Consider the following 72,089-nt stretch of genomic DNA (forward strand, 5'->3'; position numbering starts at 1 on the left):
AGATACATTTCAACCATAGCGTATCCTCCACTTTTCTATGCTACAGAGATTTGGGCATCTGCATCTCTCTCTACCACCAAACCAGTATTCTCATCCGAGTATTGGCTTCTCAAGTGGGGAGCACAAATTTAGCCCCTCCACGTATCCGTTGTGATCACGACTGCCAACTACGGCTTCCTCTTTCCCAACCTTCTCCTCACCACCAAAAGGTCCTGGAGGTTGCCGCCACCACCAAATGCAAAAGAGATCCTCAAAACGTAGGGCCCCGACATTCATCGCGGGTCACCTGATTCGCTATCATTTGTCTTGTTTGCGTCCAACTACTCTAACAAGAGATCCAGAACCCCTAACATGTCTTTTGTTGAAGATTACTGGCGTCTCTCACAAACCATTCCAAATAAGTCTGCAAAAATAAACAAAAAAACGTCTTAAGAGAGAGAATGTAAGAAAACACTTGCGCAAAAAGATTACGAAAATTCAAGACAAACAAGCCGAGAAAAATCCAAATACAATTTCTTTAATGAGATGCCATTAAGAAATAAATAAGAGTGTGGAGGGAAAGATTTGTTTTCAATTACTTTTGCTCTGACATTTCCAGGGGCAGTGGGGAGGGCAGGTTTTCTGAATACTCAAACTAACGAGAACGATAATTGTCGCCCAACTGGTTTCGGATTTGTCCAATAAACCACCCTTGCAGGATTTCAAATTTCTGAGACGTCACAGCGTCTTCTGCTGTTTATTCACAACGAGACGCCTCAGTCCTGCACTACTTGAAATAGATTGATTGAAATTATAAGGTACAAAATTGTACATAAAGCTAAAATTCAGTTTTGATTTCATAAGATTTAATACTCTCTCTCTCTCTCACTCTCTCTCTCTCTCTCTCTCTCTCTCTCTCTCTCTCTCTCTCTCATCAAAGAGTCGCCAATAAATATTGGCTGATCAAAGTATTGCAAATGAATCAGTGAGGTAAATAATGAATAAAAGAGGTTCAAGAGGTCAGTGTTCTCTTCTTGTTGAGATTAAGTTTTGTGCAGTTTGTCTGTCTTTCTTATGGCTTGGAAGATTGGTGCTGTGTTTTCCTGGAAGTAATTCCGCAGGTTCTTAATCGCCTTCTTCTCTTGTTCAATGAGGTCAGTCAATCCCCTTTTTTTTTTTGTTCAATGAGGTAAGACAATTCCCTTCTTCCTTCTTTCCTGCCATGGTCAGTCTCTGGATGACCGACTTCGGATGGTGTTGGCGGCTCTTGGTCATCATTTTCCTGGTCGATCTCATAATCTCCTCCAGCTCGATGTTGGTCCAATCTATGATCCCGAAGGAGTAAGGGACTGCGTAAGTGTTTATGGCAGTGACCATGTTCCCCCTATCCAGCTTTGATTTTAGCAGGCTTCTCAGTCTCTGGTGGTATTCCTTGTGTTCTAATTGGTGAGCCTGGATCATCGCCAAATAGCTGTAGGTCTCTCTCTCTCTCTCATGGCTTCAGTCCTTTCACCGGTCTTCAGTTGGTAGTTTCGTCCGACTGGATGCCCTTGATGCAATCTATGGGCTGCATTTGTATAGGCCAAATTGCATTGCAGTTGACTCTCGCTTGCTGGATTGCTTTTGATTTCATCTATATACGTCAGGCGAAAGAGAATTTGTAGCTTCTTCCACCTTTCTTTTAGAATATATCCTTCCTTGCTTTTGTCTATCATGGTGGAATTTGAGTGCAAAACAGAACCATAGTGGACTCAAGGCATCTTACTGGAAGATTCCTCTTCTGATGGCGATTGGTCTGGCCGTGATGTTCTCCACCTTGATGATGATCCTCCATTTCATCATGGTTGCGTCTAGGAAATGTGTCAGTGTCTGGTTAACTTTTGTAGACCTTCAGTGTCTCTATCAGCCAGCTATGGGATACTGAGTCGAAGACCTTGCGCTAGTCGACGTAGGCCATTTACAAATTGCGGTTCTTCTTGTAGGCTTGCTCACTAACTGCCACGTCAATGAGCAATTGCTCCTTGCATCCTCTGCTCATATCCCTTCTGCTGCTCTGACATGATTTTCTGGCCCTCCAAGTGCTCCAATATCTTCTTATTTCTACAGTTGATCAGGATCTTGAACATCGTTGGGAGCTTCGAACTAATGTTACAGTTCCTCCCACCATCTCTATAGCTGATTGGGCTTGCCCAATCTTAGCTCCATCTTTGAGGTCAGTCTCAATGCCAATGTCCAATCAAGCCATCAACACACCAGTTACAATTCCACCAGAAACGTGTTCCACTTCACAGCCAACCAGAAATGCTAAAGATATAGATCCATAGTCTGTATCATGGGAGATATAAATGGACGCCACCTCCTGTGGAGGTCTCAACACCTATACAAAGGTGTAAAATTGGTTGGAAAATTATTTCAATTTTTAACACCGGAGTCGAGGAATAAATCCATTAACCACAGACCAGCCTCTGCCATTGACCTGTCCATATGTTCACCAATTTTATACTCCCTCATTGAGTGGATTATCTTGAATAATCCAGTTAACAGTGAACATCTCCCTGTGGTCTTCAAAATATTTTGCAGACCTGATCTTCATATTCGTTCACAACGTTGTAAAGAACTTCCCGATACTTTTGGTAAGGTAGTTATATTTAAACGGAGAAATGTTTCACTGAAGTTGAAAGGAATCCAAGTCACAAGATATTAGTTCTTAACAGGGCATTGAACAAAGCGTTATATTGAGTATCCACAGAAGTAGGCAACACATTTCTTTCTTAATGTCCACAACTCCTTGAGCAAGCATTAGACTCTGCTCCTCCCTGAAATCGGCATGAATTATTCAAGATTTAGAGACGAGTTCCACTCGAATTGCGCACGATAGCAGCTGTTAGTGTTCCGTTACTTTTGATAACACAGTGTATCTCTTCCAATACTTTTTATAACATAGTATATATATATGTTATAAGCTAATGCAACTGAGAAAAGTGAATTACCTGGTTTGAAGAGGACCAGGTAATCCTGGTTTAGATGGCTTGAGTTCCAGACCAATTAGAATCTAAACACTGAGCAATGACACTTGAATGGTTCTACTTGAGGGAGCAACTCCAGATTAACAGAACTTAATAATTTTTGATCATCATGCAGTCTATCTCATGTGACTGCTCAGTACGGTGCTGTCCTTATGTTCTCTCTATTTTGTAAACTCCTAAGACCTTGTGTGGCTTTTATATTACATGTGTGTGTGTGCGTTAAGCAACTAAGGCTATGAGGCAATGCGTCTGTAAAAAAAAATCATAAAAACTACTCACGCAACTGCAACAAAGAGCAAATGAAAGGAAATAGGTGTGTCTTTTGGACTAGGATATCAACGCGTTAGCTTAAATGGGGATTCATCCCCCAAATTTCGTAGGGTGACAAATCCCCTTAGGAGATTTAGGGAAAAAACAAAGAATAATTTTAGCTATCCGAAAGTTTCTACCACGCAAGAAAAAAAAAAAAAAAAAAGATGCACACGAGAAATACATCTTTGCTTGTTGGCGTAAATCCCTGGTGGGACATCATCCCTGCCACTTCGTATTTCTCTTAAAATACCTCAGAGATAAGGCAGAATTTTCCATTTCTTCTCCTGAGATTTCTAAGAAACATTTCTGTTTGTATATGATTGGCTAACACGTCAACGCTCAACAAAGCCTCCACTAGAAATGGAACTTCAATTGGTTCCAAGAAGTCTAACAAACAAACAGACGTATGATAAAGACAAAAATACAAGTAGAGCGTTTCTCTACTAAAACGCTGAATACAACTCCTCCCCACCCCACCCCACCCCACCCTGCATATTTTTATTAGAAAATGGCTGCGCAACTTGTAAGCTACCCCCCTGTCAATTCCAAACAACTTTCTTTCGAACAAAATGGAACGAGATCCGGTCTTATCTATACCAACTATATAACAGATGGAAAAAGGAATACACAAAACATCCCACCTCCTAAACGAAAAAAAAAAGAAAAAAAAAAAAAAAGAGCCCTGGAGATTAAAAAGATTAGGCTGGAGATTAGATCAAAACGCCCAGTTTTAATCTTTTTATATGAATTTCTGTACATACAAGACTCTCTCATTTTGGGATGCAAAGTTGTAAATACCTGGCGCAGCTCCGCATATTTCTTCCCGATGGCTGGGTAATTAGTTCCAAATTAATGATATGCCTTGAGAACGCTCACGTATCATCACATTAACGACAATTGCACCCATCGCGCAAATTTTAATTGTAATCAACTCAAAATGGCGGTATGCCAAGTACCAAGATTGGTCAATAAAAGGTGCACGGCCCTTATCCAAAATAACCACAATTAGAATGTCTTAGAGGATCAATGAGGTTCATGCTTGATATTGCAATTTTGTTTCTTCCAATCAGATGTCTTTTTGATGTGAAAACATCTTTGGTGTAACCTACTAAATTTTTCGGACTGAAGTAACACCGACTGGTAACGAAAATGCGAGATGGAAATGGCTCAAATTACGTCACTTCCTAAATTACGCTAACTCAACCGGCAACGTTCATATGGTAGAGAAGTAGCGAGCGTGAGCATAAAACGTTACATTGTTCATACTAAATATTTTGGACTGAAGTAACATGGAACGGTAACGAAAATGCGAAACGGAAATGAGACTAACTGAGTCACTAACGTTGATTTGGTAGAGTAAGTAGTGAGCATGAGCATAAAACGCTACATCGTTCACGCTAAATATTTTGGACTGAAGTAAAGCTGATTGGTAATGAAAATGCCAGACGGTAAGGGCCCAAATGACGTCACTTAATAAATGACGCTAACTCAGTTACGTTGATTCGGTAGAATAATTAGCAGGCGTGAGCATAAAACGTTACATCGTTCATAATAAATATCTCGGACCGAATGGTAACGAAAATGCTTGAAGGAAATGACGCTAACTCAGTCACTAACGTTGATTCTGTAGAGTAAGTAGCGGACGTGGGCATAAAACGTTACGTCTTTTATAACATAGTTGTTCACGTCCTACAAAAGCATCACGTGTCAGAATTATAAATATGTTCACAGGGCGCCACATAAACAATCAGTCTGTGCGTGAATTTAGATTGACAATTGGTGATATGATCTGCAAGTGGTGTAGATTTAGAAATGATGCTGAAACAGTCACGGAATCGACCCGGAAAACCTGTGAAGCTGATGGCAGGTTAAAGCACAGAATCATCCGACCGGTTCAAGTCGCCATTGTCGCAGCACGCAAGACTCTCCGTGAGACGATTAGGACACATTTCAGCAGCAGTATACAGTGCACTGGATGCTGCATGATATGCAGGTGTCCAGATACTGTTGGTAAGGCAGTGCATATTCCTGATCAGAATGATGTGATAGAGGAACTAATATGATTGTCAGCAGCTGTTTGAGCATCCCAGATTGAATGCATCAATTTACATGAAATTTAAATGATCTCCATAAATACTTAACGATCCCTTTATACTGTTTCGCACCTGTAGGCGAATATAGAGCGATAAGACTACGAAGATGGGGTCCTCTTGCTCGGAGTAAGGGGGAGGGAGGGAGGGAGGGAGGGAGGGGAGTGCATTTTCTCCTTTTTTACGAGCATTTGTTTAAAAGTTAGCATCTTCCGAGGTTGTGCTATGATAATACTTTGTCAAATTTCTGCTGTAGGCTGACAGGACGCGATGCATCATGTCGCGAGCTTGTCGCATCTCACGAGATGCGGGGAGCTCGGCGTGTGACGTATTGTTGCCGTGGTAATATGAGACCAACAAGTATAAACAACAGTTGGTTGGAAGTAGGCTTAAGAAGAATGAATAAATTATAGTAATGCTGTTATTAATAAAATATACCTACCGGATATTGTCGTTGTATTTTATAAATAAATAACGGCTCGCGCAGCGCACGGCCACATATAAAATCAGGAGAAGCAACGGAATGAGTCATATTTCTTTAAAGAATTCGCCAGTGAAATGCACATATTTCGGACATGCGCAAAGTAATAAAAATTTACTTCGAATACCGCTGAAAGAAGGAATGCAGAAGAACAGAGGAACGAAAACACCAAAAAAGTGCTCCAAAGACTTTTCTTTTTATTAATTAGTAAAAGTTACTGCGGATAATCGGGGTTCGGATTATCGAGATAATCCCAAAATCGTGATTCATTAAATCTAGACGTATTTAAATGCCTCTCGACTTAAGGGCATTGATAATTCAGCCAAGAGGGGGGGCGGGGTTTCCTTGAGTTTTTGGACTAGTGGGATGTATTGGAAGAAAAAGACTTAGGGATCTTCTATGTATCATTACTGGGAAATTTGCGAGGGTCATAATCTCTCTCTATAAGGGGATGGCGCTACCACTCTTCGAATAATGTGTCCAGGTCTGAGGGCTGCTGAGTTCGAGGTCTAAACGAGATCTAGACTGGTGAAGATGAGTTCTGTAGATCTTAGCAACTCAACTCCTTGAGGAGAATTTCATTGAAGTATGAAGGCCCTGAGTAAATTAGGGAAATGGATGAATTCCTCAGTTGTGGGCGAGACAAGAATCAGAGAAAGAGCACAAGTCTCGCTCACCACTGAGGAATTCATCCATTGCCTGGAACGGCCTAGGCGGAGAGTTTGGTAAAATCTATGAAAGAATTTCATACGCACGTTTTGACTATAAGAATAGGGGGTTTTATGGGGGGGAGAAATAGCATGATTATTTTTCGGAAAGAAAAATGGATGTCTTTTTTTTTTTTAATTTGTAACTTCGACCAGTGCGGATAATCGGGTTTCGGTTAAGTGAAGTTAATCGAGTTTTAAAGGGAAGAAACCGATTATTCGATGAGGTTCAATTAGGAATGTTATAACAAGCAATGGGGATGTGGAGATTAATGTCCCTAAATGAATGTTTCCTCCACCCCCCCCTGCCCTCCTACATTTAATCGACAAAGCCCAGACGTTATGGAAATGAAAGGAGCAGCAGTTTCTATCGCTTTATAAGATTACCTTCATCCACCAATTAAATTACTTGCACACAGCAGACTGGGAACCGTGTCCAACTACCCAATATGCACAAACACTCCAGTTTGACTCCAAAACTGCGATCAACCCCAGCTGCACCCCCACACACGACATCTGTTACCCGAAGTGACTTTTCTTTTCTTTTTTTTTTATTTATTGCATCTCCCACTAGGGAATGAAAAATCCAATCGATAAAGAACAAAAAAAAAGGGAGAAAAAATGGTAAAGATTTGACTGGCAAACATTGAAGGCAGCCTCGACCCCAGAAATGAAACTCCTACGTGATGTCATGTTGGATGTCAAAGTACCTCCCATCCAAGGAGATTTAGTAGCGCGTTTAAAAGTCACAGAACTTTCTCTGCATATATACGACTATCGAAGGAGATCTCATTAATTTTAGACAGTGGCGACCTCTATTTTATAAAACGGTCATTTTTTTTTTTTTTTTTTTTAAATCTGCGCATGTCATATTATTTCTCCTAATTTCTAATTCTGTGTATAATGATGTTTGCGAAGTAGGAGAAATCAATCACGAACGCAAGATTATAAATATCCGCGTGATTCTTTTAAAAATTCATTATATTATACATACGAACGTGGCTGTCTTCTTAATTCCATTTTCGTTCTTTCTTTTCTTGACAGCGAATAATTATCACTCATATCTAATCATTAAGTAAGAAATTATTTATTTATGTCTTGTTATGAGCAACGAGACTCGCAATATTTAATTTCATTAACCGGTGCTCCTTAGCAAATCATATTATTAATTAATATCAGCGAGTTTTAAGGAGAATGTTAAATATTCTCCTCGATTTTAGTTCGTTATTACGTGTCTTTTAATGTCTAGGAGAATTAATCTCGATTTTTTATTTTTTTGCGAATTTAGTTGCATATTTCGGCTTCCGTACATTTTTAATCAGCCATTTATTTGCTTGTCGATTGCTAGTTATATTAGCCACGTGCCTCTCACTTACATTGTTGCCAATTTCAAGGAACCAGCCGATTTTTTGTGTATTTCAACTAACAGTCGATTGCAGTGCCACCTGTCGACAAACTGTTAATCGGTTGCCATTAACAACAGGCTATTGCCTTCGACTAATTTGTATGATAACCTAAAATTTTTTTTTTCTTTATTTTAAGGACAGGGCCGGCCATAAAAATAACGGTACAGCCGTTAAAATCAAGCTAGATGTTAACCGCTCTAAAATGCTCCTCTTTTAAAGTGCGTGACGTCATTAGATCATTCAGAGTTCGTGCGTCTTGTTCTAATGGCGCGCGTGTGCGTGCACAGTAACACGTGACCGCCTGAAATGTCTTCTGGAGGAGTGCTATTACGCGAGATTTGGGAGCAGCTCACAAAATACGAATTTCAAGGGTGGGGAGGATGCTTCCAAAGTACATGATTACCAATGGGACGAACGTGGGGAGCGTTCAAATACACGCGGGGAGGTTGTAGATACTATTTTTGTTAAAATTTACTTTTAAAAACATTTTTTTTCTAGTCTTAAATTCGTTTTTTTTTTTTTTTTTTTTTTTAAATGGCAAAGGTATAGTACGACAGACTGTTAATGTACCTATCTATCTAATGTGGTCATCCACCAAAAGCTAAATTTCTTCAAAGATTTCCTTCGGTGTTCTATTTCTTCGAAGGTATTCGAATATTTTTTAAGGGCAGTGCACTTTTTCGAAAAAAACCAGAAGGAACCTATTAAATTCATAGGGTTGGACATTAACATGAGGGGAGACCATAAAGCGTTGACAAAACAAAGCCATTCTCGCTTTAATACCGGAGTTGGAGTTAAAGTGATTGTCTCTGCTCGCTTGGCACAGTTCCAGACTTTCTCACCACCCGGGTCGTAGGCCTAAATTGGCTCACTTATTTCTGCGTGTCACCAAAACAGTCATTTACAGAACGCTAACTGGAATAACCTGCTTGGCATATAAACCCGAAATATTTCCAGGGAGAGCAGTGGCATCATCACCACCAGGCCACATTACTGCAAAACCAACCGAGTAATTATGCAAACGAACCCTTCCTCCAATGAAGGAAGTTGAAAATACACACGATCTCCAAGTGCTACTTAAAGGTGTTAATGTCCAAGTTGCAGGACCCACTCGATTTTAGGAGTGCGGCTTGTAATAAGTCATTAGCGATAAGTCGTCTTCTCACATCTGTACTCCCACCAGGTGGCGCCACAGTCCCAAATAAGTTAGTAGACAGACAAACTGATGGAAACTCTAGAATACTGCATTAGGTGATATCCTATCTCCTAGGATTTCAAAATAAATCCTATGATCAAGGACAAAATTTATCTAAGGATTATTTCTAGGTTAGGATTTTTAAATAAATCCTAACAGGTAGAATTTTATCCCATCCCCTAGGAAAACATTCACCCTACTGTAAAGGATACATTTCGTAAGATTTATATCCTAGGATAAATTTCATAGGATTTTATCCTGAGATAAATTTCACCATTGGAGTATTATCCTAGGATAAAGAATACAATTGTACTAAGAGTTTTATCCGAAGACAAAATTGCCCTAGGAGAATTATCCGAGGATAAAGGATAAAATTTGTTCCAAAAGTTTTATCATAGGATAAAATTTGTATTAAACGTTTTATCCTGAGATAAAGGATAAAATTGTCCTAGGAGTATTATATTAGGATAAAGCATATAATTTGAACAAAGAGTTTTATCCTAAGATAAAATTTGTCACAACAGTTTTATCCTAGGATAAAGGATAAAATTTGTACAACAGTATTAGCCTAGGATAAAATTTGTCCCAAGAGTTTTATCCTAGGATAAAATTGTCCTAGGAGTATTATCCTAGGATTAAGCATACAATTTGTACTAAGAGTGTTATACTAGGATAAAATTTGTCCCAAGAATTTTATCATAGGATAAACGATAAAATTGTCCTATGATAAAGCATAAAATTTATACTAAGAGTTTTATCCTAGGATTAAATTTGTCCCAACAGTTTTATCCTACGATAAAGGATAAAACTGTCCTAGGATAAAGCATAAAATTTGTCCTAACGGTTTTATCCTAGGATAAATTTTATCCTAAGATAAAATTTGTCACAACAGTTTTATCCTAGGATAAAGTATAAAATTGTCCTAGTAGTATTATCTTAGGATTAAGCATAAAATTTGTACTAAGAGTTTTATCCTAGGATAAAGGATAAAATTGTCCTAGTAGTATTATCTTAGGATTAAGCATAAAATTTGTACTAAAAATTTTATCCTAGGATAAAATTTCTCCCAAAAGTTTTATCATAGGATAAAGGATAAAATTGTCCTAGGAGTATTATCCTAGGATTAAGCATAGAATTTGTACTAAGAGTTTAATACTAGGATAAAATTTGTCCCAAGAGTTTTATCATAGGATAAACGATAAAATTGTCCTGGGATAAAGCATAAAATTTTTATTAACAGTTTTCCTAATTTAAAGGATAAAATTGTCCTAGGAGTATTATACTAGGATAAAGCATAAAATTTCAACTAAGAGTTTTATCCTACGATAAAGATAAAATTTTTCATAAAAAGAGTTTTATCCTAAGATAAAGGATAAAACTGCCCTAGGCTTATTATGCCAGGATAAAGCATAAGATTTGTACTGAGTTTTACAAAATAAAACTTATTTTGGATAAAATAAAATTGGATAAAATTCCGCTAAGAATATTTTGCTAGGATAAAGGATAAAATTTAACCTAAGTTTAATCCTAGGATAAAGGATAAAATTGCCCTAGGATTGTTATCCTAAAATTTGTCCTAAGAGTTTTATTATAGGATAAAGAATAAATTTTGCGATAGGTGCTTTATCCTAGGATTAAGGATAAATTTTTCCATAGGATGTGTTATATAAATTTTAGAGATAATTTAGATTATTTTTAAAATTGAACAACAGGTGGCGCTGAAACGTAGATTAACAACTGTACGTTATTAATTAATTTCTTTTAAAAATATTCCTCGTTCTAATATCAGAATAACCAATTGAATTGAATCAATATTGAAATCGGTGAATTTAATCCAAGGGTTATTCGCCAAATAATCCTAAAAGGAGTTATTGATTGGAACTAATTATTAGGAAAAAATATTGATTTTGAGGAAACTTTTAAAATACATTTAACTTACATTGTACAAGGTGCAGGTAGTGGCGCCATCTATCGATACGATATTCAATTAAAGAACCTTCATTTTCACCCGAGTTGTGATAAGTGTAAGAATAATATTGGAAATAAAAAATAATAAATCTTTATTTTAACTAAATTATTAAATAGACGATTATCAGAAGTATTATCCTCCCATGGTTTTTAAACACATATGGGCATGGGCAATATTTCCTTCTAAAAAATACTGAATTATTTCTTAAATATTTGTATTTTAAATATGTTCTCCCCACACTGGTTGGACAACACCAGAGTTCGAAACCCATCAATGACACGAGGAATTTTTATTGGCCCTTTTTACACGTGGCTGAGTTAGTCTCAGGAGAGGGTATCATGGTTTTTCATACAGCAAACAACCACACGCATTAGGACACAATATGGCCTAAGTTGCTGATGATATTTTATTTATACATTGGCGATGGAACCTTCTTGGAAGTCTCTTCCAGTTGTAGGAGATCTATTGAAGACCAAGAAAATGCGAAAAAAGCTGAATGATTACTGCAGGACATTGATTTCTTTAGAGGGCATTGATTTCATTGATTTCTCTTCGGACTTGATGGATGAAACAAGGTCAGAGAATGTGAGTATCGATTTCAATGCAATTTCCCCAATGAAGAAATTGAAGATGGAGATATAGAGAAATAACTGATATAAGGGTTTTAATTCGGGTTTCAGTTTTATTGGAAATAAGCAGTTGGGATTTTGGGGACCTCTGGCCATTGGTCACCGTATCAGGATGCATAAAGGCTAAAACGTATCGTGCGATGTGTAACACGTATGGCGTAATTTATATACTCTTAAAGAACACTTCTTTATTGTCGATTTTCCTCTATTTTGGATGAAAAGCCCCAATTTCTGGATAAAAAGCCATCACCTTGTCCGAGACCGACTAACTCGGCCACAAGTTGAAAAAGGCGGTAATTACTCCTCTCATAGACGGAATTCTAACCGAGGTTTTTTCCACCCGCTGTGGAGAGGACTGAGCTACCGCGAGGACTTTTGGGTTGGAATGATGGAGAAATAAAAGTGTAAAATTTGCTTCCTGGGAGGGAACATTTATTCCACTGGTTCACACCTCTGCAAACGCTCCTGAATTTTTAATAAATTAAGGATAAAAGATCTTAATCATAAAGATACTTTATGTACTAGTCGTGTTGGAGTAAGAACCTGAGAGATCAAGTAATTTGTTACAGTAATAAATACTTGGTATTTTCGGATGCTGTAAGTTTGGGAGAATATAAAAATCTGATGTAAATTTTCTTGCGACTCTAGAACAACCTCCATATGTCATCTTGCGGTTGCTGCAGTAAAAATATTCGAAGTTCGCACACAAAATAATATCTTCTCTAACTGTGATAAACTGCACTCGATAGGGGGATTAATAGGTTCCCTAAACGCTATAATCTTCTGCGGTGTTAGAAGAGTATTTCGTTCCAAAAACATAAATCTTCACAGCGAGACTCCAAACTGTACGCACACATCAATCGATCTTCATATTCGAAGCGTGTAGCAGCCCCGAAACTTTTGCGAGAAGTGACCTATATCCCCCACCCTAATGCGTGATTGAAAATACTTCTCCACGCCTACAAAGTTTAGAATTAAAAAAGGAAAAATTGTAGTTTTACACACACACACGAAGTGAGAAAAACACGTTTCAAAATTGACAGCGTTATTACTTTTCCGTGTTATATTGCTGGAACAAACAAAAAAAAACAAGATCCAGTCATAAATATACACTCCTAGAAAGCAAGCTGCAATACCACCGACAGATGGCGCAAGCAGTTCAAAATAATAGACTATAAATTCATTTAATTATTAGTCACCATAAAAGAAACAATTCTGCTTTCAGTATAGATCTATTTGGACGTTTGATCTTGATCAGATGAGACGTCCAAGGACTCCATCCTAGGGAGATACGAAAGATGCTCCAGGAGATGATTAAAGGCTTTTCCATCATGAATTTGGAATTAGCAAAGGGTTGGGCAAAGGAAAGCCGTTCAACTCTAACCATCCAAATATCTTCTTTCTGGGATGGAACGAGCATTTAGGAGGACTAGAACGGTTGAGTTCGAAATCGATGGCTTTGAAACGTGCAGTTTGTTTTGAGATTTGTAAGGAGTCAGTCGTTGAGTGTATGAAGGGATCAATGGAGAACGCAAAGAGAATGGAAGAAAGAACACAACCCCCTGAGGCAACCCTCTATCCAGTATTCGGCTGTAGGAGTCTCCATTATGAGTCACATGGACTTTGCAGTTATTCGGGAAATAGAGAGGGATAACGATGTGGAAATGATTGTCCAGAATATTCAGGAGCGAATTAATGAGTCTGTCAAAGGACACTGTAATGTCGAGGAACACAACATCGATTTGGCCTCGCTGTTCAAGGTTTTTTAATAACCTTGAGATTTAATGTTTCAAAGTCATTAAAAGAGATAGTGTGGTTAAAGGTTTTTTTCTTCAATATGATGTCACTTCCAATATCGATGTACAACTTCAGGATGTTAACAATCTTTTGGGTGCTTGACTCCATAAAACTAGAATAACCAAAAGAAATCTAAAGCATCCTTCGACAGATGGTACTTAAGTATTCAATACAATCGACTGTGGATGTGGTCTGATTGTTAGCCATTTTCAAAGAAACCGTTTCGTTTCCAGCATGAACATGCTGGAAATGGTTTATGACGTAACTTCCGGGCTGGATGAGTTACTACCAGCAGGTTACAGACCTCGACTGGAAAATAATTTCGTTAAAAGTGACTGCGAAGCGGAAGATAGAGTGTGGTTACTATAAATAGAGTACAGCTACTGCGCACCGAGTGCAGCTATTATAAAATCTTCGTAGCGGAAAGGTCACAAAATTTTCATGCATTGTGAACAGCCCTTGCTCCAAGCTGGTTGTTAATTGCCCCGGTTGCTAGGTGAGTTACACAAGGAAGGTGGAGTCCTCTTTGCTGTATAATCCACTGACATTAAAAATTCCTTTCTGTACGTAGCAACTTTGAACACAGATCCGGCCCTTCGCATTTTTATCTTTCGAAAGGGTTATGGAAGGGGGGGTGTAGAAATGAGTGGTAGATTTCTAGGATTATGTTAAGCAAGAACTGAGGCGTCATCTTGTGTCGAAAAGGTGAACGAAAATTAATATCGTGGAGAATAGCGAAAATTATAAAATGAATTCTTTCTGAGTGAATGTTGCTGTAGCAACGAGCGTACTTTTTTGTAATTTGTTTTTCTGTTGTTGTTGTTGGGTGTACTGGGCAAAGGGAACCTTCGTCCGTATTATTTTGTGGGCTGAAAGTTGATTTGATTGGGAAAAGCATCCGATAGTTTGAGCTTGCAAAAGACACCGATGGGAATGAAAGATCGCGACTTACAAATCAAAGGGAAGTTATCCCGATTCTCAAGGGGGTCGTTTGCTCCATTTTCGATTTTAAGAGGGGAAAAGGTCTTGACGTCACCGAAAGCAAAGCTGAAATATTTCTGACAGTTTATTTGGGACTTAAATCAATGGCAGTACCTCGTTTCGGTGAAAGATGAAGATGAATGGTGGATTAAACCCATCCGAAGAGATTTGGGGATACTTTTTCGTAAACTAGTAAAAAGCCCTTCCCCCTTTATCGAAACACAGTAGGGTTACTATGTGTTATACACAAATCCCTTCTCTACAACACTTCTTCATCCACTATAATCTTCGGAGGACGTATTCATCTGTGAAACCATAATGGACTGGTTTTTTTTCTTTTGTTCTGTTTTTCTTTTCCCCTAATGGCAAGTAATCTTTTTTTTTATAAAGTTATCAGCAGTAGAATATCTGAAACTGAAGCAGATCTCTTCTACTCCCTCGCCAACTACGCGGCCTTTCATTTTTCCACACATCGGGACTGAACTTTGTACTCTTTGATAATGTCTACTCCTTGTTAAACCAGGGATTGTAAACGTTTTGTCAAGTTGATGCGCAGTTGCCTACACACTTGGATGATCCTTCTCGTATTCAGCCTGAACTGTATGAAAATGTTAGTAAATGCTTAAAATCAAAGTGTATTTTGCGTAGGTGTCAGCTCTCTTCGAACTCCTGAACTCTACCAAAGGTAATGAAAATTTGTTTCAATTATTAATTAAGCGTGCTGATTAAATCTCTCTCTCTGTTTGTTTGTTTCTATCTATACATTAATACATTTGGTTATCTAATTAGAGAGCCGGATGCCATTATAAGGTCCTTCATTTATTCTTTTCTTTTCTTAATTTATACGTCAAAGTGTGGACCAAAAAGAACCATAAATTTATAAATGAACCATAATTCAGCAATTATGCGAGATATTTGCCTAAAATATTTGGCAATGATCATCAAACAGACCTACAAATTAGGGAAATGCAGTTAAAAAGGGTTTCTTGGGATGTTTGGAATAACGCGTACTTAAATTGACTGTATTCCGTGGTTCGTTTGTCTGTTTTGAAAGGAGGGATGAAAAACCGGAAAAGAACATTCAAACGGTCGTCCAACATTGGTTTTTCCATGGACCACAGTAGAACACAAATACTATTGAGAGAAATGAATATTTGCATGCTGTCAGCACTGTCCTTGATGTTTCTCGATTCATCTGCCTCGATGAAATTGCATTTAATTCCCTCTTAATTTTTATCTCTTCAGAAATACCGGCCCTCGTTATTTTTACAAGCTGTGGTCGATGTCACAGATTCGAGATTTGCAACGTCCGTGAGTGTATAGGGGTTCGTCCACTATACTATAACGCTAACTGGTTCCGGGGAATTCATAAACTTGAGCAATTTTCGAATAAATGAATTATGATAAATTTTATTTATTTAAACTTAAAATATGCATATCAGTTTACTCCTAGAAGGATGAATAGCTTTGATCTACACACCAGAAATTTAAAATCCGGAAGTTGAGGACTGTAGATTCCTGAAGCCATCATCCACCTTCTTCCAAAAAGAAGTTACAGTTGATCTCTAGATTAATGAAGATCACTAAAAACCAATCTTCGTTGTAACAAGAAAGATCTCTCTGCATTCGAGTACTCAACCAATCTTTCTCCCTGAATTCGAGTACTCATCTAAAAGCTCCTTCATTGCCAACAAATATGTGACAGAGTTAGTTTTGTCTTCTACGTCTCCTTCTCCATCTCATAACTCGTCAAGAGGACTTGAATTTACGCAATGGAAACAGATCCCTTGAGCAGCAAAGTACAGTCAATTGCTGGATCTCTCTGGCATTCCAGGAAATGAAAGTGATGACCTTGCAGCTAAACGCTCTCAGTCCACTCTCACACAACGTCATCAGGTTCCTTAGACCGACTATAAATCTATTGTCGCAAAGCTTGTTAGGATAACTGGCCGCATCTGGAAAAGTAACACCAACAATAAACTTTACCACATAAAGTAAGATCCACAGCTGTAGCCTTCTAGCTTCTGATGAAACAGACGAAAGGAAGTGACTTAGAACTGGGCATACGACTACCAGCAAAGTCCACAATATCAAATATTGGTTCTGTCTCTGGATGCTACGATTGTAAGTTTAGCTAATGCTTTTGATGGTGCATCTAAATCTGCTCGATTATACTAATTGCTACCTTAAGTCTTTTCCCCTAAGTTATTAGGCATACCCCAGTACATGATAAACTGTCCACCATCAGCAAATACAATATTGAAATACTTCTTTGGTTAACTATCTGGTCAAAAGACTAGAAAGCTTTATTTAATATGTAGGACTCTCGCCTACCATTTGTCCAAATTAACATTAGGATTAGTAGAGGCATTTGATGCAAGAAAGCAAGCTTATGCAGCATCAGCCAAAAAAAAAAAATAAAAAATAAAAATAAATAAATAAATAAAAAATAACCACTTCCACTTCATCCCTCTGTTCGTTCGAAATACCTGTCCAGCTGAGCCTTAAACTTATTTAGACTATCAACTCCCACGACAAGGGATGGAAGTCTGTTCCACCAACCAACCACCCGCTGGCTAAAGGCAAATTTCCTCACGTCTATCCTACATCTGTCTTTCCTCAATTTGAATTTATGCCCTCTCAGGTGATTATTCTGAGCAAGAGGAAGAATCCCATCAGCATTGAGCATGCTCAAACCATTCAAGGCTTTATACACCTCTATCAGATCACCTCGCTGGTGCCTAGTCTCCAGACACTGTAATTTGCAAAACTTAAGCCTTTCTCGTAAGAGCACCCCTTTGTTCCAATCACTAATCTTGTTGCCCTTCTCTGTACTCGTTCCAGCAGCTCTACATCCTTCTTGAAATGAGGCCTCCAGACCTGTATACAGTACTCAAGATGTGGCCTAACCATTGCCTTATACAAGGGAATAATCACCTCCTTATCCCTGCTAGAAAAATTCTTGTATATCATTGACAATACACCATGAGCTACTCTTGCAGCCCGTCTGCACTGTCAGACAACTTCATATCTGCCTGCACAATTACCCCTAGGTCCTTTTCATTCTCTACCACTGTCAGCGTAGTACCACAGAGTTGATACGTTGATCTGGGGTTACTGTTTCCCATATGTAGTACTTTACATTTGTCAATGTTAAACTTCATTTGCCACCTCTCAGCCCATCTGCCCAACCTTTCGAGATCCTGTTGCAGCAGCATAGTGTCAGTAGTGTCCTTGACAACCCTGCCAACCTTCGTATCATCTGCAAACTTGGACATTAAGCTTGATATAACATCATCAATATCATTTATGAATACAGAAAACAATGGACCCAATACTGAACCCTGAGGGACTCCACTAATAACATTAGTCGATGAGCAGTGTTCATTGATTACCACCTCTCTGTCTTCTCCCCCTCAACCACCCCTTTATCCATAGCAGCAATTTGCCTTCAATGCCACACAGCTCCAATTTGTGCAGCAGTCTTCCATGTGCAACAGTATCAAAAGCCTTTCTAAGATCCAAGTATATAATATCAAAGTTATTCTCTGCATCCAGTTCTTTTGTGACTGCATCATAGTGTCCAAGCCTCCGTAGCCGAGTGGTCAGGAGCGGGAGTACAGTAGCACAGGCTGTTTGAGTAGGCCGGGGTTCAAGCCCCTGACTGCTGAATACGGTCGATCTGCCAACCCGCACTGGACCAGCGTGGCAGATTATGGTCCATTTCCCTCAGCATGAATTGTTGAGGAGGCTTCCATCCTGCAGTGGGTTGATAATGGCTGCACTTTACCTTTTTTACCATAGTGTCCAATCAACAAAAGCATGCTGTGTCCGAGCTATAACTGAAGTCTTGTCTAGATGATCCTGCAGTGCTTCTTTAACCAGTGCCTCCATTAATTATCCTGGAAAAGAAGTTAAACTCACAGGCCAATAATTACTTGTGTCAGCCTTTGATCCTCCTTTGTGAATTGGGGTCACATTTGCACATTTGCAGTCTATGGGTACCTCCCCTGAGTCCAATGAAGTTCTCATAATTATGGCTAAGGGTTTGGTTACTTTCTTTGTTGCTTCCTTTAACATAACTGGATAGATCCCATCCACCCCGGGTGCCTTTTTTATGTTTATCTTCAACAATTTCCCCTTCAATTTCCTCTCATTTATTACAAAAGCATGTAGCTCACTGCCAATGTTTACTTTACCTACATCATTCTCCTTCCTGAATAACTCCTCATGTGTGAATGTAGATGCAAAATATTCATTTAGTTTGTTAGCTACCTGAGCAGGATCATCAACAGTTGACCCATCAATATCAAGTGGACCAATCTGATTCATCCCCTTCCTTCTAGAGTTTACATAAGTAAAGAACTCTTTGCTGTTTTTCTTTGCATCCCTTGCCAAGGATTTCTCGTAATCTGCCTTCGCCTGCCTAACCTCCTTTGTAACTTGGTTGCATATCAACTTGTATCTATCATAGGCTTCTGTGTCATGTGTTAATTTGTAAGTATCCCATGCATTTTTCTTCTCTGCCATATGCCTCATTAGTTCATCTGACATCCATTTTGGCCTAAACCTTGAACAATATTTCTTAGTTGGTATGTAAAGCCTAGTAGCTTCCAAGATAAGTTCTTTGAATGCTTCCCATTTTGAATTTGCTGTTGGTAACATCATCAGTTGGTCCCACTGTATAGAATTTAAATACTGTCTCAGTCCATCGTAGTCGCCTTTACGGAAGCAATAACCCTTCCCTTTACCCCTAATGGTAGTTACCTCTTTCAGTAAATCCCACTTCAGCACACTGTGATCACTGCCACCTAGTGGTTCATTTATCTGCAGATTCTTAATGCATGAAGAATCACTGCTGATAATCAAATCAAGAGTATTACTCCCTCTAGTTGCCTCCCGAACATGCTGATGTAGAAAACAATCATCCAATAAATCCACAAAAGCCTTGCTAGTGTGTGAGTGACCAGCCCCCAAATTCCAGTCAATATCTGGGAAATTGAAATTCTCCATTATAAGACTCTCTGATTTACTGGCCCACTCTATTTCCCTGTACAGTTCCTTATTATACTCATCAGAGTCATTAGGCCTATCGCACACTCCTACTCTCAATTTTGAACTCCCAATGCTTATGTCACACCAAACTGACTCGACACTGCACTGTCCAGCAATGTCGACTGGCTTTACTTCCTTGGATTTTGTGTGTTTCTTAACTAATAGCATAACCCCTCCTCCCTTCCTGTCCAGTCTATCCTTTCTGTAGACGTTGTACTCCCCAAATTCCAGTTCTGCATTCCTTATATCTGTGTGACACCACGTCTCTGAAATCCCCACAATATCTGCCTTTGTTGTTTTGACCAACACCTCAAATTCATCCACTTTATTTACTAAACTCCTAGCATTGGTGTACACGCAAGTATACATGCACCTGTTCCTTTTCTTAGCTACCCCAACACAACTCATGTGTTTATTTGTACCCCAATGGTTCCCAGCAGTCTCTGAAATATCCTGAATCTTATTTTCCAGGCTGCTGCTCATTCCAATAGAAGCAGTGCAAGAACCACTTTCACCTCTGCCAGTGGCTACTATTAATCTATTAGTCCTTGTATCCCTCCCCCCAAGCTAGCAGTTTTCCGACCCACCTAACACTGCCTCGATAGCATCAGCAAATATTCTTGCACTTTTCTATTTAAGTGTATTCCATCCCTGTAGAAGCAGTCTCTCCTGTTAACAAGTACAGTCCAGGCTGAAAAAAATTCTACCCCTTGAGCCTTGCACAATCTTTCCAGGGCCGAATTGATCGACAAGGCTCTCATCATATACTCCCTCCTATCGTGTCTGGGCAGAATTGCAGATGCTTTCACATTCAACCCTAATTCACGGCTTTTTTGTTTCCTCTTTTGTTTATTCTCGTCTCCAACAGATAACTCAACCTTTGAACAGACGACACTTTACAATCGTTTGGCTTTAATGTCCTAAGAGTTAACCCAGAATATTCAAGGACAAACCAAACAAAATAAGGTCGATCCTGCGTTGCGTCACCACTTTCCACGTGTGTGAGTGTCAAAAGTTCTATCGAAATTTCTCCAGGGAAGGTGTGTCTTGCGTTTGTATTAGGGTGTACGCTGCTACCTGGCGGAAAAATAAAGCCACTACAAAGTGGGGTGATGTTTTCGTTATCAGCACCTGTTCCAAGTCCGTCCAGATATCTACAGATATCTCTTACAAACATTACATACATTCGTGTCTGTTTTTATCTCTTCCAGTGACCAATTATGTAATCCACCAACGGATTCAAGTCGAATGATATGGGATGGAATGCACTGGAGCCATAAAGTGACATGTCTCACACCCGAAATAATATAAAACCAAGAGGTTCATGCATCATGTGCAATGCGCTATCAACCCAAATATTAACACTGGTAGTTACATTCAATCAACACGTCAACTCAACCCCAAGAATGAATTCCATCAAGGTCACCGAGGTCTGCCATTTATACTACATATATATAAACCGGGAACATAAACACGCACGAGCGATAACATCCACTGATCTTGTGGTGTTGATGTAAAAATGTTGTTAATGCCTTTCACTTTGATACTAAGTTCAATGATTCCAAATTGAGCAAGAGGAGTTCAAAGGTTCAGGTAACGTTCCAGTCCACGGATCTGTTGGGGTTATAAACATCGCGCAGTCTCTTGAGACAAAAATACCATCCGTGCGATGACTTGCATCTTAAGTAATCGCTCCAAACAATCGATAAGATCAGATATGGGATGCTAATGAACCGCGGAGATTTACCACTGCGTTGCCTAGTAACCGGTGACGTAACTAAGCTGCGAGGTACCGAACGAATTGACTCCTTTGGGTCTTTAATCGAATATTGCGTGATGCCAGCCTCGTGTCGATGTTCTCATGGGAAATGAACAGGACTTTGTTTCATTTGACTACTTAATACAGCGTTTTGGACAGAAGGAACCCCCACTCCCCCCATCACTTGAATTATAAAGAAAAGAATTTTTAAACTTTAAAATTGAAGGAGATGATAAGAAGGAAACTTAATGAGCGTCCATTTAATGAACAAAGTTGATGGAATGTCTTTTACCGAATGCGAACACCATTACAATATAATCATTTCATCTCTTCGTTCAAAATTGCTAGAGAAAAAGAAAGAAAATATTAGAAAGGGACAGGGCCCCTTCCTTGAGTTATTACCAGCTGTGATAACTTTGTTAATAGCGAAAAATTTAGTTAACGTGTATTAACTAATAATTTTTTACTTCACTGTATGTACCTCATCCCATAATATTCACTTCACGTTTTGCAATACTTTGTAATCAACAGCTTTATAATCATGAATACATTTTAAAAATCATAGTACGCTGTCAACGCTTTCGTACCGCAATTTACTTATTTATTCCTCGATTTTAATAAAAATCGAACTATTTAACGTTTCTGTATAATATAATAAGCCAGCAATTTGTGATTTTAAATATTTAGTAAACTGATAACAGAAAATAAGCAAGGAGCAAAATTTTATGCGATGAACGAAAACAATGTTTCTGCGCATATTGCGCATTTATTCCTCCAGTACATAATATCTTGTGCTTCATCTACGATATACAGTATACGGATGGACTTTATGACATGTAAGAAACCAATTTACGGATTTCTGTTGATTCGAAATTTTATTAAATGAAAATCCATCCAATGGGAGTCGAGTTAATACATGCGAACGGACATGATGAAGACAATAGGAGCTTTACGCATGTATGCTGTGATAGTGAAACAAAAAACAGTGAATATTGCTGAGTAATCACGTATTTCACGCAACCACCATTCACTTAGATTACGTTATCTTCATCTCCAAAACTTAGGCAACGTTTTTGTAACATTTTCCACTAGATTCTTTGAGTTCCAATGAAGGGACCATTACGTATGAGTCATGTGTCGGTGTCTTTGAAGATAATTGAAGTAATATGTTGCAATTAACAACAATAACTCCTCCTCCTCCTTCTTCTGAGTTCCTATATTGTTTATACATCTATTTTGTAAAATCCTTCAGAGATACTTGCGGTGACAATTGGAGCCGATAACCTTGAAGAATAAAATCTCTACCCCAGGGCTAAAAGGTGCAAAGATGGACATAAATAAACATGTCACATACGGATCTCACGATCCAGATCTCTGAAACAGAGATGACTTAAATGCATGTAATGCAAAACGTCAGAAAAAAGAAAGAACAGAAACCCCGGCTCCTCTTTTTCTGATACTGAATTCTTTAAGTGATAATCCTTTGCGTAACCTCTCCCCATGTCTTGAAAATGTGGTGGGCCTTCCAAAAATGATTCGTAGATTAAAATCTGGAGACCTTCTAGTGAAGATGAGCGAAAACAAGCACTCGGAAAGACTTAAAAACATCGACTTTTGATGAAATTCCCAAAAAGGTTACCCCGCATGCCACCACAAACTTCTCTTAAGGAGTAATAGCAGAGTGGGATCTCCTTAAGGTATCCGAGGAAGAGATAGTTCAGGAATTAAGTGATCAAAATGGGATAAATGCCGAAAGGATAATTATTAAGAAAGATAGGGTTCTTTCTTACAGTCATTCTTACATTTAATTAAGGTGCAAAAAGTCCAATAGAATCGTACAATGCAAGATCCAATAATAGTGCTGCTGGTCCTGATGGAGTTTACTATGCCATGATATATCATTTAAGCGAAGAATCCCATTCTGCTCTTCTAAAACTGTATAATAGAATCTTTGATGAAGATTACTGCCCTACCAGCTGGTGTCATTCTATTGTATTAGATTTCCCAAAACCAGGAAAGGACCATTCAGATCCAGCAAATTACTGACCGATAGCTTTAATTAGTTGTATAGGAAAAATATTAGAAAAATAATTAATATCAGGTTGACATGGTTCCTAGGATTGCGAATAGGACATACCCACCTAACTCAGTTATTTACTCACTCAGGATGACCCTCCACTATGCAGCAACTGTCAAACTCAACTCACAGTAAACCATTTAATCATTGAATGCCCATTATACATGACAGAACGACAAAGAGCTTTCTCTTCACATCTATATTCCTCTAATAGACTTACCTTACAGCAGATCCTCGGAGACCGACAAGATATTAATGACGTTTTAACCTTCTTGAGAATAAACAAATATCATCTTATCTGAATTCTCTTTTTTAATATGACAGTCATGTACCAAATAAGATTGTAAAAGGTGCATTATGGCCTTGCACCAATAAATCCAACAAACAACAACCACATTTCGCATGATTTATAAAATGCGTAGTGTCTTCTCTTGTAGTTGGAACAAACAAAAGTTGAGACTGAACAATGCTTGTCCTTGGTACCATAAAGGATAAATGGCATCACCTGTACATGTCTGCTGGCAATGGCCATTTAAAACCACGAATAGGATTCCGAATATAAGGCAGAATGCGACAGTTTCGATATCCAGATTTTAATGTGGATGGTAAATCTTGATTGCTGAAAATTTTAAATGGAGCTAGTTGAAGTGAGATTTCCATCTTTTTTTAGTCGTGAATCACCGATTACTTTTTGGTCATTAAGTGCCTCTTCAGCGACTATAAGTAGGTCCTAATCTGTGATGACACCGTCAGATGAATTAAAGGTATTGTGGAGTGGGTGGTAATGGATATGGATGGCCCACCAAAAGTTGTTATCTTTAGGAGCGGCTCAGTTTGAGTTGGCTGTTTCAATAAAGAGATTGATTCGGATTGGAGACATTTCACATTTTTGGTGATCCAGCAACAGATTCCAGGTATTTCTCGGTGAAGAAGGGTAATAACTTGTCCACAGTTTGAGCAAATTATCACCAGAAAGACTTTTAGAAGAACTATAGTCGTGGTCCGCTCGAAATGACTCAATTCTTGAGCATGAAGGATCTAATGGTGGAAAGGAGTGTCCATGGTGGCTCGTTTTGATCCTGGGAGATTTTTATCCAATCTGCCATGGAGAGGCAGAAGTGGTGCGAATGCGGTTGAAGAATTAGTTGCTTTAGTAACGTAATAATAAGCAGCAATATGTGCGCGTGCGCAGTTTTGAAAGTTCTCTCGTATAACAGCTTTATAAATTTGAAAACGAGGGTTTATTTCATTTTGAAATATTTTAAATATCCATTTTTCTTTTTCATTAAAAAAAATACATTTAAAAAGGGACTGCCATCCCTTAGTCAAAGGTCACACTTTTCCCGAAATAAAAATTAAACCTGGGCACATATCAGATGCAGGACGAGTGTGTTTGTTATGATCAGGGAGGCGAGCAACGCCGGGTTAAGAGGGGAGGACTGCAACTTGACCTAGTGGAGTTTGCCCGTGAGGAAAGTGTAGACGATGTCTGCTGTGGGATATGCAAAACACAAAATCACCTACTTGACCGTGAGTTCGCTAGTACTTGTAGAACGACCTTTGTCCCTATTCTATCTCTGAAAGGAAGCTACAGATAGGTCCCCATCCTAATCACAAAGAAAGAGTTTCACTCTGAACTTTGCTTATGGGGTTTTGTTTTGGCACCCTCCAATTTTATTGGGATTTTTCACGAAGTATCTGTTACTAAGTTCCAGTCAACTGTGTGAATTTGATAGCTTTGGAAAACCTGTCCACAGTAAGTGTTCAAATTCGTGTTGAAACTTAAATTTTTCCAGTAAACCATTCTCTGTTTACTTAGATAATTATGGCTTGAATATTTCATGGTTAGGTGTTTAATTTAGCTCATATGTTTTATTATTTTTTGAAATAGTGATAACATTTTTTCGCATTTAGAGTTTCCCCATGTCCCTCCATTTTACAATAACATTCGATAGTCCTTATTCAACAGAAACCCATTCGAAAGCAAGCAGCATAACGGAAATTTGAGGTACCCCTTGTAGCCCTTGAAATATTGAGAACAGATCCAATGAGTTTGAAGAAAGTACTAATTCTTCTAACTAATTCTTGTTAGAAGTTCTTCAGAAAAAGAATGTCTTTGTCTCACTGGAGAATTACGCACATGAGAATTACATAGTTTGGTTGTTAATCTTGATGGGATTATTGGCTCAAAGTTTTTGCAATTTGTTTTTCCTTACATAAAATATCTCTTTGATTGTCTTATTACACTTAGATGACTTCGTGACTAATTTCTTTTTTCAGATGTCCGGTGTCGGAGCATCGATTAGGATAACCCTTATCCAAGTGGTAGTTTTTTTTTATGACATTATTAGCTTGCCAGTATACCTCATTTTACAAAGGCCATGGCGATTCTGGAGGAACATCAAATGGGTAAGTTAAAACGCACAAACCAATTTTCGTTAATATAGATGAATAAAAAGTATTTTGAAATAATTTTCTCCCTTTCATAATTGCACTAAAAATAAATTCTACCAGGATTCAGTCACTCAGATGGAATTTTCTGTATCTTCTTATAAGTCATTGAACTCAAATTACTTTCGTTGCTGTGTGTGTTAAGTTCCAAAGAAGCAATATGAGGCGGCATTATATTGCATCCGGATGAAAAACCCGGTTCCGAACTAGGACATTTTTCATCCGGTGTGAGAAGGACAATGATTATGTCCTCTGTGATAGCCGTGAGGATATATAGGGAAACGTAGCAAATTTGTCCATTCTTCAGTATAAATTGTGGTGATAATTTTGTGTGTTCTTTTGTGGTAATAATTTATACAAACAAACATCATGGAACTGGCTCGAAAGGTTAAATCCCTTTATTTCTGGTACCTTTTACGATGACCTTGCTTGCATCTGTCCACGAACTCCATAATATTGCACCACAACAATGTTCGTTGTGAAATAGTCACACGGAAGTTTGATTATGATAATGCACGTGCCTAGACGAAGTAGTTCGGGCGCCTGATAACGCCTACAATCCTTCGAAGTTCAACTAGTAATTTTAGAAATGAATGTCACACAAGATAATGGATAAGCTACTACTTCATGCAATAAACACTTCTAAGGATTAGATAAATGTTTACTGGAGTTTACTCAGTCATGTTTACATATCAAACGATGGCGACTCCTTCGGGTCAGAGAAACTTCCGAAAAAAACTGAATTATTTCAAAAAACAGAAAAAAGATAGAAGTAAAAAAGCAAATAATTCAAAAAAATCGAAAAATATGAAATCAAAATCGGGAAAAAAATGGATTAGAAAACTTTAAAATTAATAATTTTTGTTTTCATTAAAACTGGCACATTTGCTTCTTTTTCTTAGGCCCGGCCCATAGATCCAAATGATCCATCCAGTCCACTGGTGAGAACTCATGGAATTATCGATCATCAGCTAGAAGGCATTAACACGATGAGTGCCCTGTTCAAAAGAGGTGTGAAGTTGTATGGAAATCGAAAATGTTTCGGAGTACGCGAAGTAATTCGAGAAGAGATGGTCGAAGGTCGTTCCGGCCCTCAAAAGAAGGTAAAGATATCACATTTAGTAAACTGGTTATTTATGATTACCCAATCAAATAATCAACACAGAAATTTCAATCCTAACCAATTAAAAAAACATTTTGGACAGTTAAGTCCAAATATTTAATTAAAATGTTTTTAATTGAATCTTTAGCATTCGACAAGTGCAGATTATCATTAACGATAAAACCTACACTACGTTCTCAAAAGAATAAACACCCTTTGAGAAGTATCTCATTTTTTTTAGGATGGACATATTTTCCAGTTGAAACAGTAATGAATTCTAATGGCCAATGTTCTATCATTGCAGCTTGAATTAGGCGAGTATAAGTGGTTTACTTACAACGAAATTGATGAAGAAGTGGACAAGGTAAGCCGAGGTTTGGATAGTCTTGGCGCGAAAGGAAAAAATGTCCCTCTTTGTATATTTGCCGAAACCAGGATGGAGTGGATGATTGTGGCTCAAGCCTGTTTTAGGATGAACATTCCAAGTAAGTCATCTTGTTGATATACCATTAAAGAGAAATGTTTTTTATCTATAATTACCTCTTGTGTTCAGTTATGGCTGAATAATTTCTTAATGATTTTTGGATCAACCATTTCTCTTTATTTTCTTCCAGTTGTTACTTTGTACGCAACCCTTGGACAAGAAGGGATCATTCATGCCATTAATGAAACCGGTGTCACTCACGTGGTCACATCTCAGAGCTTGATGCCAAAATTAACGGTAAAGTTCTTTAATTTCAAAAATTTTTGGAGCTTTAAGAATTTCATTGGCTAAGACAAATACTTGGTGGTAGTGGCGCCATCTGTACTTTAATATCGAAACTATGAATATGTGTTAAACGTGTATAATAATTGCAAATTTACTCATACAAAGGAGTCCGTTTACATATTATAAAAAAAAATAAATATTATTAAGTTTTGATAAGTTAATTATAGTAATTAAACACTATAAGGTAGTTGTAATAATGAACCCTACACTATTAATTTAATAAAATAATAAATTATTAACAAAATACCTACATAAACATAAAATAATTATTTTTATACACAGATGTTTTCTAGCTTCCTTCTCTTTTAAGTTTAAGAGATAAGAAAGTTTTAGGAACTTTCTAATAGTTCTTTACAGCTCTGCAAATACAATTTGTTGTCAAATTTGAATTTTTAAAAGCTTGCGAAAGGAATCATATGCTGCCATCTAGTGTTATATAATGGTACTACACTCTCATATCTATATATTCAAATCGAGTTCCGTTTAATATTTTATTATTACTTTACAGACCGTTCTGTCTAGGATTCCTTGTGTGACTTGTATCATATACATGGAGGATCACAATCCACCAGAACCAGTTGACACGAATAACGTACAAATCATTTCTTATTCACATATGTTGAGAACCGATGAGAATCCTGAAATAGGTAAGTTGGTATTGCTTTAATTCATTATTACTCAGTTAATTAATAACGATTTATTTAACATTAGCCAAATAAATATATATAATCAATATATAAATAACAGATATGTAAAGAAAAATTGATAGAATAATTATAATATAAAAATAAATATATCAAATTAATTAATTTAATTATTGTTAACTTTTTATTATTAATGTTTTTAATTGATAAATAAAATAACTATATTGGATTATTCATAAATTTACACTGTAAATAACTACGTAATATACGGTTTATTTAGTACACTGTAAATACTATGCATTATTTAATAAAAAACAATAATTTCGCATTTTTTTAATTTATGATTAATAATAATGCTAACTTTACTCGACTGAGGGCGCTCTAATACATTCGCAGATAATATGATGACGTAAGATAAGAAAGAGTAATATGGCAAAAAAAAAGGTTAAATAGCAAAATATAAATGCAAAATATAAAAATATACAAAATATTAATTTATTATATAAATATAAAATTTAATCTAAACATAAAAAATGAAATATAATAGTAAATATATAAAAATGTAAATTTAAACCTTTGTGTACAGATTAATAGACTAGAAAGTTAAAAATGCAAGACATTGTCTCTGTCATCTAAAATCTGATTGATATAAACTGTAATCCATATTTTTAAATGTAAACTGTAATCCCTAAACATATGGATTGCAGTTTACATCAAGGACATTCAATAAAAAAATCTTAAATGGTTAAAATAGTTTCGATGTTCTCACAAAAAGGTGGGTCGTCAGCCCTCAGCAAAAACGAGTGTGTTAGATGACTGTAACCTATGCGGAGCCCAGCAAGAACAAGTTCCGCTCTCAGGACACTGCGTACACCTGACTGCCATTGTATAATTATAGGCTTAATTTGGTGTAGTTTATTTGTGGCCTGTCCATGCCAAGAATCTTACCATTGGGAGTATAATTTGGCGCTTATTATTTGTCTGTAGTCTGTATAGGGGACCGGAAGGAAATGGCTATTCAGGAGAATGGCTGATTTTCTCTGGTATCACCTAATTCATTTCTCCTGATCCTAATGTGTCCTGGGATCTAACAGAAGCCATGTCAAATTCGGATTCAAGAGGAAAAAATAAAAGAGCATCTGCCGAATCGGAGCAGGAATTGGAAACCAATTTTTACCAGTCCCAAAAATGTCAAGGTTCAATTTTCTGCCAACAAACATTACTGGGGAGTACTGCAGAATTAAAGTTAAGAGATGCTATCAAGTTGAAGAGGCGCTACGAAGCCCCACGTTTCAGGCTGATGGTTTCTTGCTCAAAGTGAGGAGTTCTATTCAAGAGACCCGAAAGAGCTTATCCACAGATGTGAGAAATGTGTATCTCCAGAAGGTAGGTACGTACAAAGATAAAATTTTCAGCCATTTCAGATCCCTAACTGAAATATTTCTAGGTGAGGGCAAATACTTATCGACCGCCCTCGTAAATTTATTTAGATATTATAATGTACGTAAAGCGCATGAGTTATATGCGTACGTGATTCATGCAATGCATGTGTATTAAGTTCTCATTAATCTTTTAATATTTAAAATATAATTTACTTCACGTTTTTTTCAGAAAGTACAACAACAGACAAAGACGTGGCAATTATTATGTATACCAGTGGATCCACAGGAATTCCTAAAGGCTAGTATTTCTGGTATTTCATATTCAAGTACGGTGTGAATTAATTAACAGGATCATTTCAGTTGCTGGGAAAAAAGAAACAATCTTCAAGTCAGGAATTGATTTTTTCTTTAAAACCTTCAAGGTTGTTTTTTTTTTTATCCCAAAATCTTTAAGGAGTGTCCTATTTCACTCTCGCATCTTATCACTCGGCTATCGAGTGATCAGCAGCGAGAGTGCAATGGAACACGCGCTCTTTGATTGAACCGTGGTTCAAGCTCGCGTGACTGCTAAATACGATTAATGATTGTATTCACGGTTTATTGAACATTTCTGACCTGATAGGCTTTCCAGGTATAAACTTATACAACTGTTAGTAAAGAAGAAATATTTTTGGAATTTTCGTGTAGTCGTCTACAAAAATGAGCTCTCAGAGAAAACCATAGACAATCTTTTTTCCATCATTCTGCTTCAAAAATGAATATCTCCAAAGTTGATTCACATCAATTATATGGTATCATTACCATCAGAGGGGCTAGCTTCCGAAATATCTTGACTGATTGAGGAAGATGTAATTAATTAGACATACCACAAGTTGATAGCAGGGTTCAGGTTCTTCATCAAAGAATATTGATGCTGTTACTAGAAGGTCAACTGTGTTTCAAAGTGTCCCTGCAGCAGGGTGTGGGATGCTGAACAATTATCAAGAATTAGCATTATCTTGCCTGTTACTGGGAAGCCTAGCAGACATACAATGTGCCTTAACCTCTAGAACAAAATGGTTCAAGGAAGATTTCTTTGGTTATCCATGTTCGTTTGTTTGTCTTGTAAATAATTGGGAAGACTAACTCCTTTGAAAGCTCCTAGATGTTTGTTTTTGCTAATAACAAACATCAGGTTTTATGTGATCCTGCAGAATTTGCACATACTAGCATTAACCTATCTTTGGATTCCCTACACTCATTGGGTGCTTATTCATCTGGTTTTTCTCGGCATATACCTCCAATATAAAGAAGTCTCATCAGAATTATACACCTGTTGTGCAGGCAACTCTGCCTCTTCAGTTAATTATGCTTCTGCCGCTTCATAATCAGCTGATGCTTTTTCACCAGCAACTGTCAAGATACAGAAACCATCGTATTTTTTAAATTTTCGAATAATTTTTAGTAATATGTTTATGAATTTGCTTGTACAAACAAAAAAACTAATAAATTTTTTGTTTGTACATGTAAAAATATTTAAAAGCCAACCTGCAGAAGCGAAATTACAAATTCTACCCATACCAGCGAGATATTTAAGCAAGACCACCCTAGTATTTAACTATACCAAGCCAACTTTTGGGTCCTCTGAATTTTTAGGCACTGGTGACTGATGGTATTAAAATTATCATATTAGAGTGAGAAGTACCTCGTCTACCCGTGTACATTACGTCTGTAAATTGTATGCTTTCTCTGTCGGTTTGTGTGTTTTGCTAAACCAAGAATTGCAGTTTTAAAATATGAAATAATCATTCAACCTTGACTGAGACCGACTAAAATGGCCACGTTATGAAAAGGTTGATAAAACGTTCATCCCGTCCAGATGGAATTCCAACCCAGGCCTTTTATACATTCCTTAAAATCAAAGGGATAATCCCCTGCTAATCCCTGCTAGCAAAGTTTCTATATATTCGGACAAAACCCCATGAGCTGTCCTGCAGCATAGATAACTTTATTTTTCTCACTGTCTCCTTGAAAATCTGGTCACCCTATATAATGTTTGTTATGCAATGAGTGATCACTGATTTATGACCACCTACCTAATACCGTGTTGGGTCACCGTTCGCACGGATAACAGCAGATGATGGCTGCGTGTCCATACCCCTCATTTCCAATTCCAAAACATCCGCAGGTGTTCAACTGGATTGTGGTTAGGCGAATTTGGAGATTAATCAAGATGGGTGATATCTTCACTGTGTTCTTCGAACTGCTTGTGCACAATGCAAGCCAGATGACCAGGCGCATTATCGTTTTGGAAGATCCCCTTTCTATCCGGGAAAATTTCCACATGATAGGGCGTACACGGTCTCCTAGGAACTGGAAAATTCACCAGCGGCCCTAGTTCTTGCAAACAAAACTTGCTCCGGATTATGAATCATGAATTATCACCACCCTTCACTGATAGGCTGGTTAATAGATAAGTCATTTTAACTTAATAATAGAAAAATCTGTATCCAATTCATTGCGATGCTAAACTATAATTTATTCTAATTTCAGGGGTTATTCTGACACATAGGAACCTGTTCACCACTTTTAATGGGGTCATGGGAATTGTTCCAAAAGTGCAGTAAGTATGCGTTCCGAATATACATATTAAGTTATATACATGAGAATTTGTCCGTGAGCTGTTTACTATTTTGTACTGAGGCATTAGTTTGTTATGTTTGTAAATATTTGATGAAAGGTTTACTGGATGAAAAATCCATTGAACCTCGAGCTGAACTTTCAACAAGCAGATCTCTGAACAAAACGAATTTGAAGGCAAATACCAAGATGGCACACACAGCCTCGGGACAAATATTAAACAACCCAAATCAGTATTTTTGAAGCACGTGGGAAAATTAATTATTTTTTGTTGTTGTTATAGTGAAGGAGAAGATATGTACGTTGCTTACCTTCCTCTTGCCCATGTTCTGGAATTACTAGCAGGTAAGTTCAATTTGATCTCTGTCCTATTTTCACGAATACTGAATACAGCGAGAGTCACAACACCCGAAGTTTTTTCGAAAGGAAATCGCAAGATGTAAATTCATATACAACAAATTAAACTTTGAGTTGATTGAGCTGACCCTAATTCTTCACTCTGGACCAGATTTATTATCCCTAACGAAGAATTGATGAAACTTAGGTCTTCAATATCAAAACTGGACATTTGTAATCAATAAACGGTCTGTATTCTTTTCGTTCCAGGGTGATTTATGTACTTACACATGGGCGATCTGTTTATTGACTCCTTCAACTTATTGGAATGATATTTTTGTACAACCTTGGCCCTTTGTAAGAGATTCTTTTGGATTTATTTTAGGTCACACAGCTCTTAGGGTGATGCCAGTGAACAAATTTATTTACAATATTTTGGAGTTGTGAAAAATTTCACGAAAATATGATACGACTAAGTCCCTGCACAAATTCTAAAACAAGAATCTTCAAAAAGCAGCTCTTTCCCTAGTTCAATTACTTTCCGAGAAAACTGTAACACGATCTTTCTTCTGTTTGTGTATTTACAATTCTAAATGCCTAAAATTTAATAATCAGTTATTATTTTGTTTCTTGGTGTAGTAAAAATAATATTATATTTATCTCCTTGCTTATTGTGAATTTTTCAGAAAGCCTGGTGCTTATTATAGGCGTTCCAATAGGATACTCATCCCCATTAACGTTAACAGACAAAGTAAGTTTCTTCACTACATCTTCTAAGATGAAAAAATCGCATCTGTTGGGCACTTACACTCATGAGCGAAAACATTATGACCATCTACCTAACAGTGTGTTGGGCTGCCTTTCGGAGGGACAGTCGCTTTTGTACCTGGCATGGCATCCACTCCACGAGATCAGCAAAGGAGCGACGCACTGGCGTGGACTGGCGAATGCTGAGTTCCACCGCCTCCCACAAATCTTCGATAGGCTTGATGTCGAGGGAATTTGGTGCCCATGAGAACACACGAGATAGTTGGACATGATCCTCGAACCATTCCTGCACAATGTCGACCTTGTGACACGAGGCGTTGTCTTGTTTAAAGAGGTCCAGTGCCATCTGAATACACGGAAGGGCAAAAGTTGGTCCCAAAAATGCCGAGATAGTCCCAAAGATAGTCTGGCGGTGGGGGTATTTTCAATGAGGAGCAGAAGAAATAGCTTAAAAAGACTTTTGCAGCAGCAGAAAGCTTGGAGTCCCAAGGAATTGTTCCTTAGGAAAATCACTCTAAGGCACAGAAGAAAGACATTAATAAAGAGGAGTATATGATGAAAGGAGCTTGCCAACATGGGCAAACAAGATGGGAGACATCATCAACGTTTAGTAACTAAAAAATGCATTCCAGAAGTCTCGTTCATGATGGATATTAGGCGTAAATTGCGATTTACACTGTTCTTCATACACAAAGGTCTTCTGTTCTTCACAGAGACACGAGATGGACTGATCTTCCAGGAGTCACTTTACAATAACACGTCCACGTGCTTCTCCAGTCGGTGATGTCACTCTTTAGGTGCTGTGGGCTGCGGCCACTCGTGATGACACAGTGGTCATGATGCTTTGGTTCATGAGTGTGTATTTTATGTATTTTGAAATTACTTTTTGATCTTAAATATGTTTACTGTATTATATCGAAACCCTGTACATTTTAACAGAAACAATATGTTAATGAATGTATAAAGTATATCTATTAAAAAAAAAAAAAACAAGTATGTTTCTTTATGTAGTCTCCAGGGATAAAGAAGGGCTGCGCGGGTGACATGACTCTCCTACAACCAACCATGATGGCATCTGTCCCAGTAAGTTCATTTGATTATATTGTCATCTCAATATAGAAAAATACCCAATTCATAAATGAATTCACTCAAGTTTTGTCTCCAATTTTCATAATTTCACAAACCATTATGTAACCGCTTTTTAAACAGTTGATGCTGGACCGCATACAGAAGCTGATTCTAACCACAGTTGGAGGGATATTCAACCAACATTTCCTTAGATATGCTGTACGATATAAGCGATTCTGGTGGAAATTAGGATTTCACACTCCAATTCTCAATCGGTGAGTGAAAATTGATTTGAAAGCCAAGTCATCTAAAATAATGCCCTTTTTATTGACTTCCCACCTGAGGTTTATTTTTCGAACTCATTGCAGAATATTTTTCAACACCTACCAAGAAGCTCTGGGCGGAAAGTTACGATATATGATATGCGGTGGAGCACCCTTGTCTCCCGATACTCAGGACTTCATAAGGGTCTGCCTTGATGTTGATCTTATACAAGGATACGGACTCACTGAAACCGCTGGTTGTGCTACAGCAATGTCTGGTAAGTTGCCGTATACATTCCGCATTCATTACCAATTATTTTTGCTTTTATAAATCCTTATGATTCAGTTTTCCAAAAAGAATTATTACCATTTTAAAGCCACATCAATTATTATTTCTGATTTAGACTGAGTCTGCCCAATATTGTAGGATAAAAATATATACAATCAGAGGTATTTGAACCCCGGCAATCTTTGAAGATTGATGGCATGGTCATTTATTTTACATTTGCTTATTTTATCATTGAAATTTTGTAGTGAATATTTTATTTATTTATTTTCAGTTGAGGACCGATCCACGGGTAGAGTTGGAGCACCACTGATTGGATGCCACGTTCGATTAGTAAACTGGGAAGAAGGTAAAATGAAATTCTTAATTCATAAACGTATTCGCTGGTTTATTAAGATAGTCCATAAATTTATAAGATTAAACAAATTATTAGAAGGAATGGACAAATTACTGATAACGTTTCTTTTGGTATATAAGATTACTTAATTAATCATTTTGGCACTCCTAATATTGTTGAATAATGTATTCTGAAAGCTCCTTCCAGCTACTCTACTTACTGCACAGCACTTGTTCTCTCAGACTACATCAGCAGTATATATTTTACCACTTTTGGCCAGAGTAATTCCTTCAAATCGTAAGAAGACACAGATCATCATAAGCAATTTTTTTTACACTATTGTGAAGTTATTTCTAGACAAAGTGCTGTCCCTCCCTAAAAAGGGTTACTTGTTAGTACAACTTTGTTGCCTGTATTAGTATCAGCGGGCACAATTGAAGAAGGTACAGGATTTTTTCTGCTTCAGCCAAAAATAAATACAAAGAGTGATCACTGAATTATGACCACCTTGCTAATATCGTTGAGCGACTGTTCGCAATGAAAATAGCCGCTGTTTTCTTAGGCATTGACTCCACTAAAGATGTCTATCTGCAGTCATGCTGCTTGCAAGGCTTTTCACAGTGTCGGAATAGATGAGGGTTGCGTGTCCGTACTACCCACTACAGTCCCAAAACATCTCACAGGCGTTCAATTCGATTGGGCTCGGATGAATTTGGAGGTGAATCAAGATGGCTGATATCTTCACCACTCCAACTACTGTACACAGTGCAGGTGCGATGACAAGGGGCATTATCGTCTTAGAAAAGATTGCATTTCCATCGAGAAAAAAATGCAACCTTGCAGGGTACAGTGGTCTCCTAATAGCTGCAGGAAGACCTTACCAGTGAAACGGTCGTCCATACACACTAGGAGTTCTAGTTGTTGGAGCAAAACGTGCTCCATATTAAGCAATCACTACCACTTGCCAAGACTGTGGGCACCATGCACGATGGATCCATGGACTCCTGTTTGCTTGTGCCACACACAAAAGGCGTCCGTTGGTGTATTGTACCAGGTATTGGACTCACCGACCAGCACATTTGTTTGCAGCCCTCCAGTGTCCAACCAGCGTGTTGTTGACGATGATCAGTGGTGAGGAGAGGATGTCTTTCTGTCGAACTCCATTCGTTTGAGTGTGCAGGCATCGTCATTTCAGATATTGTTCTTGCATTCGCGATATTGTATTGCAAAGACAACAACTGTCACACAGGGACCTGCCATTGAGGCTGTACAACGCGCTGGACCCTGCGCTCACCAGGAACATCCACCTTGTATAATCCTTTACAGTTCTGTCGGCGGGAGGTGGTTTGACACCATTCTTTGCACACCTTAACCACAGTGGAGGCCATTGGCAACTGACATTACACGCCGTTTACGATATGGAAACACCCGATGCACGAGCTCCCAAGGTCATTCCTTTTTGAAACTTCGTGATATCTTTACTACTCCCCATAACCGCTACTTTATCACATTGACTTGGATTCAGTTAGAATCTGTGACAGAAAATATCGATGAAAGACCGATAGTTTGTCACTGGTTCTGTGAATTGTATTGGAAAATGAACACCGATTTTAACAGTTTGGCACTTCTGGGCTGACCTGCTTCCATCAACCTTTGAAGATGACTCAAACGAAATTGAGACTAATTGTCTAAACTTAAATTAACATTTATCATAAGTGTAAGTGTTTGCAAAAAGAACTCATGGGTTTTGTTTACTGGTAGGTGGCTATTCTGTAACTGACAAACCACACCCTCGTGGAGAAGTAGTCATTGGTGGTGACTGCATCACCGAGGGTTACTACAAGAATGATGTCCTCACCGCTGAAACAATAATCGTCGAGAACGGCATCCGATGGTTCTACAGTGGAGATATTGGAGAACTCTACCCGGATGGGACTTTCAAGATTATAGGTAGGGCCTTTGCATATTTAAGAATTATACACATGGCAAATTTAACCACTAAAAATGAAGTTCCGTTTTAAAGTTTAATATAATCAATTTAATTTTTTATTGTTTTCAGATCGCAAGAAAGATCTGGTTAAGCTCCAGATGGGAGAATATATTGCTCTGGGCAAAGTCGAAGCCGAGATAAAGACTTGCCCTCTGGTAGACAACGTTTGTGTTTACGGCAACGGGTACCACAATCACTTGATAGCTTTAATCACCCCCAACAGCTACCATTTACACTCTCTGGCAAAAGAAATGGGTAAAGGAGACATGTCATTCAATCAACTATGTACAGATGAAACCGTCATCGAAGCTGTCTTGGAAGAATTAAGAAAACACTGCAAAAAACGTAATTATTATGTTCCAGTATATTTGATCTGCACGTTAATTATAATTTAAACGTTTTAAGATGTCTCAAGCTTGTTCCCTTAAAGTTTCCATACTGCAATTAAAAGAAAGGTTTAGGTATTGTCTATTTTATGACGTCCTAAGAAGCAGCCCCCCCCTTTGAAGAAACACATCCTGTCTAGATTCTTTCATTGCTGAAAATCCCGTTTTCGTTTCTCTTGATTTTTTTTGGATCTCCAAGAAAACCGTTATTAATTAAATCTGCTTCCACTTGGGTTTAAATTTCAGTATTCGACACAAAAAAGACCACAGATTACGAGACGCATGTTTAGGTGGACTGATTCGTTACCTTGTGTAGTATTTCCACCTTATTTGGCCATAGACGGATGCCCTCAGCTTTGTCTTCTAACTCCCTGTTCTTTCAAATTCGGCTTTCTGGTAAAATACAAAATCCTGATGGAAGAATGGTCAAATCTGGACCGATACTCTGTCATACAATTAATCTAATCCATGCTACGACCTTTATGGGATGTAATTCGAGCAAAAGGTGGTCCTACTGGATATTAAATAAAGGTTTAATTTTTGGCCAGTGACTGTGTTAGAGGTAATAAATCGCTGATAGATATATATTTTTCAAAAATATATATAAAATTTTCGAGTATTATTTTGATATTTTTCTATTTTCCCGACAGGTGGCCTAACAAGGGTGGAGACGCCCAGGAACATAAAATTGTGCACTGAAGAATGGCTTCCAGACACGGGTCTTGTCACTGCTGCCTTTAAACTTCGTCGAAAAGAGATCCAGAAATATTATTGGAAAGTCATCGAAGAACTATACGAAAATAGGTCAAATCGAGTTCAGTCCACGTGATGTCCAATCCCCATTATCACCGTTTACCATCAATTGTTAAACCTGCTCACATTTGTCTTTTTACATCGTTTTGTCCATGTTGTGTTCAACGAGTAAAAATAAAATACATTTCTCTACAAAAATAACAAATCTGTCTCAAGTGGTTCTTAGCTGTGTACATCACGCCGTTTTGACACGTGACCAGGGCTACAAATCCCACGCTGAAGGTTGTTCCCACATCAGCGAAAAGGTATTGCAGACTAAAAATGGTAAACAATAGATCCTCATGATCTCTGAACAAGGAATTGTTGTATATCTGGTTCCACCGAACAGAACCCAATATTCCAGAAAGTCACTGCTCAAAATACATCATTTTAGGTACAATATCCACAGAGAGATTTTCAACGGCTTCTGTACGTTCCCAGGACTCTTGAGTGTGTCTTTGGGATTAGTTTTACTGGATGGCAACACGAATAATTGCTCTGAAATCTTGTTATAAATAAACATGGTTTCCCTCATAAATGTTCAACTTTGGCACGAATCCACTGCTCCATCAGAAACAGTTTCAATTTGTCTGTACCAGTATGTGATACAGACTTGGTGCTTACAATAGACAAATGAGTATGACGTAAATCCACCAGTGTGTGGTACCATTTTTGTCTTCAAATATAGTCTCGCGCACATTAGTGTCTGCAACATTAATCATGTGCTCCTCACTCCTTTGACTATCATTACTCTAAGTATTCTTGCTCCATTCCTATTCCTTTAGGGCCTGGGTTCGCAAAGTGTTTTCTGGTTGATGTAGGTGGTCATCAGTCCGAGCTGCTCGTGCTAAATCCGTACCCATGGAGAAAAAACGTAAATATTCAGAAGACTATCTGAAATTTGGCTTTACCACCTTGATTAGCAATGGTATAGAGAAACCACAGTGCGTTTTGTGCAATGTCGTTCTCAGTGCTGAATTTATGAAACCTTCAAAACCAAAACGTCACTTAGAGACAAAACATTCAGAACATCTACTAAAAAGGATTTGGAGTTCTCCATGAAATGGTCTCAGACGTCAGAGACTTGAGGTAAAGAAGATAAATACCTTTTTTGAAACTTGGGACTACAGTGGAAAAACGTCTGTGCGGTTTGGCGGGCTTTCAGACAAAAGTGAAAGAGCTTGCTCCCAATATTCACCGATATGCTCTTCCAGCTCCTCTGCAAGAGGTACTTGATTCTTTGATCAAAATTGTGAATTACATCAAATCTGTAGCCCTCAACACTCGTCTGTTTCAAGAACTCTAAAGATATGAATTCTGATCACGAGGTTCTTCTTTTCTACACTGCTGTATGCTGGCTGTCGAAAGGAAATGTTGTCTATCGTGTCTTTAAGTTGAAAGATGAAATAAAGTGGTCCCTGGAAGTTCAAAGGAAACATGACCTTGTGGCTTACTTTAATGATGAAACTTGGAAGAAAAGAGTTGCTTACTTAGAAGACATCTTAGATCAGCTAAATAAGCTGAACCTGAAACTTCAGGGAAACGAAACACATTATCCAATTTCAAGACAATCTTCAGGCATTTGTGTCCAAGCTGCAAAACTGGAGTTCGAAAGTAAATCTTGGAAACATTGCCGCATTTGAAAAACTCGGCAGTGTGGTAGAGGAATCTGAAGGAGGAGATTACTGGGCACCCTGAATCTCTTGAAAAGGAATTTCAGCGGTACTTCCCTGAACTTACAGAAGAAGTTGCACTGGTACGAAACCCATTCTCTGCTTCCCTTCATGTAGCCAGCATTCCCGATGAATTACAGGATGAATTCTTGGGTCTGTGGAACGATTCCTCTGCACGTAATTTATTTTATGAAAAATTGCTGACTCAATTCTGGTGTGCTATGTATCAGTCACATCCAAATGTCACCACGCTTGCCTTTCGAGTTTTACTTCCATTTGCCTCTACAACTCTGCGAGAGTGGATTTTCAACGCTTCTTCATATCAAAACTAAGGCACGAAACAGACTGAATGTTGGGGATGACATGAGGTTGGCTTTAAGAAACACTCAGCAGCGAATTTTGAAGCTGGTTGCCCAGACGCAAGTACAACCATCGCATTGAATATTGGGTTAGAATTATATTAAAAACAATCTATTTTTAATGTGTTTTCTTTACCCTATTAAAAATGCCTTTTTATGTCAATGTGGCAGGGGTTGCAGGTTACTTGGCTATTATAACAGGGAGTCGCGACTCGAAAAAGATTGAGAAACACTGCTTTAGGGTGTTGCAAATGCAACGTCACAGATTGTACAATGTTTATTTGTAAATAAACTTAATTTTTATCTCCATGGTTGGTGTTTAAAGGAATTGTATCTGGAATGAATCGGGCCTTTGCTTCAAAAGATGCATAACAAGCGCTCAAATAGCCACAATATAGGGACTTCTCATGGTCCTAGTTGCTTTGCTGTAATTTTATTAGTCATAAAATAATCCACTGGAATGAGTGGCCATTTACTGTGAGGTCTGCTGAAGAAATTTCCGGAGACATAATTACGTTATTTGAGAACCCACACGAAACAAGTCCTCCACCTGTGCATCTCGTGGGATCTCACTCTAAGTTATTCAGTCTTAATACAGACAGGAGAATTAACACTAAACAAAAACCCTTAGTCACTGTGGAAAAGCATTTTCACACTTATATCAGGTCTTCGGCTCCACAACAGAATCCACATCAACGAGAAGCCATTTCCTTGTGGTATTTGTGGGACAGGTTTCGTTGTCGAGATTCATACATGGCCCGAAAACAATAGCAACTAAAGTTTAATGCTTCTAAATGGAAATAAACTTTTGGAAAAAATGGCTCCTCCCACAAAGGAAAAGCCCTTTTATATGCAGTCTGTTACAGCCATTTACAGAACTGTCAGATCTGTCACTGCCAAGAAAAGTTGATTTAATAAAAAAGGAACAACTATTTTTCATTATTTTTTTTCTAAATAATGAAAACTCAGTGATCCTCTTTCACAACGTTGCAGATCCCATTTCAGAACCATTCTGCTCCGATAAGATTCACTTCCCTATCAAAATACTAGTCATCATTGAAAAAGCACCCTCAGACCAACTACCTTGGCCATGTTGTAATAAATATCCGTAAAAATTCTCACGTTATTGATGGCATTCGAACTAAGGTCTTATCCTCCCGGTGTGAGGAGGATGGTGATTATACTGTGATCCCATGAGGGGGTTCGCGAGGATAGCAATAGCATTGGTTATAACTACAGTCTTCGCGACCCCATGTGAAAAAGATCAAAGTTCCCATCCTGTCAATGATGGGATGAACGTTTATGGGCTTTTTTCACTTCGCGGCTGGCTTAGTCTGCCTTAAGCGAGGATAACAAGAGTTTCAACCCACCCCCTTCTGGAAAATCGAAATGGTTCGTTTACCAAAGAGGCAAACCGACCACAAGTTTATGGACATAATACACATGGGTAGATGAGATTGTTCTCTGTGTCCTAATATGACAGTTTTTCTTCTATGGTAGGTTGACGCTGACACGTTTGTGAAACTCAGAGGTGAACTGGATAGTTATATACGTGAGAAAAGAAATACATCGATTGTTTAAATTGGAGAGAAATGTGGTCACTCGCTAAAGCTCTTTAAAAGATAAGAAAACACGAATTAAAACCAGTAAATTAATGCTAGAAATAAGATAAGTATGTAATGGAACCCATGTATAGTCTCCAGAGAAAAGCTTCATAACCCACCCCCCACACCATTTCTTCCATCATGCAGTATGACTGTTGTCTCTTGAGGTTATGTTGGACATCACAGTGAGATCCAATCTTCCTTATATTTCGAGGGCACAGCTCTGAAACGGTGCTAGCATGCCAACCATTAGATAGTCCATTAGACCGAACCTATTTGTACATCTCTAGAAGTCTTCGGGATCAGCTAGTGTATAATTTTGCCAGAGTGTTGGGGGTAGTCTAAATCGTGTTTGTGGGCGCATTGTGGAGGCCACGTTATACCAAGGAGCTGGGTATATCCTTGCCATGTGTACACCATATCCAAAAATTTCATTACTTTATACAACGCCCTTGTGAGTAGCATCGTAGAATCCCAATAGAGATATACGATCTCTATTGCTGATTCACCCTGACTTCTAATCTCTCTTGGCACAAGCACATTACAAATATTGCTTCTTCTGCATCTAAAAAACTTGGTTTTCTCTTTCGCTCTCGGCTTCCAAACAGCTGTTCACTCTGAACAAATCGCAAATCCGCCCTACCATGGATCTCCGTACTAGCCCGTCCCACCGAGTGGAAAAGAAGACCTGAGTTCGAGACGTTGATGAATTTATATGGGCTTTTTCACAACGTGACAGAGTTAATCGGTCTCAGGCGAGGGTAGCATGGTTTTTTCTACTGGAAACTCAAGTTTTTCGTCCAGCAAACAGAAAATAAAATCGACCACAGAACACATGCAATTTAGAGGTGGCCTTAGTCGCTGATGTTTCTAAAACCCTACTACAAGAACTTCGTACCACGTGTCCTCCCCTCTTTTTCTTACTACTGAATACATCATGAATAGTCAAATAAAAAAAACTTAATTGCGAAAAGATCTAAACCTTCCAAGCTCTTCCTCGTTCACTTCACCAATATACGTGGTCTCAGTTCCTATCTTAATGATGTCCATTTGCAGTCAGTCTGCTAAACTTCATGTACGTTTTTTGACAAAATCTCAGTTTTCGGATGATTCAACCACTGCTCATCTCAGTCGTCCAAATTATTCTCGGCATGCTTCTTTTTACTTCAAAAAGTGGTAGTTGTGCAAATGTCCTTTCTGATATTCGATGTCAGAGATTTAGTAATTTGCAATCTCCTCTTTTCGATCCACTCTGGCTTATAATCTCTACAACATCCTGCCAAATTCATCTGTTGCCTCTATTGTTCTCCCAATTCCACTAATCACTTGAAACTCTGACTCCCTCTCTTTGAAACGTGACTTTCTCCAATACAACTTTCCTAACAGTGAGGTAATTTTCCTTTGTGATTTTAATGTACACAACTCTAACTGGTTTATGTTTTCAAGTCACACAAACCCAGTTGGTCGAGATGTGAAGCTCTCCCAATTGCTAATGACCTTGCACAGATGTTCATTTACCTATTAGAATATCAAACAATCCTAAACACACAATCAACAGTCTTGATATTTTTCTAACAAACAACCCTTCTAAGTACATGGTCGAGACAAGTTGTCCTCTAGTCACCCGAGATCACAACTTGGTGACAGTCCCTTCTCCAATGGAGCCTTTATCTTGTTGCCAATCTCAACCTCGTCTTGTTTGACAATAGAAGAATGTAAAATTGAATTATCTGCGAGATTCTTTTCTTTTCTTTGGTCAAATTACTGTTTCAAATAATCTGATGTTCACATTTGCTCATATCATGTTAATGAAATTATTCCTGTAGGGATGGAATCTTGCATTGCACACTCCATCTTAAAATCTGGTCGTTTATCCAAACCTTGGTTTTCCAATAAATGTGGCGCACTATGATCTCCGTTGTCAATGCACCAATACACAACAAAACAACCAACCAACCAATCCAATAAATGTGCTAAGGCTGTTCAAGATAAGAACGTTGCATATTGTAATTGGCTTATTCCCAATCTTCAGTTTCATTTTCTGTCTACATCAAAGCTCGCAACAATTGTAAATCAGCTATTAATCAGTCCAAACTAGATTTCGAACAGGCTAAGAGTAGAAAACTTGCTTCTTATCCAAATGGTAGTCGAGCACTGTGGTCTCTTGCTAAAGGTGTTGGTCACAACTTTTCCCATCTCTATTAAAACCAGATGGTACTATTGCCACTTCAGCTGAAAATGAAGCTGACCTGCTACTTTTCTTCCAACTCGTGTATTGTTGATCTTGGTAAACTTCCTTTTATCATTCCCAGTACATTCCATTTAATGCCTCCTGTGGTCTTCGATCAAAAGAATGTCAGAAGAATTGAACAGTCTTGTTGCCGAGGAAGAGTCTTGGTGGTATTACTCCATTTGTTTTTCGAAATCTGTGCTTACTCCTGTTTTGAGTTTCCTTTTTAAACTATATTATTTCACTATCCATCCAGTTCCTAAAAAGGGTGACAACTTTCCACTCTTTGCAAAGTAATGATCGCCAATGATTAATCTTCCTTCTAACACTGATCACCAGTATGGTTTCCGTCAATGTCAATTCACGGATGATATGTAATGTCCTATATTAAGCCATCTGTGGACAAGCTTGGTGAAACTTAAGCAGTTGCTCCTGACATTGCAGACTTAATCATATTTGGTATAAGGTCTTCTAAAAAAGCTGCCATCTTATGGTTTGTCAACCGTTTTTTGTAATTGGTTATCCAGTGTTCTCTCTGACCGCCCACTGCGGGTGATGGTAGTCGAAGTCTTCTTGCCTCTCCACTAATGCATATGTTTCCCAAGGTTCAGTTCCTTTTCTAACTCTTTTCCTCTTGTATATTAATGACCTTCCATTAACTGGAAACCTATCCATGGTTTTGCTGATGACAGCACATTACATTCCACCTTCTGGTTTGAAAAACCTTTCTCTGCTCAAACAGTTAACTTCCTGCATATCCACCACCAATTCCTTAAATGCCGATCTCCAGATCTAATGCGGTAAAGATAACTTAGTTGATTTCAACCCTTCTAAAACTCAGTCTTGTCTTATATCTCGCAAAAAGGATTCTTTTGGTCCTATGCTTATCTTTGGTGACACTCCGATTTCTAGACAAGACGCTTCTTTGCTTCCTCTGCATCTAAAAAACTTGTTTTTCCTCTTTCGCTATCGGCATTACTTTTCTTCTAAACAGCTGTTCACTCTGTACAAATCGCAAATCCTCCCTACCATGGAATATTGTTCCCACATCTGGGGTGGTGCCCCCAAAACTTCTCTCAGGCTTCTTGATTCCATTCAGAAGAGGGCAGTTAGGTTAATTAATGATTCATCTCTAACACAGTCTCTCCACTCTGTCTCACAGACATTCTGTTTCTGCTGCATGCCTTTTCTACAGAGACTTCCACGGGCACTGTTCTTCTGAATTGGCTTCTATAATTCCCGCAACCAGTCAGCATCCATTTCGTGTCCAACTTCAAACTCACAGCACCAACTTTTCATCTTCCTCATTTATTCCTTCAACTTCCGTTTTCTGGAACAACCTTCCTTCGTACGTATTTCCTGATAATTATAATCTAAAGTCAAACATCTTCTTTCGTCCTTCTCAACCTTCGACCCATGCACGGTACAAAGCACTTTAAGTTGTAATCCCTCTCCTGCTCGCGGTTTTCAAAATAAAGTTTCAACGAAATTTCAATTTCTGCAGAAAAATAAACTGTTTCTGTACGAAGTGTCTTTTTTTCTCTTTTCTTATCTTTAAGTACCCCTATTGATATCTCATAGCAAAATGCTTAGTCACTTGGCTACGTCATGTGACTGGTTGTTGGTCCCAGAGTAGTGTTGCGTCCAGCGAACAAATGGTTCTTGAGTTGACAGAGTTGGCAACTGCAAACCGAATGGATTGATGCATTTGACACCAAACAGGTATTCTTTCTAGTGTTTAAAGATCTAACCTTTCTTACTAATAATAATAGGGAGATAGGTTCACGCAATGACAGCTCCAGCCTGTGAATCAAACGTACTTTTGATCTTTTTGACAGAGCATGCGCGGTACTCAGTATGCTGAGGAAATGAATTAAAGTATTTATTTTTAGACTAACATTCGCATTTTGAATTTCCTGCACTTGCAGCAGAGATATTTCCCTGAATATAAAGAAAAATAAATTGCATTTTTAATTATAAATCGCGGTATTAATTTTAATTATTTATGAATTGCAGGATTAGAAATTATAACCTGCGACTGAAAAACGTTTCGAATCTGTTAAAACTCGCAATTTGGAGCTGGCATGTTGGTTCCATCTAGTGATGGATGGACTGCCTTATACAAACAGTTTATGTATATGGAAAACATACATTCTTGTGCAAGACTCGTCTTTGATAAAAGTTAATGGGTAGAATATCAATCGAACGCTAGAGAGAATCAAAATAAAGTAAAATGGAGGATCATGGCAAGTTGCATCAGCGGGAACCATAGCTGTGATGATCCATTGGGCCCATGATGTTTTGCATTTCTGATCAAAATGGGAAATTAAGAAAACAAAACAAAAAAAAAAATGTATATACACATGCCATGATATATTAATATAATATATTGAGGTCCATAGCATGAGGTCCACTGGACAACACATCCCATCATGTGCACATACTGAGTAAGAGAAAGTATTTGCAAGTATCGAGCATATACGCAATCCATTCAAAGCCTTAAACACCTCAGTAAGATCCCCTCGCAGGTGCCTGTTTGCCAGATGCAATTTTCATAACTTTCTGGTAAGAGCACCCTTTTGCTTCCCATACTAATCTCATTGCTGTTCTCTTAATCCATCCCAATGGCCCCAGATGCCAAGCGATTTATTAGTGACTCAACGATTTCCAACCATTGATAGAGCGTTCTGAACGAGTTTCTTTAATTTTCATCGTTAACTTCCTTTTACGTTTGTGAAACAAGTATGTCTTACAATCAGTAAGTGAAGACAGAAATATGGACCCACCAAAAATACCAACATACATGGGACAGGAGATCAGATATTAGGACGTATGTCTCCGTTCGTAATTCAGAAAACAGTGTCTAGTAGGATCTTCCAAGTTGGTTCGACGCCTGAAATCCAGGGACCTACTAGTGGAAACAAATTCCCAAACACTCCCAGAAGTTGCTATCAACAACAATTTTTGGAAGAATACCAGTAGTTGTAATACCACACAACACGCTGAATTCTTCCAGAGGGGTGATCTCCGAGTGGAACCTCTTAAATGTGTCAGACGAAGTTCACGAAAGAATTGAGAAGCCAAGGAGTGACGAGAATTAATATCGGAAGGGATGGAAATATAATTCCAACAACTCTTATCATAACCTTTAATACTCCGAAACCTCCAACAACAGTCAAAGCAGGATATCTGAACTGCCAAGTACGACAGTACATACCAAATCGATTGAGTTGTTACAAATGTCAGGAATTTCGACATTCGCAAATGGCATGCAGAAACTCAGCAACATGTGCAAAATGTAATTCTGAAGAACAGAAGACTACAATTTGCTCTGCCAACATCTTGGCATGTACAAACTGAAGGGGAACCCCCAGCCTACTCAACATGCGAAAAATGGAAACAAGAGAAACTAATTCAGAAATACAAAACAGAACAGAATGTACCATGAAGCAAGGAGAATAATACAGCCAATCCCTACAAACAAGCCAACGTATGCACAAGCAGTAATCCAATATAAATCAGTAGAAGTTCAAACCGAAATTGCCATGCTGTTAAACGAATCACTTACTGGATTGAAGGCACAAAAGCAGTGAATACCCCAATTTCTATTCACACTGAACAGATATCCACAAATCAGCACCACAACAAAGACCGACCTAAACCTACAAACACCGAACAGATGGAAATAGAAAAAATAAAAACACATCTGAAGAACCAGTACTAGAAATTTTCACAGAAGATATGGACCGGCCAAACTACCCTAAAACAAAGATAAGACAAAGTATAAGAATGCTCCATTTCGGAAGTAACCCGAAAGACTAGGAAACCCAAATAATGGATCAGTTCATCCAGTGGAACTGGAGAGGACTACGATCCAATTACGACGATGTCCAGTATTTAATAAGCACACCATACTCCAATATTGTTTTGTCTTCAAGAGACATAACTTAGACAACAAGACACCCTTTCAGTAAGAAAATTATATAATGTATAGGAAAGACAGAATAAGAGAAAGGTCAACACAGGGAGAAGTAGCCATCTTGGTCCATAACCACAACTGAACACATTCCTTCAAACAGCAATATAGAAGCGATAGCAGTAAGAATAACACTGAGATTTAGGGTAACAATCTGTGCAGCGTACCTTTCCAAGACCAGAAATACTATTTGAAGAAATAGACCAACTAATCTCCCAACTCTAGTCACCTTTCTGTATAATGGGAGACCTGAATGGGCATAGTCATCTGTGAAGAAACACAGACATCAACAGACGAGGACGAATAATAGAAAGAGTAAAAGAACAACCTTTCTCAACTCAATAATAGTAAACATGGATCTACTGCTGAGGTTGTACGACTAGGAAAGTGAAAGTACGTATATGCACACCACCTCTTCTACCGGAATTATGGTATCAAGTAATAGAAAACCCATACAGCAGTTATCACTACCCAGTAGTCATCATACTGACCAGAAACCCTCCCTGCCATTCCAACAGACCACTCCGCTGGTAAATAGAAAAAGGCAACTGGGAAAAATTTATAGAACTGGCAATATTTAATTCACAAATAATCCAAGAAACATCAGAGATAGCTAATATCTTAGGAGAAACTTTTGCTAAAGTATCGTCAAAACAATTCTACCCTACAGATTTTTTGACCTATAAAGAGAAAACTGAAAAAAAAAATTAATTTTAAGATCAAAAAGACTGAACCCTACACCCAACCAATTACATTACATGAATTACGCGAAGTAGTATCACAAACAAAACCAAGTGCAGTTGGACCAGACAATATACACCAATATCCTGAAGCGTGGCATCATGCAATAGTATTAACTTTTCAAAAATCCAATAAGATCAGAAGGTCCCAAACAACTATCGACCGATAGCCCTCAACTAGCTGCTTAAGCAAAGTGCTAGAGAAGATAATCAACAAAAGATTAGTCTGGTATTTTGAGACAACTGGTTCACCAGTATGCAGTGTGGGTTTAGGCACAATCGATCCACATTAGATTACCTTGTACGAATAGAAGCAGATATACGAGATGCATTCATAACCTCAAATGCATGTGGTTGCTGCTTTTTTGATACAGAAAAGGCCTATGACATAGTATGGAGACACGGTACTACAAGATATCCACGATGCAGGACTCAGGACATATTTTTCATGAAATTTTGGATGAACGGTGGTATAACACTTCAAGTTAGAATACAAAACACCATATCAAAATCATAAAGAAGGAGTTCCCAAGGTCTGTCCTGGGTGCCATACTATTCTCCATAAAAATAAATAGCATCACAAAACAACTACCACCCACAGTGTAATCTGCACTATGTAGATGACTTCAGTATTTCTTATCAAGCACAGAACAGTTTCTATACAGAGGCTATTGAACCACCACTGTTCGTGAGGAGACAACAGTTTAGCACTACTTATGCTTACAGGATAAGAGAACATCCGACTTGGACATCTTTATTCTCACCAACATGGGAATAACATATAGGAACCGCAAAAATGCAAACCAGCCTCTAGACAGATTACAAGAGCTACCGATAACACATGATCTCAAAATAGATCATGTTGCAAATCTAGAAGGACATAATTCCACCATGGATAAACCATCCTACAGCTTACGAACTCTTCATACAAATCTGGAATAAACATACTTTACCAGACATCAATTTTCCACAACTGCATGCAGCACATAATGCAATATCCCAATCACGTACCAATATATGCAGACGGATCAAAATCAGACAACCATAGGAGCATCAGCAGTATTCCTAGACGTTACACTGTCACGCCAACTCCCAAAAATTAGTAGCATTTCAGAACCACCTACCACTTGAGAACAGTAATATACTTTGATTCATTAAGTGTAATCCAAGCCATACAAAAGGATGCAGATGCACTAGCAATATAACCCATCCAATATTCTGGCAAATTAAACAGATACTAATAGACTTCACAAAGAAAAAAAAACGAGACTTTTCTGCTGGATACCAGGACACAAAGGATAAAAGGAAATGAAGCGGACAGAACTGAAAAATCAACCACTAACCTTCAGGAACAATATTTCGTAGTTCCACATATGGACGACAAGCCAATCACTAAAAATCGCTGTCTAACCCAAATGGCAAGAACTTTAGCAAAAACAATGAAACTTACACACCTGTATGCAGTACTCAAGACGTAACCTAACCATTGTCTTATACAAATTGGTAATGCCTTCTCAGCATTCAGCCCTCACGCAGTACTGAGTAACGTAGGTTCTGTTACCTTTCGTGTTTGGGGTTCTCATATTAAAAAAATGAGTTCTTCTAAACAGTTGAGTGGATAATTAGAAGTGTTGGAGTTTGGATTTTGTCTACGTCAGTCTTTTGAAGTTTATCTGCAACAGAAGTAGGCTCGTCTTGATTTTGTCCAGTCATGGTTTGTTCTGTGCACCCAGTGGATTTCTGGGAACCGTTTGCTCTATTTTGTCCTGGAAGGGAACACTTTTCCCTCCGGCTTACTGGTCCCACAATGTGGAGGAAGGAATGGCGCCACCTTTGTAATCAAGCGGTGGCTGGTTAATAATAACGCAAAAGAAACAAAAGAATAACAGAAGATTACTTTTCCTCCTGATATAGTAAAGTGATTTCTTTACTGGGGCTTATTTAATTGAGTAAGTGTATCACTAAAAACAAGAAACTTTTTTCTTCAAGAGAGTGAAAGTTTACTGGCAAAGACACTATCACAAAAATCCTTTGGCACCTGAGGATATTTATACTGTAGTAAAGCTATTTGTAAAGAGTTTGAGTGATCAAGTCTACAGTAAAGGTACTGTACAGTTGGTTTTACCTTGGCGGAAACCGCACGAAGTATTGCACTCATATCAACAAGGAACTGTTCAGACAGTGGACGATCGGTAATGGTCTGGGGCGTGTTCAACTGGCACACGTTGGGACCTCTGGTTCGTCTAGACGCATCTCTGAGCGGTCCACGTTACATGTCCATCTTTGCAAACCATCTACATCCCTTCATGGTCATCGTGCACCCACAGGGCAATGTAAGCAAATATCATTAAGACATTGACACTTTACAGTTGAACTTCTTTAGAAGTTCAACAGGATCATTGAACCTTTGATAATTAACAATATTCTCATTTGGCATTTTGTGATATCTTTGTTTTCTTTTTCAGGAAAATCACAAGTTGATTTGACCACAATGACTGATCACAGGAAGAAGCATTTAACGTGCAACATCTGTTGGAAGATATTTGCTTGGACTTCAGCCCTTTCTAGACACAGAAGAACCCATACCAACGATGCAAATAGATTCAAATGCGTAACTTGTGATAAAGTATTCTGCTCTTCAGCATGTCTTAAAGAGCACAAGAATGTACACACTGACCAGAGGCCTTTTAAATGTGAAATCTGCGAAAAAACGTTTTCCTTCTCATCAAATCTTAAAGTTCACAAAAGGATCCACTCAAGTGAAAAACCTTTTACTTGTGACATCTGTGGGAAGAAGTTTTCCCTAAAGGGATCACTTTCAGCACATTTAAGATCTCACACAAAAGAAAAGCCTTTCACGTGCGATTCTTGTGGGAGGTCATCTTCACAATCGTCCTCTCTTGGGAGACACCGGACAATCCACTTCAAAGAGAAACTCTTTGCGTGTGGTCAGTGTTGCAAGGCATTTCTAATTCATCCTTTCTTAAGCAACACCAACAAATCCACTTAAACAAGAAACCTTTTGCTTGTGATAAATGTAGCAAATCATTTTCACATCTGGGCAATCTTCTGACACACAGGAGAGTCCATACTGGTGAGAAACCCTTTGTGTGTGGTTATTGTGTAAAGACATTTCCATACGCCATGTCTCTTCGTGTCCATACAATGATTCACACCGGTGAGAGGGCATTTCCTTGTGACACTTGTGAGAAAAGATTTCGCACCTTAAGCAGTCCATCTGATAACAAAAGAATTCATTCAGAAGAGAAGCCCTTTTGTTGTGAATTCTGCGGAAAGCTTTCTAGAAACCGGTCAACCCATTCAAATGCACACAAACAAAAAGCATTTTTCTTGCGATTTTCGCTTCAAAACATTTGTGACATCATTGGGTCGTGCACTGCATGTTAGAATTCACACAAAGGAGCGACCCTTCACTTGCGCAACTTGTGGCAAGACCTTCCGTTCATCAGCATGGCTGGCTAAATACAAAGGAACTCACTGATTAATCATGAAAGTAAATACCACACTTCAGACTACAGGACTCAGTTTTCTTACCATATTCCATTGATTGCATCTAGAAAAATCATGAATTATGAGTTTGTTTGGATAAGTACCATCAGTCGATGTCAGAAACCGTCTCCCCTGCTCCACTGAACTGATTTTCTGTAAATCAAATTACCAAGAACGATAAAAATTGTTAAAAATTTCTGCCTTTCACCAATAGCCAAAAACAAGTCCTATAAAGGACAACTGAAGAAGAACCATACCGAAAGTTCCGGGAAGAGGTCCAAGAAGTTACAGGATCACTTGTGGCATTGGCAAAATTAAATTATTCTTGATTAATATGATAATTTAATGGAAGTTAAGATAATCTTAAAATATTTACAATAATTTTGGCTCATGGAATTAGATCAAAGGGCTCTTTGTATCGACATCTACAAGGAAATAATTTATGCAGTATTTTGCATAAAATATGCAATAGATAAAATTATATAGCAATAAATTATAATTAATAAAGTAATGTATTCTGAACCCCACTAGCAGTTTGTTTACCCTTGGTGAAACCCCTCGTCTTCAATTGAAGAAATTAAGATTACCATGTATCTTTCCAGCAATGAATAGAAATCAGACAGCACTATTTCTTTGTGCAGCCCTATATAATGCATAACTCTCAGTGGATGGATTTTCATGAAATTTGATTCGATTTATTTAAAAATCGAACTGATAGGAATCCAGCAATTTTTTTTTCGTTCATATCACAAGCTAACTAACCATATATCGTAACCATGCGCATTCCTCGCACAATAAAAAACAATGTCCTGCACTGTAATCATCTAAGAGATTCAATTGCTTCTCAACCTCCTTCGGAACCGAAGACAGAAGTGGAAAGCTCTTGTGGTGCTGCACCCTGGACTTCATCTCCATCTTCCACCTGAGCAACAAGTTGCGATCAGCTGTAGAGAGGTCTTCACAATGGGACTCATGCAGCTGTTCAACATCCCCACTCTCCACTTCTTCAAATACAACTTGCATTGAAAGAGCAACAGTGTTCTGATCCTGGGGGCTTGCTCCTCTGACGGTTAATCTTCTAAAATTATGAAGAAATCTGGGAGAAGCTTCCATTCCACCAAACTGCATGCAAGCAGTCCTTACTTAAATCACTGCATGCCACCATGATGATGTCAATAACATTCTTGACGTTAAAGATCTTCCAAAATTCAGGAACAGTTTCGTTATTAACCCCTTCAGTAGCTGCAATCAGCTTCTTAAACGCGTGCTGTGAATAATAAGCTTTAAAAGCTGCTATCACACTTGGATCAATGGGCTGAAGGAGAAAGGTTGTTTATTTTATTTATGAAAACCCCAAACACGAAAGGTATCAAAATCTATAGTACTTAGTACCGCGCATGGGTTGAAGGAGAAGTATGGGGGAGGAGGATGCCGGAAACTTTGCTCTAGAGACTAAACATGGGTTTCACCACTTCAAGCCTCCAATAAGCAAAGGTGCAGCAGTCTTCCTCAATCTATTTTTTCACTATGGGGAAGTGACCAATTCGTGCTCTCGCACGCACGTGTTTGAACTGAACCTGGATCTCCACAGCTGTGGGTTGATATGTCACAAGGGCTACTAAGGTTATTGTGTCTGATTCAATTCAGTAGTAAGTTAAAATCTGTTAAACAATCGTGTCTGCTTCAAGGCACGATTATTTCTAGATTTGCATCGTCTCCAATAAGATGGAATAATGTTAAAGGTTCTTGCAGATGAGAGAGCAATATGAAAATTGGTTCGGGCATTAATCTAACGGTTACAATTTATTATAAAATGCTTCACCGTAAGTATGAATTAATATGTACAAAGAAGTAGGTCTTCCTCCACGAGCAGATAAATATGGTGGTGGATGTATGCGTCCAAGACACATCCTGGCCAGCACCACCTCCTCTTGCTATTTGATCTCATGGTTGATGCTCACAACTGAGGTTTAAATTGCAGCAGCTTATTGCTGTCCTGGGCCTGCCAGATTTGCAACCATTGTTCTTCACACGTTTTTATAACTGATTTGTAGTCGGTGTACCGACTACATTTGGTAGTTGGGAGAGCATTCAGTGATCAGACGTTTAACGGGTTGATTTGCATATTCAATTCCTTTGATGACTATTGGAGTTACCTGATGGTGAGATCAGTTACTTGTTTTTTACCCCTTTATTGGAATGAAAAATCAGAGTGGTGTATAATCATACCATGGGGGGGGTCATGCGTGTATTTCCTGAAAGATGTTATCCCTATCTACACTGTGGCTTGCAAAGTTGAATTAATTGTGGAAACCTTAGTCCAATTGGATTGTTTTCGTTGGGTTTGTCATAAAAGGTGGTCCACTGAGGCTCAAATAAGCATGGCCAGATAAGATAAAAGGGAAGACTCCGTATTTTTGCCGCAGTGAGAGTAGCAACATCTTCCTCTGAAGATGGAGTGGAGGTGCCTGCCTCTATTTAGATAGTGTACAGGGGATGTTCTGAAATGCTCCTAAAGAAATCCTTAGAGTACTGATGGATAGTATCTCACCGAATTGGAGCTCCGTAATCTAAGCGAGATCTGATTAATACCCTATATAGTCGAAGCCGAGTGTATCGTTCAGCACCCCAATTTTGATGGAGATAGTACTCTGAGGATATTTAATGTTTTCAATAAAATGGTTCTCAAAAATGCGATTCGTTAAGTTTTATTGTCCAGGATCAAGCTCGGAAATCTGATACTATTGGAAAGAGGTATGGCGAAATTTAAGTTGTAATTCAGGCTCAGGATGGATCTTACGTTTTTTTTTTTTTTTTTTTTACAGAAATGAAAACAGTTGGATTTGTGTGTTGATAATTGGTAGCCATTGCGAGACATCCACAGCTCTATTTTGATTGAGTTCTGAAGCCGTCTCTCAGAAGAATTCATCTGCTAGTAATACAATTCTGTGCTTGGAATATCATGGATGATATTGTTTATTCTTACCTGCCCATGCTAAGATTGCTGCCATTGCGAGGGTAAGTTAGTTCATTACCTGTTGTGCAGTGATTATGGTAGATTGGTCTGGTGCGAATTTCAGTTTAAGAGTAAAAATCGGCGCCAATGTCTTTTGTGGAAGAAACAGATCTGCTGCTCCAACTGGAGCAGCAGATCTGTTTCTTCCACAAAAGACATTGCCAACTTATTACCAAATGCAAGTCCCAATAATTTTGTCTTGGGTGTTAGTAGAATGACCATTTGTCCGAGGTTTAGTTGTGGTTCAGGGTGAAGGTTCTGTTTGCGCAAAGTGTACACAGTTCTGAGAAGAGAATCTGAAACGATTAGCCATTTCTCAGGGTGTGAGACGGTCAATGACCTTCCTTACATGACTGAAAGAAGATAATGAAATCATGAACGAATAGGGCACTTCGCTGTTGGAAGTTGTTCCGTAATAGCATTAACCTTTATGGCAAAAAGCGTAACACTTAGAACTGACCCATGGGGAACTCTCCTGTTGGAAGAAAGATCCAGAAAAATCTGACACCCCACTCGAAGTTGGAATGACCGGTTTGACAATTTTTAATAAAAAATGCAATCGCTCTGAAACAGCACGTTTGAGACTATAAGGCGTGCAGTTGCATCGAAATATTCCACGCCCGGTTTTGTACTTTTCTTGGTTCATAACGGCTTTGCAAAGCGTAGAAATCTGATGTTTCTGGTACTGCAATTGCTGCACATTCTGTGACATATGCAACTGCATCGTCAACTGATTCCCGCTCAATTTAAATAAGAACGAAGTCTGTTAGCTTGCGAGGGTGTCCCAATCTGCCTGATAAACTTCCACTGTGGGATTGCAGATGAGTTGTTCGGTCAAAATGGTAGATTGACATGGAAATGGTTGCTTCTGTAGGGATTATATTCCACTTCCCAGGTAAACGGAGGGAGCACAGCAGGGGAGCAGATAGAGAGGTCTATGGCAGAGAACCGTAAATAAGCCAAGGGCATTATTGTCAACCATATGTTCGAAATCGACCGGAGGCAAACAGAACAGATTTTGAGGGGAAGACCCCATTGCATTGCAAACAAACTGCTGAGTTAGTGTTCAACTGAGCATATGTCAAAAGGGTATGATTGCTCACAAGGATTGTGAGACTACTCCTGGGGCTAGCCAGGCCCGTTATTGCTCTTAGGGATAGAAGTTAAGTTCTGTATCGTTGCCATTAAGCAATTTCCTCCAGACAGAAGCAAACAGATTTATATTTATGTAGCAGCGTTTTTACATCGTCCATATTTCGTCGAAGTCCATGCCAATTTTATTGTAAGAAATTCGCCTTTATTTGGAATTAGTGGAACTGTTGGCTGGTTCCGAAGTGATGCGAGTTTTTATTTGCCCAATGGTTATTATTCGCTTTTAGGAATAGAGGGAGCCAGTGTCCATTTTTTCCTCAGGATAAAGATTTAATAACATAAGATGATCTGCACTTTCCTCTTCATTGCATCCTGCACCTCCTAATAGTAGGCTAGGTTTTCATAGTGAAAAGTTTTCCTTTGGATTCTACTTCCTTTGCTGGTATTAAGATGGAAGTAGTGACTGCTTTTTCTTGAAGTGATTGAGTCAAAAAAGATCAAAGCAGTTTTAGAGATTGACGATCTTAATTTGCAATTATATCAAAATTATTCTTTGCATCCAGTTCTTTCGTCATAGTATCCAATAACATTGGTCAGGTAAGACTTCCCCTTAAGAAAGCCATGCTGTGTCCGAGCTATAACTGAAGTCTTGTCTAGATGATCCTGCAATGCTTCTTTAACCAGTGCCTCCATTAATTTCCCTGGAACAGAAGTTAAACTATCAGGTCTGTAATTACTTGTCTCCCTTTGATCCTCCTTCGTGGATTGGGTTCACATTTGTACATCTCCAGTACAAAGGGTTTGCTTACTTCCTTTGCCGCCTCATTCAATACAACTGGATAGATCCCTATCCACCCCGGATGCTTATGTTTATCTTCAATTTCTCCTCCACTTTACTCTGTTATTAGAAGATTATCTAGCTTACTGCCAGAGCTTAATACACCTGACATTCTCCTCCCTGCATAAGTCCTCATGTCTGAATGTACGGTAGATGTAAAATGTTCATTTATTTTGTTAGCCACCTGAGCAGGATCATCAACAGTTGAACCACCAATATCCAGTGGACCAATCTGATTCAACCCTTTCCTTCTAGAGTACATAAGTTAACTTTCTTTTTGCCTGCCTAAACTCCTTTGTAACTTGGTTACAGATCAAGTTGTATCTATCATAGGCTTCTGTGTCACATGTTAATTTGTATGTATCCCATGCATGTTTCTTCTCTGCCATATGTCTCATTAGTTCATCTGTCATCCATTTAGGCCTAAACCTTGAACAATATTTCTTAGTTGGTATGTAAAGCCTGGTAGCTTCCAAGATTAGTTCCTTGAATGCTTCCCATTTTGCATTTGCTGTTGGTAACATCATCAGTTGGTCCCACTGAATTTAAATACTGTCTCAGTCCATCGTAGTCGCCTTTACGGAAGCAATAACCCTTCCCTTTACCCCTAATGGTAGTTACCTTTTTGAGTAAATCCCACTTGAGCACACTGATCACTGCCACCTAGTGGTTCCTTTATCTGCAGATTCTTAATGCATGAAGAATCACTGCTGATAATCAAATCAAGAGTGTTACTCCCTCTAGTTGCCTCCCGAACATGCTGATGTAGAAAACAATCATCGAATAAATCCACAAAAGCCTTGCTGGTGTGTGAGTGACCAACCCACAAATTCCAGTCAATATCTGGGAAATTAAAATTCTCCATTATAAGACTGATTTATGGCCCTCTATTTCCCTGTACAGTTTCTTATTATACTCAGTCATTTGGCCTATAGCACACTCCTCCTCATTTTTCCTTTCCCAGTGTTAATTCAAGAACGTAACAATTGCAGACTTCACCAGGGATGTCTGATTCAAGTCTCCTTCCACTCAACTCTTGGATTGTAAAACACCAACATGGAAATAATGGGCAGCTGTTAAACGAAGCATTTGGCAAATAGCTTAAATTCCTGTGCAGTTATTTCTTCATTCTTCTCATTTAATTGTAAAAAATGTTCACAATGCCATTGTAAGTAGTGATGCTTTTCGAAGTCTTCTGTAAAGAAGTGTACAAAAAACTAATTTGTTTTTTCTGTTGAACATTACCTGAAGTGTCAGTACTTTTTTCAATTGTGTATTAATCGTTTTTTTTTAAGGGAACATCCCCTAAAAAGCCATTGGCTTGTGTTCCCTCCCTTTTTGCTGTTATCTCCCAAAAAAGTAACAAAATAGGGATAAATTAATTGTCACACCAAACTGACTGGACAGTGCACTGTCCAGCGATGTCGACTGGCTTCACTTCCTTGGATTTTGTATTTCTTAACTAGTAGCATAACCCCTCCTTTCCTATCCTGTCTGTCGACGTTGTACTCTCCAAATTCCAGTTCTGCATTCCTTATATCTGTGTGACACCACGTCTCTGCTGCAATCCCAACAATATCTGCCTTTGATGTCTTGATCAGCACTTCAAATTAGTGAAGGTGTTCAAGAGCAGGGTTGGATTTAATGACGGAAGCTTCAAACGCACTGAAGTTTTAGGTCTCATGAAAACACATCCACTTCATATTTCTCATACATGCGCATTATATTATGAAAAGAGTATACCCAAAACAAAGAAACTAAGTTTTTTAAATCCATTTATTACAGTTAGCTGTCCAAAACTAATCTGCACAGCTTTTGAGCAACAGTTTTCAGGAATTGAGCTCTCGTGTCTAGACAGACTTGATGACAAAGGTTCTGCTACAAGATGCAGAAGTGAAGGGTCGCTTCTTTGCGTGTCCTCTTACGTGCACTGCACGATTTGATGATGTTTTAAAGTAAAACTCAATGGAAAAAGGCTTTCCTTGGTGGGAATTCGCCAATGTTGAAAGGTTGGCATTGTTTCGAATGGTTTGCCACAGAATTCACGTGGAAAGGGCTTCTCTTTCTGAATGGACTTGCGTATGGTTAAAATGCTTAAGACAATTTTTCCACACGTGTCACAATGAAATGACTTTAATTGGTGTGGATCTTCGTGGGTGACAAGACTTACTGACTGATGCCGTTTCGCTGTAGCCACACATGGTTTCGCCCCAGTATGGATGCTTCTGGGTGTCTGCCTAACTTTGAAAATGATTTCCCACAGATGTCACAAGTTTCTCCTTTGAGTGAATCCTCTTATGATTGTAAAGGGCTGATGAGAAGGAAAATGTCTTCGGGCAAACTTGACATTTAAGTGGCCTCTGCTTAGTGGGAACTCTTGTGTTTATTGAGGTCCGTTGAAGTGCGCAATACTTTATCACAATTTTCAAATCTGAAGGTATAAGAGGGAAAAAAAAAAAAAAAAAAAAACTCTTGCACATACCTCACGAGTTCTTGTTTGTTACCCCAAAAGAACATTAGCAAGATGTTCTGAGGGCAGAAACGTTTCAAATGAGCGGGTAGCAAGTGCCAGGAAAGCGAGCTTAAATAACTTTAAGGGGTGTCAGGGTAGTTAACTATACGAGGACATAAGTCCTAATTGTTTATACAGTAATGTCAGAAGTGTCGTTAATAAAATGGGTGAATTCGAACTGCTCTTTAGGACAAGGGACGCTGATATAATAGGGCTTAGAAACATGGTGCCACCCGGAGATAAAGGATGACGAGTTTCAGTACGGTATGTATTTAGGATGGATAGAGTAGATTGAAGGGGTGGTGGGGTAATGCTTCTTATCAGAAGCAGCCTGAGTGTGACGATAGCTTTCCCGGATTCAGACGTTTCACGTGCTAGTATAGAATCTGTATGGTGTGAGATAGTTGGAAACAAAAAAGGTATAACGAGTGGGAGTTATCTACAGGTGGTGATTGTGGTAACTTCAGGAAATTACGACGCCTTAATGTGTTACATGGCCTCTATTAACCATGCAACATCTCAGATGTTACATGGTTAGAGATATCTCAGAGAACGAATACAATTGAATTATGGTATGCTTTTAAAACATTAATCACAGAAGCCTTGAATGCTTATATACCATTAAAAAACTCCGAGGATTCCAAGTTGATGAATAATGAAGTTGCCAGATTACTTGAGCAGAAGAGACGGCATGGAAAAGTTAGAGCAATAAAAAAGTACCGAAACAGCTACAAATTGATCTGTAATAGTACCACGGAAAAGGTTGGGCTGACAAAGGCAAATGAGAAATCGCTGCCAAAGAGGGAGGATAAGGAATTCTTTGCATATATCAATGCAAAGAAGGACAAACCAGATCGGAACCTTATGTAATGGTTAGTATTGGATACACTAGCTGAAGTGCATCGATTTACTGAAGGAAAACCCTTGACGTCAATGAGAAATTCTGGGAGTGAAGTTGAAAAAATGCAATTAAATGATGTTGAAATTTCACATCAATTCAATGAAAAAATTTCTTGCCGACATTTCAGTAAGGCTTCTGGGGTTGATGGCATATACCCTATAATCTTAAGTCCGCAAGTGAGTGCATTGAACCATTAAGGCTTGTTTTGAGAGCATCACTGGACTCGGGAGTGATTCCGTTAGATTGGAAAAGTGCCAATACATAAGGGCGGTTCTAAGAGTGAAATTACCGGCTGGACAGTAATTTCAGTAGCAGTTTTAGGGAAAATCATGGACTATCAAGGGTGGAATTCAGAATCACTTAAATAGAAATGGAAGTCTGAAGGATATTCGACATGATTTTGTAGAAGAAAATAATTTAATCTGGTCAGCTATTTTGACAGGGTCACTCAAGAGCTGGACTTGAATAATTTCGATGTTGTTAATTTTGATTTTGGCAAAGCATTTGACTCAGTCCCACATGAGCGGTTACTTTAAGCTGGAACAGATTAGAATCACAGGGAAAATCCTTAGATGGATAGCAGGGTGGCTTCAGGGCCGGAGGCAGAGGGTTGTGATAAATGGTTATTCCTCAGATTCGGTTGATGTAAGAAGGTTCCCCAAGGAACAGTATGAGGACCATTGTTTTTGGTTTTCAAAAATGAAATCGATAAACGGATAGGGCGTGATGTCTAAATTCGCAGAGGTAAAGATTGGTAGAGTAGTTTGATTGCTGCCAAGCAGAGCTTCAGAATGACCTAGATTGACTTCAGACATGGTCTGAAAAATGGCAGATATAGTTTAATCCAGCAAAGTAAAAAGGTGTTGCACCTTAGGAACAGTAAGTCCAAAATAACTTACACTTGGCGGAGTTGAACTAAAGCCGGTAGTGGAGGAAAGGGACTTTAGTATCACAATGTGGTCATATTTCTCCGATCACTAGAGACTGGTTGCAAGGAGGGTCCATGGTGTCGTATCGATGGTTGATCGCGCATTTGCTAGTAGGATAAGGATGTCAATCCCATTATATAAGGCTATTGTTAACCCACAATTGGAATACTGTTCAGGTATGGAGACCACACCTGAAGAAAGACATTGTGCTTGTCGAAAGGGTCCAAAGACTGGTAACGCGCCTGGTGATTTCGGCAAAAGGGCATACATATGAGGAAAGACTTCGAATATGTGGGTTGCTGAGCTTGGAAACTAGGCACCTTAGACTTGATTGAGGTGTTTAAGGCTCTGAGGGGCATAAGCAAAATGAATAAGGACGAAATTCACGGTTATGAATGTAGAAGTAAGGACCATAATTTCAAGTTAAGGGAGAGTTTAGACTGGATTGCTCGAAGTTTTATTTTAGCCAGCGAGTTAAATTAATGGAATAAGTTAGCAGAGTGGTAGAGGCTGACAGTCTGGGGAAATTCAAAGGTCAGCCGGATAATTACCTAAGGGAGGAGGGAAACGCATAGGTTGTCTATTTCTTATTAATGTTTCTTTGGCTGGTGTAGGCTTCCTTGCACCATCTGGCCATTAATACTATTACCTGAAGATTAATATCGAGTTGTATGTTCACCACCCATTCCCAAAAATGCACTTAAATATACCATGCCAGTCATTCCTGCTTATTAATTTAAATAGCATCTTTTCCTTCGGAGATTTTTCAAAGGAATAGTGACTGGTTAAAATTAATACGTATTGAATTTTGCAGAATTAAATGTCACTTATAATAATCGTCACGATACGTTGCTTATTTCCATAACTGAAAATCAGCAGCACTGAAAGAAAGAATTTTACCAAGCCGAATACTGAATTCTTTGGCAACTTATTCTCAAGTGCACAGCCCATATTTTTCGGGCTCATAATTTTCACGGAGTATATCCCCCCATATTTAGAGTTGTAGCAAGTCCAGAGATAATCAGCAAGCACCACGTTTCAAAAACAGTTTAATTATGAGGACAATGGGAAATTCAGTTGGGGCGTTCTGTGACTGCTGGCCTTTGTTTATTAGTGACTTCCTACAGCGGAGATGACATCTTGTTTGACTCGCTAAATAAGACTTAACACCAGTAAAGGATATTAAGTATGACTTCAAAGATGGGCGAAACATGGATAAAGATTACTTTCGTTAAGTCATGGTACGCTTATTTGAAAAACAGGAAGGTCTTCCCCATGACGGTCTTAAATCTGTGGTATGTAAATATGGGATTACATATGTTCAACTGTTTTTTGGATTTATTAAATCCAGACTCAACCAAGGCTGATCAGAACTCATGTCTTCTGAAGTAGGGATGTATTTTAGGACAATGCAAGCCATTAAGTAAAATGCTCAAATAGTGCCAATGATTAAACAAAGATCAATATCTAATTGTAATTAGATGAAAAATATCGCCAACTGAATCCAAGATGGGCTTACTCCTATAAAATTCTGAATAATAATTGGTCCCTGTTGGGATCAGATGTGATCATATTGCGTATTTACCCAAGAAAGATAGTTCTAGACTTTCACTATTTCCAATAATATAATTTGGAACTATCTGCCCTTCACTGACAGCGACTTGATGGCCCATCAACTGAAACCCTGAAGGGTTCCAGTTGGTGGGCCATCTTTTTGTAAAAAAAATGGCAAAATTAGATTGAACGTTAAATACAAATTAAAGTTTTAATATTACACATCGTTCAAGATGTGTCGGCTGTTCTTTACAGATATCAGTAAAGACTGCTTACAATACTCATTCCCCAAATGCCTGCATCCCTCGACATCCAGCATAATATCCTGATGGGGGAACAAACCTGGAAATATATTTTCCCCTCAGACCTAATGAAGCCTAAGACGTGTGCGGCCTGTAATAGTTGGCCCTACTAGATATTGAATAGTTTAATTTTTTATCCAGAGTGTATAATATTTCAATATTTTTGTTAAAAAGGAGACAATTCCAAGACAGGTATTGGTATTCTTTAATAATCCTTCAATTTATAATAATACAGCTTTAATCCTTCAATACATAAAACAACATTGGTGAACAATGATACAATATACTATCATGGATCAAAGTATTCAAAATTAGATAACATTAAACTACTTCAGCACACAAATTGAACAATATTTAGTTTTTACTCAAAAGCCTGATAGTTACAAAATCCTCAATAAGTTCGGAAACATCCACGCGTTCCATTTAGGCTCTACTTAAGTTTGCTTGTTCTATAAGTTGATCTTTAAGTGCTACAACTGTTGAACAATTCTTTGAAACAGCTGAATTTCATTAATGTTTAATGCAAATTAATCAAAATCTTACCATTTACAAATGAGCATAAACTAAAAAGGAAAATGTTTACATCCTCATTCGTACAGTATAAAAAGATCAGTTCTATACAACCAGATTTATGCCATAAAAGTTTCTCACGATAGTCTTTATTCAAACCATTCCATAACTGGACTTAGTCAATATTCAGCGATAACTCTAATTAGATTAAACTCTAATTAGATTACTACAATATGAGGCTTCAGCCATTGAATGTTTCCAACAAAACACAAACGAAGTCCTGGATGCTGAATTACTGACAAAGATTTCGCCAATATGGTGCTTACCACGTGTGAAATTTCCTACACTTGAAAGTAATGCATCCTGGGAGTTGAGATTACTATAAGAAGTCTTTCCTTCTCTCACAATGAAACCAATTGATAATATCGAAAGTCGTGTGAAAGCTTTGTTTTCAACAATTTAGTTTTTTTATGGATGACAACCTAGGAAAAAGTTGTCCACTTATTTTCTTCCTTAGGGCATGACTAATAGTTTAACCTAAAGTTAATCCGTAAATTTAAGTGGATTCGTGTAAGGTGAATAGAATTAAGAGAAGAGTACTGCATTTCTTCGGAATACAACTGGATTTTTCAAATAGCCAAATGTTAGTTGGGCAGTATTCCACTCTTAAGTTGGTTCATTTTGAGTCTGATCGTTATTGAAAACGGGTTCCTGGTAACTTTGGATACCTTAAGAGATGTAATCTTTCATTAAACCTAAGAATCGCTAACTGAACTTAGAATGAAGCTAAGAATAGTTTATTAATGCAGTTCAATTGGCTATTGCTATTTACTTTGCGTCATCAGAAGTATTGGGACACCACGGGATACATAATAAGAAATAATCCAATTCGGAGCAAATATTTTCCGAAAGTCAGACAGCCAAAGATTTTAGGGTGTGTTCTGTTAGTCACCAGAAAGGTCTAAACAATTCCATGAAATTGTTGGGTATCCGATCATGCCCAGAAGGTGGGGCGACGCTGAAAAGATTTCTAGCATAGTGACTGGTGAGGCGGTAAAATTGTGATAAGGGTAGACATTCTCCCTCCGTGTCCATTGATGAGAGAATACCTTGGCTGCAGTTTGGTCTGCTTCTTTCCTATTGGCTGGACTTTATGCACAGGTTGAATCAGTTTAACTTTGAGTCTGGCTTGTGTATGTGGGTGGGGCTATGGATACTGGCTACACATGGTTCAGCGTGACTCCTATGTTGATTTAAGATCTCTTGAGAGATACTATCACTCTGCAAGAGGAAAATGAATTATTTATATAAAATGATTTATGGAGTTGGAGTTTGTAGATAGCGTTTAAGACTTGATTAAGAGACCACTAGATAGTAGTTGACAAGCCTCCAAAATGGAAGGTATTGGAAGCCAAGTAATTGGAGAGTGTACACTGTTCGAGGATGAGTGGCCCTACTCGTAGCTTAGTTCATGTTAAGTTGAATTTGTTAGTTTCGTTTTGCTGATTTGTTTTGAAACTAAAAAGAATAAGATTAAAATGTTTCGGATTTTTGTACACATGGGCCTCTGCCCAAGGTATAAATATAGTGTCTTATTATACAGAAAGCCGATACTATAGTAATCTTAAATAAAAGTACATATATTGATAAAATGAAACAAATCCTCTGACCAAGATAAATATTTCCAGACAAAAATAAACCTGATACCATTCTAAGGAAATGAACAAAAAGAAATTTGCTTATTTTACAACAAATCGATATACGAAATTCTTCCGCACATGTTTGGTATCACCAAACAGACCCCCAACCATCCATTAAGACCCATAATCTCCTTCAACAAATCAGCTTTCGCCAACTTATCCTCTTTTCTAGTAAAGATCATTCCCCTACAAGATTTTAAAAATTAGTTAACACCATCCAAGCATTTGAAAAAATAGGTTCCACTACAATCTCCAAAGACAGTTTAGCATCTTTCAATATAGTTCCTTTATAAACCAAAGTACACCTACCATCTACTCTACAAGCTTTACGAAATTTTCTAATGAAAGACAGGACCTTAACCAATTCATTCTCTAACTTTCACTTCTATTAGACGTCAGATATTTCCGGTTTAGCATTAGTAGAGGCATTTGATGCGGTTCCACAATTAGATATTCGGTTTGCCCGTGGGATTGGGAATTTTAGCCCCCTCTCCGAGATTTACCTAGCTTCCATAGAGAATGAAATATTGCAACAACCTTCCCTTCAGAGATCAAATTATATACACGATAGGGGACAACCATAATTGGTAACATTTTCATTAAATTTAATTCAATACACGACCGATTAAAATGTACTCTTGAAATATAAGAAAACGGACAAATTTCCTCAATCTTACCATACACAAAATGGACACCAAAGTCAGAGCTAAAATTTCAGGAAAAACACCCACACTGGAAAATATTTACGTTTTGAGTCACTCATTCCACTTAGTACAAAAAAGCCGTCCTCTATAACGCTATCAAATAGAGTTGCACACAAGATAACCTATCCAACGAACTTAAATTCCTTACAGAAATATTCATATCCAGGAAATGCCCTTTTCAGTTAATTCAAGCTATTTTCTACCACCCCAAAATGTCAAAAACCATCGAAACATTACATGCAGTAAAATACGTATTGTTCTTCCTTACCACAGCAATCTTGCCAGACAATTCCATCGATTATTTAAGGTACTGACATAACTCACATTTTCAGCATAAACTGGAATCAATGTTTAATTCATATAAAGATACAAAAATATCAAATCTGTGACATGAATAATATTTCACTAGGATCCCAAGACTTTGGGATCCTAGTGAAAAACCTAAAGATTCATTCCATAATGCCAAGGTGGTATATATCAGCAAAAAGAGGACATGACTAGGAACGTAACTTGAGGAAACTGTTACAGCTGATGCCCTAAAACTAAGAGATAAATCTTCGCAGGACAGTGGATAAGTGTGCTCCTGTGAAGACCCCATGGTTAAGGTGTACGAGGCGATTTAAAAAACAAGTTTACGCAAGTCGCTTTTTGGATGAATTTCCCATTGATTTCATTTTAATCCGTCCAACGTGCTTGCCATGTGTTCTTTATCAATTGAACAAGAATGACATTGCTTTGAACAGTTGAATTTGATGTATTTGGAAGAAAGGGATTACAACAAATGTTAAACTTTTCAGTAGAATTTGCTGTTATTTACATCAAAGTAAAATTCTTTTAAAGACAAGTTCACGGCACCTTTCTGTGAACTTAATCACAACCTTATTAAAGGAATATTTAATCATTGGAGAAGTCAAAGTTATGGATTAAAAAGAACTTCCAATATATATTGGAAGTTATAGAAAAATATTACAATTGTGTTAGGAAATATTGAAAGTCAAGTCGAAAAATTAGCCAGCCATGTTCGGCTGGATAATTTAGAAGAAATTGGGATAAATGAATTTCAAAAATGAAAGAATAAGGAAGTTCTGAAAAGCTTATTAATGAATTCCAAAGTACTTAGAAATCCAAAATAAAATAGGTCCAATTCAGATTTCATAAACATCTGAAAAGGATGAGATCTGTTGTTCTAAATTCAGTGTTTTTCTGGACAGTAGTACCAGGTTAACCAACGTCTTCGGTGCATCCGAAACTACAACACGCTACAAAAGTAGTTTTCAGCGCAAGACTCAGACAGACCATTCTTCATACGAGACATTATGCATAGGTCTGAGGAGGAACTATAAAACCACTGATTTTGGATGAAATCAGTGCAAGTTATTTCAGTATCTTAACCACCTGAAAAGAATGGAAGATTAGTGAAGAATGTTTTTCAGAAGCAATCAGAACGTGGGATACTGAGGAGAAAATTCCACAGAAGACTGATATTGAAAACTTAATACGGGACTAGAGATTGGGAAGGAGATTGTTAGCGAGTGGAAAATGACGGTAATTGCAGCTAAGGACAATGGAAATTCGCAAAGCTAAAATGTGGTTTAGTAAACACTTCAATGGAGCATGGAAGTTGAACTGTGTTAATCTACAGCATGAAATGTAAAGACTAGATAATCCATAACTTGTTTATGTTCAGTATTGCAAACTGGAGTTAACGGAAAGCATCGGTATGTCTCCTTGGTTATTTGATGTGGGTACACTTGTAACTTATTCCTTATTGAGGAGGAACGTGGAACCAAAGTGTCAAGCTCTGACATATTTGCGAGTCACTGGAACTCAGATCCGCAAGCTTGGCTTTTGAACGATCATTTTAGTGAGAATTGGCATAAATTACCTTTAGGATTAGGGAGTAATTTCAACCCAGCTTTTCAGCATTTACGATTACACACTAACAATGGAATCTTCCTAATAGATTATGGTACAGATTGTGACCAGGATTAAATCAAGATTCATACTCTACCCGGTTAGTTTAATCAGGAGAGGTTCTGCTGTCATGAAAGTCCATGATTGAAGACAACCCAGCCATAGTTCTTCCTAAGCCCTACAAGGGTCTTCGCAGAATGCAGTGGTTATAATCAGTCTTTGTCCACACCGGATAGAAAAGGCCTAGGTTCGAATCCCATCGACGACGGAAGAAACTGACAAGCTTGCTTTCACCCCCCCACCGAAACGGGTTTTTCGTCCGGAAAAACGAGACCAGATAATACACGCAATTTCCGAATTTTACACGTAGGCGGATAAGCGTTTCTCAGCTGTCCCTAATGACAATTAGGGCATTTTAAATTCTATAACATCACCAAAATAGGTGAAACCGCAATACATTAATTTGAGAAACAGCTAAGCCAGCTGCTACAGGTTCAGTCAGTTCAACTTGGAGTCTTGGTTGTGTACGTGGGAACTGGCTCACATGTTTCAGTAACTCCTATTTTGATTTAATCTCTTGAGAGAAATACCATCATTCTGCAAGAGTGAAAACTTTATTTAAATTCTGGTTTATGGCATTTTTGGAGTTTGTAAGTAGCGTTTGAAAGACTATCAATTAAGAAAACATTAGATACCAACCTTCAAGATGGAAGGGATGGTAACTCAAGCAATTGGACAGTGTTGGTACACTGTCCACTTTTGAGAGGACAATGGCCCTCCTCTTAGAGGATGTACGTTGCATTGTATTATTTGAGTTACTTTTGCTAAAAATTGTAACTAAGAGAATAAGATCAACATTTTTTGGATTTTTGCATACGGTCCTCGACCCAAATTCACTTTAAAAGTTGTCATTCTTAGCATAAATATTCAGTCCGACATGTGTTCACTAACAGACCAGCGCCAAGTTGATAAGCTTCTTAAATAAGAGGCCACTAAGCCAGCTGTTAAGTATATAAGAGATCCACTTTGGTGATATGCGTGTATTATGCATATCACCAAAGAAGTGATACAAGAACTTGCCCTTGGCAACCAAGACCAGGTTAGCTTTCCGATTGCCGTATCTGTCATGAAGACAAGATAAAGGTACTCGCATACTGTCTAAGTTGTTGAAATCTAGCACCACCAAGAAATAGCGCCCACAACTCCAGTGCCTAACCCGGTGGTAAATGCAATCTACCTTAATAGGTAGGAAAAAGATTTTTGGGATCCTAGTGGCAAAGCCTAAGGGTATTTCATAATGCCAACATTAGCACAGAAGAGGAAATGGCCAGGAACTTCACGTGAGGAACGTTACAACTGAAGCTCTAAAATTAAGAGATTACCAATCTTAGCCGAACCGTGGATAAGTGTGGTTCCAAGACCAACTCTTAGCATCAAGTACCATACTGTCTTCAGTGAAGACTTTCCATGATTGAAATTGAACGCAGGTAAAGTACACGAGGTGATTAAAAACCACCTCAGTCATCAGGTTTACGTAAAAATTGAATGAATACTCATTTCATTTTGGTTTAATCCGTCCAACGTGCTTGCCGTGCATCAGTATCCTTAATTTGCTTTGTGGCTAAAGTCAAGTTCATGCCAAGAATTTAAGCTGATCCCCGTATACGAAAGCAGGATGAAACTCTTACAAAGTGCGAGTTGTGCATTTTATCTGCTATACAATGCAAAAATGAATCCTATGAAGTTGAGTATCGAACTTTCATCCATCCAATCTTTGTAAAAAGAACGGAACTCCACCTGGAACTTTCTTTCAGAAACTTTATCTGAAAAGGATCCGTTTTAAACAGCAAATTGTCCATACTAATATTTTTTATAACAAACTGGCTTTATCGAGGCATTCCAGCATTGCATTAGGGTTCCTTCCAATCCAATGTGCGATTTTAGTTCAATCAGTCAAAATAAACAAATGTTTGTATTGTTAAGTTTTTGAACTCATTGATGGTCCATTCCGTCGTGACATTTAAATTACTCGCTACCTCTAATATTCCTTTTAGTTTTAAGGAAAACCTTCCTGTATTCGTATGAATACTCCTACAAAATGTCCCCAGACACTTAATGGGGAAGTGTCTTTCTGGATAAGTGACAGACCAGTATAAAGGAAAGGTGCAATGTCCACGTACTGGAATAGTTCTCATCATAGCACGTAAATCAAAGCCAAATGATTTCGATAAGAGTTCATAGAAACTAGCTACTTTAAGTCTGCACGAACAAGCTATTGTGTCCATACCGACTGCAATCTGTTGAACACTAGACAATTTTAATTGGAGGGTAGAGTTGCATAAACCGAACACTGCAATCAGCAGCTTCACTTCTCATGAAACGAGCGCAATAATAATTGGTCCATAGAGCACTGAAAGTCAGTTCCATTGATTGCCCACTCCAACCTACTTCAGCCAGATGGGCGAGTTGTAAATGTCTGAAGGACATTTACACTTCCCAGATGTGCAATGAGCCAGAGTTTTAGTTGAGGGTTAGTGAGGGGGGGGTTAGTGTGCAGCTATTTCCCTGACTTATTGGCGTGTGTGATGGAGCCATGAACACCAATGAAAATTCAATTCATTGCGTTATTCGAACTTGGGAATTTTCCACCTGGCGTTAGGGAGAGGACTGCAATAACCACTGTGCTACCGCAATAGTCAGTCCCTTGATCGGCAATCAAGCATGTCTAGGTACTTGTGAAATGTGCCTTCCCACCACAACTGGTCAACTCCCTGAATTGAAGCTTCAGAGGGCTTATTTTGATTGTACGCAGCTTATCCTTGGCCATACCCAAATCTGGGACTATGTCGCAACTTTATAACCTTGCTTTGTTAGTCTGCTGATTTTTCCTTTTTCCGAGAAAGTTTTTACGCCTTTACCATAAGGCCAGAATATTTATGGTCTCGGAAAAAAGGTCTAATTAGTGAATTAGTTGTTTGTCAAAAATTGGTTAACATCTGATTTATCAGATATTAATCAAGATTAAAGGAATATTTAGTCATTAGAGAAGTCTAAAGTACGGATTAAAAACTGTCACAAATTGTCACCCATCCGAACTGTCGACAATTAAAAAGGAATCTTAAATTAATTTGGGGAAAAAAGATTAGAGTATTACAATATCTTTAGGATATTTAAAAATGAAACTGCCAAAAAATTGGCCAACCATGTCCCTTTGGGACAAAAAACCAAGAATTCAAATATGAAAGAATTTCGAAAGTACTAAGTCAGAAGGAATTAATATAATAATTGAAGAAAACATCAAAACCTATAGAAATTGAAGACCAACTTAAATTTCTCACACAAGTTTTACCCGGATTTTTTTATTTCCAT

The 72,089-nt window shown here is 38.2% G+C and overlaps 1 protein-coding gene and 1 long non-coding RNA gene across 2 annotated transcripts; both read left to right on the forward strand.

The window, feature by feature from the left end:
* Positions 1-15,145: 15,145 nt before the first annotated feature.
* Positions 15,146-26,903, forward strand: LOC150091959 (uncharacterized). Its single transcript, XR_016547696.1, has 3 exons — positions 15,146-15,257; positions 25,744-25,872; positions 26,817-26,903. It is a non-coding gene; the product is annotated as an uncharacterized LOC150091959 (long non-coding RNA).
* Positions 26,904-38,734, forward strand: LOC150091960 (long-chain-fatty-acid--CoA ligase 4-like). The gene is made up of 15 exons (XM_090370471.1): positions 26,904-27,017; positions 27,321-27,501; positions 27,631-27,737; positions 28,294-28,432; positions 30,041-30,109; positions 32,344-32,410; positions 32,714-32,775; positions 33,453-33,517; positions 34,546-34,617; positions 34,744-34,877; positions 34,971-35,143; positions 35,426-35,500; positions 37,250-37,438; positions 37,548-37,823; positions 38,515-38,734. Exons 1-15 carry the CDS (start codon positions 26,904-26,906, stop codon positions 38,691-38,693), a joined length of 1,902 nt encoding a protein of 633 aa, XP_090226597.1. The 3' UTR covers positions 38,694-38,734.
* Positions 38,735-72,089: the final 33,355 nt, after the last annotated feature.

The sequence above is a fragment of the Mastigoproctus giganteus genome, chromosome 1, assembly GCF_048544385.1.
Source record: "Mastigoproctus giganteus isolate SK-2022 chromosome 1, ASM4854438v1, whole genome shotgun sequence".
Lineage (NCBI taxonomy): Eukaryota > Metazoa > Arthropoda > Arachnida > Uropygi > Thelyphonidae > Mastigoproctus > Mastigoproctus giganteus.

Excerpts from the sequence above, each read along its gene's own strand:
- LOC150091960 (XM_090370471.1), top strand. The coding sequence starts at position 26,904 with ATGAGTGCCCTGTTCAAAAGAGGTGTGAAGTTGTATGGAAATCGAAAA. Across the intron at positions 30,110-32,343 it reads ATCCACAGGAATTCCTAAAG|GGGTTATTCTGACACATAGG; the intron begins GCTAGTATTTCT and ends TTCTAATTTCAG. Across the intron at positions 33,518-34,545 it reads CATTAACGTTAACAGACAAA|TCTCCAGGGATAAAGAAGGG; the intron begins GTAAGTTTCTTC and ends TTCTTTATGTAG.